This window comes from Spinacia oleracea, chromosome 4 (assembly GCF_020520425.1).
Source record: "Spinacia oleracea cultivar Varoflay chromosome 4, BTI_SOV_V1, whole genome shotgun sequence".
In the NCBI taxonomy this organism is placed as follows: domain Eukaryota; kingdom Viridiplantae; phylum Streptophyta; class Magnoliopsida; order Caryophyllales; family Amaranthaceae; genus Spinacia; species Spinacia oleracea.
This window is the reverse complement of record NC_079490.1, coordinates 105,836,381-105,908,469: the sequence shown is the minus strand read 5'-3', so window position 1 is coordinate 105,908,469 and position 72,089 is coordinate 105,836,381. Positions and strand designations below refer to the sequence as shown.

Here is a 72,089-nt window from a genome sequence, read left to right as displayed (position 1 = left end):
AGGTTGAAGGAAATAATGCCCTTGGTCCAAGTATGCATTTAATATTAAGTCTAATAAATGCGGTTCAGTATTAAATTCCTAGCTAGAGTCTAACAAGTTAATAAATTCAGTGAGATCAAGTGAGCTGAATGCCTAGCTAGAGGCCGCTTCATTTCAAGTGGAATTAATTATATTAATCCACAGCTTACTCTTGACTGAACGCGTAGGGTCACACAAATAATACGTAAACGGATCAAGTATTTAATGGCATTAAATACTCCATCTATGGATATTCGGAATCGAAGGATCTTGGTTTAAGTGGGAGCTAAGATCGTCACAAGCAAGAAATGAATACTCCGGAAACGATGATATTGCCGGAAACGGAAATATGGATCGTATCGGAAATATGAATATTATCCAAGTCGTAGATGTTGCCGGAAACGGAAACATGGTACGTATCGGAAAATATTAATGGAAATGGAAATATTGCCGGAATCGAAAATATTTCCGAAAACGGAAATAATGTCAGAATCGGAAATATTATCGGAATCGAAAATAATTCCGGAAACGGAAATATTAAATATTTGTTCGAAACGGAAATTAATTCCGGAATCGGAAATATTAAATATTGGTCGTATCGGAAATGAATTCCGGAACCGAGAATTTAATCGGAAGCGCATCGTACGAATTAGCATTGGATGAGGCTTGCCAGACGAAGGCCCAGCACGAAGCCAGGCCCGCGCCCAGCAAGCCAGGCGCCCAACACGAAGGCCACAGCCTCGCCAGGCCCAGCGCAAGGCCAGGCCCAGCAAGGCCGTAGGCGCGCGTGCTGGAGCGTATGCTCGTGGGCTGCGAGGCAGCGCCCACTCGTGTGGGCCGCAAGGCCTGCGCGGGTGCGTGCGTTCCTCGTAGTCGTGCAACACTCGTGTTCGTAACGAATCCTAATCCTATTGGAATTCGTGCATTGATTAAATCCTAATCCTAATCCTAAGAGATTAAATTTATTATTTAGAGTTCTAATAGGATTCTAATTAATAAATCCATATCCTAGTAGGATTATAATTCCTTTCCATAAACTCTATAAATATAGGCCTAGGGTCACATATTTAACAGAATTTTATTGAAGTATTCAAGGTAAGATTTTTAAGCAAAAATCAGCCAAACACTTGCACCCAAAATAGCCGAAAATCCTAAGTAACCTTAAGGGCGATTCTAGTTGGTCAAGCTTAAGGCGGATCCGGACGTGCTGTTCTATCTACCGAGGGACGACACTTGGAGTCCTAAAGACTTGTTCTTATTCGGTTCGGGCGCAGCAAGGGAGGGAACGCTACAAAGTGTATGCATCTGAATTATGCTAAATGATTATGTGTTAATAATATGTTTCCTGGCTTTATGGTTTTTCCGCATGATTTATGTTTATTCATATGTATCATAACCTAACAGTGGTATCACGAGCCTCTTATTATTTTCATAATCTAAATTGCGTGAACATGGTTAAATTTTACAAATTTGCAAAGAATTAAAGGGTGATTAATTTTCGTAATTAATTGCAAATTGCGTTTATTTAATTATATGTACGCAGTTTTTCGGCAGTTTCTTCGTTACTCATCCAAATCGAGTGATTTTTGTGTCAATTCCACATGTAAAAGGCATTCTAAAATTTTGACATAAAGACTATTTTTCGGCCGAACGCAGAATTCTCAAATTCGAAGCCTAACTATGACTTTTCGGAGGTTTTAGTTTTTTGAACGCAAAAGTTTGTAAATTTAAGACGTTAAATTGAATATTTGCGATTCTTGTTGATAAATCTTGAGTTTTTGATTGACCTACAGTATATGTTTAACAATTATGAATGCTTAGACTTGTTAATTATACAACCTAATTTGTAATTATGATTAATTTGTTGAAATTCGAATAACTTAGAATTGATTTGATTTTCATGATTAAGTAATAATTTAATTAGGTACCAATGATTAAAATCCATCATAAAAATTGTTAATTTATGTTAAATTTTAAATCTTTATGACCTAGATTTGAAACCATGTTAATCGGAAATTAATTGATTAATAAATTTTCGATTTTTCGCCCTAAAATTATGAAATTAATATGATTTATTAATTTGTCATTAATTTTAAATTAAATTTTTTTAAATTATTATGCAATTCGCTCATAAAACTTGCACGTACAAAGCAATGGACGCTACGTGTTACCCTTAAGGATGTTGTATAGTGCGGGCATGCGACGACGAGCAAGGGAGCTCGTCGCCCATGCGGTACGATGCAACGAGCAAGAGCCATGGCACACGAGCACAAGGCAGCACGCTGCCCTGTGTCGAGTGCTGTGCGCATATGGGCGAGTGGGAAAGGGAGAAGGGCCAAGGCGCAAACCATCGGGCAGACGCGTGTGGGCAGCAAGCGTGCTGCGCCACAGCGCGCGCTGCCACGCCCAGCAAGCAAGCAGACGCGAGGCAAGCAGGCGCGACGAGCGAGCGGGCGCGCGCAGCGTGGCCTGCACTGCTGCGTTGCGTGTGGCCTGCTTGCGTATTGCTATACGAACATTCGAGGGGCGCTAAGCCTCGTGCACTCGATGGGGCTTGGGCGCAAGCCCAAGTGCCTCGTCGTGTTACGATTGAGTCGTTCTTAAATTTAATATTGAATTTTCAGTTCGGAAACGTTTTAATTAATTTTAAAATTTATAATTTAAATTGTTTTCTCGGGTTTTAATTTTGAATATTATAATTAGTATAAATTCTATTTATACTAATTATTTTACTAAAATTAAACCTTGAATTAATTTAAATTCATTTAATTCAACTGAAAATAAATTAAATAAAATGGATTCAATTATAAATTTATATGAGATTTAAATTTTAATCAAATTTGTATGTTTCCAGTTAGACTAGAAATACATTTTTATGTTTAAAATTAGTAAAGCATATGAATTTATTGGTTTAAGTGGGAGCAATTTTAGTCATAAACTCTTGATTAGGTCTACAAATACTTTAAGGTTAAACAACTTGATTAGAATTAATAAGGACTGAATAATTGGTAGATTATTGGTGCCCTTGATTAATTGCTGCAAATATTTATGTGATGCATAACGTGTTTTACTAACCAGCTATGTGGGCCATTCATGATAATGAATGGGTGAATGGTATATATTGTATATGTACTGTTTTACAGGTTATGAAGTGACTAGTATGGCCCAAATAGGATAGAAAATATGGTCTACGTATCATTAATTTGAATGTAATTGGTCTAAAGTACCAAATTTGTTTTTCAATTCAAATATGGTATGCGTACCATCAAATAGTTGTAATTAGTTTAATTATAGCTTATCCTATTTGAAGAAAATGGCGCCTCCCACGGAGATTTTCAAGACGGACTTTGAAGTTGAAGCTTCAAGATGAAGTCGGGCCATACTAGATCACATTTATCTTATGCATTCTTTAAGTTATTTATTGCTTTTAAATATGTCTTAAATATGCATGAGATTGTGGCTTGATTATGTTCCATGATTAAGGATTTTAGTTCACTTAAAATCTAACCAACATAGTAAGAGCCTTAAGTTCCAAACTTAAAAATTGAGTTAAAAGGTGCCATGCCAAAATAACACTTACTTGGATATCCTTTTTTCATCGATCTTAGTAATAGTTTTCCGCCATAGCGAGGTGTTACTTATCGATACTAAAGGGGTAAGGTACACAAATAATTGTGAGTACATGTTAGTTTTGGTGAAACTCAACGATATAAGTAAGGAGTCCTTTTATGTCGCGGAAAAATCGATAGGTTTACCTAATAAGTTCTGAGACGTACCTATCAACCAAGAGTAGTTTCTAGACTATTAGCAAAAGGCTTTTGCTTACCTAAAATGTTTTAGAATTGAGTCAAAATACATAATGTGCTTAATTCTTCAATGGTTTTAGGGTCTTGGAATCATTTTATTCACACCTGCCGAAACAATAAAATCGAATAAAATGCCAATAACTTGTTTAAATTGCATGATTGCTTTAATTTTCAAGTTATTATTCATGATAAATGTTTAGACTTTGCATGCTTCAATGAATGTTTTAATTATTGTTTATAATTAAATATCTTGCACTACAATAAATCCTTTTAGAAAGGTAACAGTAAATTTCCTCGATTGGTACTGAATCCAAGAACGATTCACGGAAATGAGAGATGTGAGCAATTTAAAATGTACGTTTCTTTTAGCGACTTTTATGGTTGTTTTCGAGTATCAAAGTCGAATGGCAAACCGATTGGTGCTTGTGAATTCAAAATACAATGTAGTTTTGAGATTATAAAGCATTGAGCTTAAACGCTCAGCTTTACCAATGGTTAACAACCTAACATCTTTGTCCATTTAATTCTCGAATGAGTCTAGTCCCTAGACATTCGAATAGATCGATGCTTAGAGAACTTTAGAAGCTTCTAGTAAGATCATCTAGTTGAAACAAAATATTCAACATAAATTAAAATGGTAAGAACCTTGTTGGAGTGACATTGGACACGTCTAAACAAAATATAAAAGTCAACACTAAAGAATACAATTCTTAAGACTATAAGAAATAGGAAAACAAGGAACAAATGAAAGAAATTTTACGATTTCGTTTCTACCTATAAGTTTATGTTTAAAGAGAAGTGACCTAGCAATCAAACTTCCTTGGTATCATATACCACTTGAGGTTCTTACTTCGGTAATAACTCAAACTATGGAAGCTAGGCTACACTAATGGCCTACAAGTAGGAAATGAAGCATGGCAATGCTACATTAGTTGTAGGGTCATCTAGTTTCTTTTAAGTCCTTTTAAAGGCTGGAACTTAATGGCTATTTTGTTCCATAATCAGCTTACCTAAATTTCTGTTTTCAAACACAGAAAGACTCACATTCAGAAGAACAAAAACAATGTTTGTTTGTTTGTTTGAATGAAATGGTCATTTACGGGTTGAGTCAATATGCTTGATTAAAACAAACAACTCTTTAACAATAAAAACTTTACTAGGTTCAAATCAAACCCTTGATTTGAGTTCCACTAAACTTTGGCATTGTTTCTTAGACCATATCAACAAGTTAACATTCATAAGCTCTATTTTGATGGACTTTTGAAAGTTGATTGATTTCTAGATCAATTCAAGACAAGCTAGTCTTACTTGTTGAAAGTAACAAAAGATACGAACTATTGTTAGAACGCCTAGACGATAGAGTTCAAAGCTAAAGAAAGGTTTTATGACTTTATTATTTCACATAGATTTGAGTGAATATAGGTTTATTTACTCAATGTGATATAAGTTTGAATCTGTTTGGCTAGTTCAAAGATTCAGAAGTATAAATCCCACTTGGCAAGAAATCATAAAGATCTAGGTTAGATCATGTTGATGATTACTTAAGTCAAGAATGATCATCAATGATTGTGTGTAGTAAAATTCACAATCTAGCTCCATGATATATGGCATATTTAAGTGGAATGATCGAAGTCAATTAGTACTTGATTCGATCAATGATGAATCATAAAGACTTTTCCTATAATTTCTAAAACAAAATGCTCAACTACCACCAAACTAAACCAAATTCGTCAAAGCTATTGAAAAGTAATTTCAGAATATCTTTTCATAATATATATCTAGAGAGTTGTTAAACTCAGTGGGAGCTTAGTGTTTGTTGTTTAACAAACTAAGGCCCAAGTATAGATATATGTTTCATTGTGATTTATTCAAATGAGACACAAGGGTATTGTTTCTACCACGAATTTTTGAGAACATAATGTTTGTTTGCTCGAAATAATGTCCTTTTTGGAGATTCCTTTCCAAAATGACAAGTGGGAGAAAATAGACCTCGAAAGTCTTCGAGGCGAACAACAAACATAAACGGACATTTGTAGACACCTACTTTTGTCCCCATTCCTGAAAGGGAAAGGTTCGATGATGAGAACATAAATCTCCACTTGACAATGCATCTCCTATAAAATAAACGAATCTCAATTCCCCTTTTCATTTCACCCGAAACCTGCTATTTATAGAAACCTGCTATTTATGGAAACCTGCTAAAAATAGTAACTGCCGTAAAGGGTAGTTTATAAGAGTGGCAAGTCATAAAAGATAGAAACCTGTCAGAATTAGGTGTTGCACTCCAACATAAATCCTAAATGAGATAGAAAACTTCGAGAATCCTATTCCTAATATGATTCGGAAATAAGAGTTACGTATTAATTAAAATCCTAGAGTTCGTAACGGGCCCAGACGCATTCCGTCATGAAATTGATACGCACTAAAAGACTCGATTAAGTCTCAAACACTACGGATTTCAGGAATCCGAATCTGACTAAAAAAACAGCCCAAACATCAATTTCAACGCCCAGCCCTGGGCGCTGAAATTGCATGGGTCCTATTTTCAACGCCCAGAGCTGGGCGCCGAAATCTTTGACGCCCATGTCTGGGCGCTGAAAATACCTGGGTACGTGTTTTTTCCTAATTCTTTGTGGATTAGAACTCTGCAATTCTATCTTTCCACGAACTCTTCCCTATAAATACAGCCCCAAATTCGACGTGAAACAAACACACACACAATTCATATTCTGAGTATTGACTCCAACCCTTAGCCTAAGCCTCACGCTGCGAAATTGTTCACGCGTTCTGTCGCAATCGATCCACAAATCGAACAGAACGTATCCTGTCCCATAATTGATATTCGTTAAATAAAAAGGAGAAATAGCAAAGTCAAAGTGGTTAGTTTTCTGAGAACCGTGACGCACCTCTCAAGGGTGCGTCGTAATGTGCCCCTTCTCGATGATTTAATTGCTTTCCTCGCCCTTTTTATGAACTGTTAAACTAACTAAATCTGATTGTTCTACCACGCCTAACAAATATAATATTTTTGGGAAATTGGATTATCATGCTAGGTCCCTCAATACTATTTAAATCAGATAATCACGATCGATCTAGTATTATATGTTGCATATTGCTAAAATCAACTCAGATTAGTTTAATAGTTAACGCATGTCCCTTCAATTATTTATGCTGAGCTAGTAAGGATATCCTACCTCTGGAGTTACCGACGAGCGAAGTACTCCTCTCGGTAGTTACAGTCCCCCGAACCCTCAATCTCTACCTTGCGGGTGTATGTTGAGAGATCCCCACACCAGGGATCACAAGGGAACCTACGACCATCGTGGTCAAACATAATTGCACTCCCTTTATGTCACGATAACCGGGTTTTGTCAGTTTTTCTCATTGTTGTTAAAAACTGAATGGCGACTCCTATATTACTAGTCAATTGGGTGTAAACTCACAGGAAATCCAATTACACTTGATTGAATAAAAAGAATCGTCACACCCACGAGGGACGAGGTCACGCATTAGCCTCGTGCTTTTTCGACCCCCTCACAACATTCAGGAGGCTTTTCGAAGTTCTTTAGAAAATCCGAACATGTATTCTTTAAGGACTTTAGAAGTGGCTTTAAAGAATAGACATCTCTTGGAAGACTTTACAAGTGCTTCAAAGAGAACAAGAATATTCAAAGGACTTTCAAGTGGCTATTGATATTCTATTTGTTTTATGTTCTATACCCAAGTAGGCATAGAGTTCAAGTCACTGGAACTATGATATTCTTCTATTGGATAGTGAAGAAACATGGAGTTCAGGTCACTGAAGCTATGCGATTCTTCTATTAGACAGTGAAGAAACCTACAACTTGCAGTCAAACTATTATCATGTAGATTAATGAGTTTATAACCTGTGAGAAAGCTATGACGAAACCCAAATTCCCTAAAATGGTTAGAGGCCATATATAGATTCAAATGCTTTAAATGGTTAGAGGCCATAAAACATACTCAATGTTTTGATGACAAAATTGAAATTTTGTTGATTTGCAAGAATAGTTTCACACCTATTGGTTGCAAGTTTGTTTTAAGGATAAAAACCATCAAACATGAAATTGTGTTCACACACAAAGCTAGATTAGTTGCTAAAGGTTACAAGCAAATTCATGGTGTGGATTGTGTTGAAACCTCATGCAAAATCGTAATGCTTAAGTCTATAATTCATGCAATGATTGCATATTGGTACATATGGCAATTGGATGACAAAACATATTCCTCAATCAAATGTTGGAAGAAAACTATGTACATGGCATGTCATAGGATTTGTGGATCCAAATAATGCTTGAAATGAATGCTAGCTTATGAAATCTAAGTACAGATTTAAGCAAGCAATTGGGAATTGGAATTGTATTTTAGTGAAGCTATTAAGTATTTTAGTTTTATAAAATGTACATGATTCTTATAGATATATAAGAAGTTTAGTGGGAGTACATAAAACTTAATTGGTCCTATGTGTATCACACACATATCTCTCTATTGTGAAATAACATTCAAATGCTAATAAGTTAGGTTTGAAATTATTCATCAATGATGGACCAAGGCGAAACTTAGTACATACTGGGTATTAAGATCTATTTACAAAGATCTTATGATATTGTTTTAGATTAAGTAATGGTATTTACTAAATAAAACACGAAAGACTCCATTGGAGATATTCGACCCATATGAATAAATCTAAGTAAAGAATGTTTGAACTATGTATAAGCATTTACTAAGTTAAACATCAAAGAGTCTAAATGAGATTCTTAACCTATATTATATGTCAAAGAATTTAGCTGGAATTAGTATCTACTGAAACTAGATGAGCTAAAATTACATGAATAGAATTTAATTGGGAATTATTCTGCAAAAGAATTTATCATGTATGATATAATATGAGGATCGCCAAAAATGTATCGTATGGCTTTAGGCATGACGAACATATACCAGTCTCTATTGATCTAAGTGAAGATCAACTAGATTGAGATCAAGAAAAACTTATGGTACTTGAAAAGGTACATAGGAATAGTTCTTGATTCAAGGAAATAAAGATATGCATATTGATGCTACACGCATAAACACTGGCAAAGGATCAAGCAAGATTCCCTTGGAGTTAACCATTGGCAAGGACGAGCTATAGAGCATCGTGTTTTGAAAATGGCAACATGGGTTGGAGACCATGAGTTATTGTGTGGGAAATTAAAATATTAATTTCTATGTTCCAAAGATACAGCTGGAAAGTCTTCCACATATCTGTGAACTGCTTGGATAAGTAAATCCAAACAAAGCATCACTAGCAACCTAAACAGTTGAAGTAAAAGTACTTATTGCCTAAGAAGCAATAAAACAGAGTTGTTTATATTAATGAGTTCTTCTCTGAACTTGGGTGAATCACATGTCTGCTGACTTGATGGTTCTTCATTTCAAAATGCGTAGAACCACTATCGAAGTAAGAAAGACTAGATCACATAATAAACAAACTCAAAAGATCTTAACATCCTATCTCGAAGAACATTCGATGAAAAGGATATTAAGATTGGCAAAGCATGATAACTAAACCTATGCAACAAGTGAAAAGCAACACTCACATTGTAGCACTGGAAATCAAGCATAGCTTTGAATTCCATGAACTGTTTTAAAGATGGGTTTGAGGCCCATGGTTGTAAAACATTAGGGTTGAACATTTATCATATATGAAATGTATTTTCGTATTCCATTTAATCTTGGTTTAGTATTAAATGATGAGTCCCTTCAATTTGACAATATATTCAAGATAGACTGTCAGGACCAGTCCTGTGACTAAGAAATGTCTATCAAGTGAACTTGAATGTCAAAAGTTGAAAATGGTCCCTGGTCGGAGTTTTCTGTAAAGATGGACGCATAGAAAATGTTAGACGACTAGAATGCAAGATGACTAGTAGTTCTGTTTCTTGAACTATGTGGACATGGCAATGTCGTAATCATTTGCATAGATACTTACTTTGGGAAGACTAGTATCGGACAGACCTATGAAACTTTACTGTAAGAGATGAAAATCTGTCATAAGTAAATTTCATTAAAATTATTAGACACTAAATCCTCAATACCTGAGTGATTTTAGAGTACTTGTTTGAGAACTAGTTACTTTGACGTTGACCAACCGTCGCACCGTAAAAAGAGGCTATAAAGGCAACGCTCAGGTAATCACCTATCAAACGAAGTCTAATATCAAGATCGCAAGATTGGGATTGTCCTCCCATAAATCGGGATGAGATGCTTAAAAGTTGTACAAGGCCACTCGGAGAGCTAGAAACTGTAAAATGCATGGCCGTGCTCGGATGAATCATAGGCTATGATCATCTGTTTATTTGATCAGTTGAACTCTGAAACCGAGAAACACCTCTGGACATAATAAGGATGACAACTCTTACCTTATGTTCAAGAGCAAGCATCGAGCGACAAAGGAATTAGGAAATGCACACTTGTCCCTAAGGACAAGTGGGAGACTGAAGGAAATAATGCCCTTGGTCCAAGTATGCATTTAATATTAAGTCTAATAAATGCGGTTCAGTATTAATTAACAAGTTAATAAATTCAGTGAGATCAAGTGTGCTGAATGCCTAGCTAGAGGCCGCTTCAGTTCAAGTGGAATTAATTATATTAATCCACAACTTACTCTTGACTGAACCCGTAGGGTCACACAAATAGTACGTAAACGGATCAAGTATTTAATGGCATTAAATACTCCATCTATGGATATTCGGAATCGACGGATCTTGGTTTCAGTGGGAGCTAAGATCGTCACAAGCAAGAAATGAATACTCCGGAAACGATGATATTGCCGGAAACGGAAATATGGATCGTATCGGAAATATGAATATTATCCAAGTCGTAGATGTTGCCGGAAACGGAAACATGGTACGTAGACCGGAATCGGAAATATTGCCGGAAACGGAAATATTGTCAGAATCGGAAATATTATCGGAATCGAAAATAATTTCGGAAACGGAAATATTAAATATTTGTTCGAAACGGAAATTAATTCCGGAATCGGAAATATTAAATATTGGTCGTATCGAAAATGAATTCCGGAACCGGGAATATAATCGGAAGCGCATCGTACGAATTAGCATCGGACGAGGCTTGCCAGTCGAAGGCCCAGCACGAAGCCAGGCCCCCGCCCAGCAAGCCAAGCGCCCAACACGAAGGCCACAGCCTCGCCAGGCCCAGCGCAAGGCCAGGCCCAGCAAGGCCGTAGGCGCGCGTGCTGGAGCGTATGCTCGTGGGCTGCGAGGCAGCGCCCACTCGTGTGGGCCGCAAGGCCTGCGCGGGTGCGTGCGTTCCTCGTAGTCGTGCAACACTCGTGTTCGTAACGAATCCTAATCCTATTGGAATTCGTGCATTGATTAAATCCTAATCCTAATCCTAAGAGATTAAATTTATTATTTAGAGTTCTAATAGGATTCTAATTAATAAATCCATATCCTAGTAGGATTATAATTCCTTTCCATAAACTCTATAAATATAGGCCTAGGGTCACATATTTAACAGAATTTTATTGAAGTATTCAAGGTAAGATTTTTAAGCAAAAATCAGCCAAACACTTGCACCCAAAATAGCCGAAAATCCTAAGTAACCTTAAGGGCGATTCTAGTTGGTCAAGCTTAAGGCGGATCCGGACGTGCTGTTCTATCTACCGAGGGACGACACTTGGAGTCCTAAAGACTTGTTCTTATTCGGTTCGGGCGCAGCAAGGGAGGGAACGCTACAAAGTGTATGCATCTGAATTATGCTAAATGATTATGTGTTAATAATATGTTTCCTGGCTTTATGGTTTTTCCGCATGATTTATGTTTATTCATATGTATCATAACCTAACAGAGGTATGCATGAACTGCTGGTAAATCGCCCGGGAATTGTACGTCGTTTGAAGAAGTCTCTGTATGATCTGAAGCAACCTCTGAGATGTTGGTTTTCTAAGTTAGCTGCATCTTTGACGGTTAATGGTTTCTTCAATCATACTCAGATTACTCTTTGTTCACATTGCATCTCTAGTAATAACTCTTTCACTATTGCTTCTTTTAAGTCCTATTTGGGTGAATTCTTCCACATGAAAGATCTGGGCACCTTAAATATTTTCTTAGCATTGAGGTTGCTCAGTGTCCGGGGGATCTACTTTTGCCAACGAAAATATACCCTAGATATTGTCATTAAGGACGATCTCTCAGGGTCGAAACCACCTGGGTTTCCTATTGAACACAATTACTCTCTTGCTCTTGCAGATAGTGCTCTTATTCTTGATCCGGAGAGTTATAGAAGTCTTGTTGGTCGTCTCATCTACTTTTCATTCATGCAGGAACCTTGCTAGGAGCAGTAGGATGCTGCCATCGTGTGGTCGATCTGCTACTTGAAGGCATGTCTAGGACAGGGAATCCTGCTCAGTACGGATTATGTTCTCTCTTTGTCAGGTAGGTGCGACTCGGATTGGGCTGGTTTCCCTTTGACTCGGCCGTCCATCATAGGTTGGTTGGTGTTTCTTGGTTCTTCCCCGATTTCCTGGAAGACTAACAAACAACACATTGTCTCACGCTCTTCGGCGGAAGCCGAGTATCGTTCTGTGGAAGCCATTACCCCCGAGTTGAAGTGGTTGTAGGACTTATTTATTAGTTTGGGTGTTGAACACCCACGTGCTATGGAAGTATTTTGCGACAGTAAGTCTGCTCTTCACGTTTATCAAAATCCCGTATTCCATGAACGCACGAAAAATATTAAAATTAACTGCCATTATGTTCGGGATGCTATCCAGGAAGGGGTCATTGCTACTAGTCACGTTTCGAAACGTGAACAACTAGCCGATATCTTCACAAAATCTCTAGACAAGCGTCAATTTTTTTTATTTACTTAGCAAGTTCGGCATTTGTGCTCCCCATACTCCTACTTGAGGGGGTATTGAGGCTTACATTGTATTTTTGGTCTAAGATATGTATTTAGCTAAATGATTAATTAAGCCTATTACCGTCATGGGATTTACGTCTACAATTAGGATTGTATATAACACAAACGTTGAGAAATGCAAACACAAGAAAACACAATTAAAACAGATTGTTTTGTAATAACGTTCTCTATAAATTCGTTACAGAAGAATGAGAAAATTGAATTTTAAATCACTTAAATCGATTAACAATCAAAAAAGATATTTTAATTTTAAAATTAGAAAATCGTAAAATGGCACATAGTTGTAATTCAATACAAGAACATATTTTACTTGGTAAATAATAATAATCCGATTACTCGGAATGACCAAAGCCGAACTCCGTACGCTCCCGATTGACCGGTCTACTTGCGAGGAAGTCTAAATACATGCCAGGCATGTATTTGCAAAAACATGCCAACCCCAAATAAAAAGGTAAATATAAATGGTAAATATATTTGGGGAATTTTGGGCGGAAATGTAAAACGGTATTATACACTTGTAAAACGGGGTGCTGACTTGGCAATCATTTAACCCCTTGTAAAATGGTATTGGTATTACAAAAATGGTACTAAACTTTTTCTAAATGAAATTCATTTTCCTTAAATGGTACTCGTTTTGTACTAAATTTTATAAAGTGGTATTAATATCACCAAAATGGTGCTAAATATTTTAAAATGGTATTCATATTACAAAATTGGTACTCAATTTTTCTATATGGTATTCATTTTAATGATTTAGATGGCACGTTGGCAAACACACCTCAGTAACGGGATCCAAGTTGGCAAACGGACTTGACTATTCAACAATTTCAAAATAACTGGAAAATTACAGACAAGCCCATATGAAATACATGCCTGGCTGCGATTTTGCCGCTCTCGTCTGCTTGCGTCTAAAAAGTTGTGGTTTGTAATCAAATACGAAAGTAACCAACTTTCGTTATCCACTTCCTGTGGGCATGTAACACTCTCTTTCCTCTGTTTTCCCAACCTCACTTCCCCCATCTTCACCAAAACCTTCCTTTCAACTTCCATGGCTGCCACCACAACTTCACCCTTCAAATCCATCTCCACTATACTTTCTCTCTTCTCTCCCTCAAAACCCTCTCTTCCAAATCCCTTTGCCTCCGTAAACTCCCACCTCACCACCTCCAAACTCTCCATTTCCACCCGGAATTTGACAACTTTTAAACGGACTATAGGATGCAAGGCGGCGGAAGTGTCGGTTGCGGAAGAATCTCCGGCGTCGGACGGTGGTGGGAAAAATTGGGTTCCGGTGGTGCCGTTGTCGGCGTTGCCTAGAGGAGAGAGAAGAGTGATCATTCAAGATGGGGAGACAATTTTGCTTTTGTGGTACAAAGATGCGGTTTTCGCTATTGAAAATCGGTCCCCGGCTGAAGGTGCTTATAGTGAGGGTTTGCTTAATGCCAAACTTACCCAAGTGAGTTATGCTCTTTTCAATCTAATTAAGAATTATGCAATTTTAAGAACTAAAAAAAACATGTATTATAATATCATCGTGTTGACACGGCTTACAGATCACAACAATAATTAAATCATTTTCAATAGAACAATACTATAAAAATTAAAAATTTCCACTAAGAAATTGCATTTCTCGAAATTTCTCTTCACTTCCCCCCGAACTTCCCCATGCGTCATGAATTTAAATTAGAAAATAAAATATGTAACTTATATAATCGATTAGCATAAATGATTTTTTACCACCTACAAAAACTGAAAAATTGTTTTTTACCACCTAACAAACTAAAACTTGTATTTTACCACCTACGAAAAATTTAAAACTTGTTTTTTACCACCTGGAAAATGAAAAATGTATGAAAATGTTATGTAGAGGCGACAATAACGGTAATAATTCTTATATGTTCTATTCTTCCACAATTTCATGTATTTAACTCTCTTGACTTCCCCAACTTTCTTATGTTTAATGAATTTGCATAATTTTTCACCATCATTCATTCACAAAATTGACAAAATTTAATGAAAGTAAAGCAAGAAAGGTGAAAGAGTTAAAGAAAATCATATAGGGAGTGTAAAAAATTGGAGGCAATTTGAATTAGACAGCCATACATAAAGGATTATCTAATTTTTCACTTTCAGGTGGTAAAAATTAAGTTTTAATATTTTTTTAGTTGGTAAAATACAAGTTTTAATTTTTTATGTGGTAAAAAATAATTTTTCGATTTTTGTAGGTGGTAAAATCAATTTGTCCAATCTATTATTCAGGTTAAATAAAAGGTAGGAAAATATTAATATTTAATTTGTTTTATTTTTCGTATCGACTCCCTTATTTACATATTTTCATATTAAAAATATTGCATTGATAATAAAAATATTCTGATGACTTATAGCCTATGTGGCGCCTATATATACCTATTAAACTCCGACACGTAAGATTGCGACAACTAAATATTGTCGCAACTTGCGACCTTTATCACCGCCCTTGTTCTATTTCATTTCAATTTTTATAAAATGCATTGCTTGTACTTATGATTTCAATTTAGATAGAATTTGAATTTTATATGATAGAGGAAGAATAAAGGAATGAGGTATGAGGTTGATATGTGTTAGATTACGAGCCTGTTTGGCCAAGCTTCTAGGAAACAGTTTCTGTTTCCTAAAAGTAGTTTTCTAGAAACTGTTTCTAGAGAAACCGTGAAGGTGTTTGGCCACACAGTTTAAGAAGCACTTCTTAGAAACAGAAACACTTTTACATTGTTTGGCCCATTGCTTTTGTTATAACTTCTTGTCTATTATTAACTAATTCTTAAAAGATGTTATTGTTGATTCTAAATCATACTATTATAAATAATTTCCATGTTAACTTTTACCTAAAAAAAATATTATCCTTATTATGCATTAATTATTTTGTTAAACCAAAATTTATTCCAACGACATATTTAATAAAAGTACTACTCCGAATATATATATATATATATATATATATATATATATATATATATATATATATATATATATATATATATATATATATATATAATAATAATAATATATTGAGAAAAGATAGCTCGAGTATTTTTTTTAATTTAAACCAATTTCCACCAAACTATTTTAAGTTAATATAATATGTTTAATACACAACTAGTAATAACCTTTTATACACATTGCTCTTGCAAATCTTGTTTCAACATAGAAGATGCAATGTTGTGCCGGACAGACTCCATGCTATCATCATCCATTGAGCCATCGTGATCTTCTCGTAAAGTACTCGAAGAACCACCACCAATATCTTGAGCATCTTCTTCCACCACAGGAATATAATTTGGGTCCGCATCGCATTTGTCGAATTCCAAATCTTCAAGTGCATGTCTTCTAATGTAGTTGTGCATAGCCATAGTTGCAACAACAATCTTGTTTTGTGTTTCTAGTGGAAAATTTGGCATCATGGATAGTATCCTCCATCTACTTTTCCATACTCCAAATGTTCGCTCAATCACATTCCTTAATGAAGAGTGTTTATAATTATAGACTTCGTAATAACCGGTTGGTGCCTCTAACTACCACGAGCTACCATGCTTCAATGTCAGCATAACTAACTCCCTAAGAATCAGGGGTATGTAGTAACAAACTAGGAATATTCTAGATCATTACTTGCTGCTGATCACTGTTGATCATTGCAGTTTCGCTGCTGCTATATATACCATGTATTAAGCTCTTATTCATTTAATTAACGCAGGAAATCATTTTCAGTTTTTCCCTAAATTCTATCATGGTATCAAAGCAGGTCTAAAATCCTGCATTTTCCTGTGAAATTCCGCGGAAAAACAACAACAACAACAACAACAACAACAACAAAGCCTTAGTCCCAAAATGATTTGGGGTCGGCTAACATGAATCGTCGTAGGAGATCGTCATTGTCACCAATTAAACCAGAAAGGAGCAAGAAGTAATAAGAAAAACAAGGAAGAGAAAGTGGAATTAATGAAAGTAAGATAAGAGAAAAATGTATATATATATATATATTATAGAAAAAAATATTGTAATAGCTAATAAAAAATAAGTAAAGTTTAAAATAAATGAGTAAGTAAAATAAGTACATTTCAAAATAGCATGTAAAATTAAAAAATTTGAAAGAATTTTAAACATAAAATAAAAAATAAAAATAAAAATAAAAATAGAGAGCATCAGAAACATTGAAGCTGTATAAATCAAATGAAGTCATCAATGTATATTCTCTCCCTCCACTATGTCCTATCCAACACCATATTTTCCTCAATCCCAAGAAAGCTCATATCGTGCTCAATCACCTTCCTCCAAGTTTTCTTAGGTCTTCCCCTACCCCTTGCAATTCTATCACTTTGCCACCCTTCTATCCTCCTAACCGAGGCATCACTTGATCTTCTTGTTACATGTCCAAACCATCTTAAACGATTTTCCATCATCTTAAACTCAATCGGTGCAACCCCTACTTTCTTCCTAATAATCTCATTCCTCAAATGATCCTTTCTTGTATGCCCACATATCCAACGTAACATGCGCATCTCCGCCACATTCATCTTGTGCACGTGACAATGTTTCACTGCCCAATATTCTGTGCCGTATAACAAAGCCGGTCGAATTGTCGTGCGGTAAAATTTTCCCTTCAATCTTTGGGTCATGCCTGAATCACATAGGAACCCCGTGACACCTTTCCACTTCAACCAACCTGCTTTGATTCTATGGGCCACATCGCCATCCAATTCTCCATCCTTTTGGATAATAGACCCTAATTAACGGAACATTTCAGAGCCTTGGACAATTTTCCCATCTAAGGTAATCGCCCCTGTCTCTCTATCTTGGACTCCACTAAACTTACACTCCATATATTCCGTCTTGTTTCTACTCAGCCTAAAACCCCGAGATTCCAAAGTATGTCTCCATAACTCCAACTTACTTTCCACTCCTTCTTTTGTTTCATCAATCAACACAATATCATCTGCAAACATCATGCACCAGGGTATACCATCTTGGATTGACCTCGACAATTCGTCCATGACTATAGCAAAAAGAAACGGGCTAAGTGCGGAACCTTGATGTACTCCAATCGTAATGGGGAAGTCTTCGGTCTTACAAACACTAGTTCTCACACTCGTGCTAACTCCCTCTACACAACATCCCATCTTCAGTGCGCTTCTTACGATCCGCAACCATCCCTTCGGTGTCCTTGTCTGATGGTTCTTGTAAGGGCCCTAGCTTCGGATCCAAAACATAGAAAATCTTCAAAACAATAAGCAAGAACGAAATCTTCTCCTTCCAACGTAGAAAGTTGGTTCCATCAAAACTATCTAGTTTCATAGTATCATTACCGAACATCTTCAACGTGCTCTCCATAATATTATCCTAAGATTGTTAAATACTATACTTTGAATTATGAAAAACGTAAATACAGAAAACTAGATTAGGACGAGATAATCTATGTCCTTAGGATAATATTAGCCCCCACTATATTGCTGATAGGATTCAAAGCTAATCTACCCTAGGATTCCCTAATCACGAATGGAATACAGCAAATTCAACCATTCCCATGAACACGTGTTTTGAAGAAAACTGACATTGTGAGAAATATGATAAAACGTAATCAACAATATCATTATGCATTAGATTAAATAGGGAACCAATATGACAGTTACTAAATAAATGCCCTTTGGTATTATCCTATTTAAAATAAATAATTAATTAATACGAAATATTAATTAATTAATAACTGCAAAAAGATTAACGTTAATTATGCAAAGTGCTAAGTGCTAAGTCTTGATTAATAATATATAGCTATATTAGCAACCCAATACTAGCACACCAAGCCTAATGCTCCAACTGGCCCAACAACTCAACCCATCACATATATAATATATGATGCACATGGGTCTATTTAAAGACATTCTAAGCTTCATATTTCTTCCATGTGGTAGAATACTTCCCCACACTCAAATTGGAAGACTATTATCTAACAATCCCCCACTTAGTGTTCAATTTGACACAATGTGCATACATGAAAGTATCTTTCAATTTGAACTTTCACTTAGTGACAGTTTTTCAAAACACTAACGAAATTTATGGCAGCTAAAAGCTTTTGAGCCAAAATTCATTATGTTAGAAACGGAAAAACCTCACACACAAATGTCCTCTAACATGTTCATAAACAAGGTAACACTATTAAGGCCATGTGCTCCACCTGGTTCATAGACATTTACAAAAGTTTGACCTATAAACTCTTGTTAGAAGCGGCACCACTTCTTATGTCTACATAGGTGAAATTCTCCTGTTACAAAAATTCATTAAGAGTATATAACTCATCCTAAAACATTCACTAGTATAATTGACAAACTAGTGTGACCTTAATCAGTTATCAACAAGTTGTTGTTACCACATTGAACCTTTTAATTATGGGTACACATAACAAAAGGTTGGGTTTCCATTGTTGCTGAATTAATCAAATAGGTCTCAAGCCCATTTCTTGGCTTGTTCCATAAACCATTTCCCTTGGAAGTCCTTTGGTGAAAGGATCCGCCAAATTGTTACAAGACCTTACATAAATTACAGTTATAATCCCGTCGGATATCAACTGTCTTACATATGCATGTCTCAAACTGATGTGTCTAGACTTACCATTATAAATCTTATTATAAGCTCTAGACAAAGTTGCCTCACTATCGCAGTCAAGGAAATAGCTGGCATGGGTTGTGGCCACAACTTTATATCCAATAACATATTTCTTAACCATTCCGCTTGTTTGCCTGCTGCCCCTAAAGCTAAAAATTTAGCTTCCATGGTGGAATGAGTAATGCAAGTTTGTTTCTTTGAGGCCCAAGAAACAACACCACCACCAAGCATAAAAATCCAACCACTTGTGGATTTATTATCCCCGTCACTAGATATCCAACTAGCATCTGTGAATCCTTCAAGTACAGATGGAAAGTTTCCATAGTGTAAAGCATAACCTTTGGTTCTTGTTAAATACCCAAAAACTCTTCCAACTGCTTTCCAATGTTCTGTACTAGGATTTCTTGTAAACCTTGAAAGCTTGCAAACTGCAAATGCAATATCAGGTCTAGTACAATGAGTAGCATACATCAAACTACCAATTGCACTAGCATACTCTAGCTGAGCTACAGCTCTTCCACTATTCACACTAAGCTTACATGATGTATCATATGGGGTATTTGCTTCTTTGAAAGTCAAATGCTCAAATTTCTTAAGCATCCTCTCTAACATAATGAGACTGACTCAAAGAATAACCCCCACTATTTTTTCTCACTTTGATACCTAAAGTAGTATCAACCTCATTTAAGTCTTTCATATTGAAACAAAAACTTAAATAAGCCTTTGTTTCATTTATGCCAATCATGTTTGTTCCGAAGATTAACATATCATCAACATATAGGCAAAAATGACACCATATTCCTTTGTAAACTTAGAATATATACATCTATCGGTAGAGTTATGAACAAAACTATGAGATAAAATTGCAGAGTCAAATTTCTCATGCCATTGCTTTGGAGGTTGCTTTAAACCATACAATGATTTAATTAGCTTACAAACTTTATGTTCATAACCAGGAAGGACAAACTCTTCAGGTTGCTTCATGTATACCTCTTCATCGAAATCACCATTTAGAAAAGCAGTTTTAACATCCATTTGGTGTACATGCAATCCATTCAAAGCAGCTATAGCTATCAAGACTCTTATGGATATAATTCTAGCCACGGGAGCATATGTATCAAAATAATCTACTCCTCTTTGACTAAAACCTTGACCCACAAGTCTAGCTTTGAAAACTTTAATTGATTCATCATCCAAATTCTTCTTTACCCTAAAAATCTATTTAGATCCAACAGCTTTGGAACCAGGAGGCAAATCTGTCAAGACCCAAATCTTGTTAGATACAAGAGAATCCATCTCGTCATCTATTGCCTCTTTCCAAAAAGCCGAATCTCTAGAAGCCCTTGCTTCTCGAAATGTCTTTGGATCACCATTCTCATTTTCAGCATTGAGAATCATTAGGATTTTATTGGTAACTGTTTTTCTATCACCTTCCACAAGAAAAGCAATAGCTTGTGAATTAATGAAATCAGGACCCAAGTTCTTTTCCTTTTTAGCTCTTATACTCCTTCTAGGTTCACTAGGTTCATTAGAATCATTAGGATTTAACCTCACATTGCTAGAAGAAGGGTTAGAACTTGTTTCACTTTGTGGTACTTGCTGCAAAGACTCATCAGCTGTTTTGGAATCACCTCGAAATTTATTTTCAAAGAATTCTACATCTCGAGATTCCACAATGACATTTGAGTCTAAATCCAAAAGCCTATACGCCTTAGAATTTTTAGCATATCCCACAAACACACTATTCAAAGCTCTTGGACCTAATTTAGTTTTCTTTAGGATCCGGGACCTTGTAATAAGCTAAGCATCCCCATACCCTAAAATAACTAATATTAGGTTTCCTTCCTCTCCAAATTTCATAAGGAGATAATTTCAGCTTCTTTGAAGGAACTCTATTGTGTACATGATATACAGTTAGTAAAGCTTCACCCCATAAATTCGTTGGTAAATTGGAGTTAACAATCATGGCATTTACCATATCAACCAAAACTCCATTTTTCCTTTCTGCCACCCCCCCAATTCTGTTGAGGTCTATAAGGTGCACTAACTTGGTGAACAATTCCATTATCTTCACAAAATGAAGTAAATTCAGTAGGGAAATACTCCCTACCTCTATCACTTCTCAAGATTTTCAGTTTCTTGCCCTTTGGTGTTTCTACCATGGATTTATAAACTTGAAACATGTCAAATGCTTGATCTTTTGATCTCATTAAATAGACATAGGTAAATTTAGAACCATCATCATTAAAAGTAATAAAGTACCTACTGCCACCTCTAGTTAAAACACCATTTAACTCACAAATATCAGAATGTACAAGCTCTAAAATTTCAGATTGTCTATCAACCTTTGGGAAATGTTTTCTTTTCATTTTCGCTTAGATTCAAACTTCACACTTATGTTTGTGTTCATTGCTATAAGAAATAATTCCCTTTTTGCACATGAACTTCATTGTTTGATAATTAACATGTCCCAAACGATTATGCCAAAGATTAAAAATTGTACATTCTATATTAAAACTGAAATCAAAAGATTGCACACAAAAATAATTAGAACTTTCATCTTTATTGATACTTAGCTTAAACATGCCATCTGATACATAACCCTTTCCAACAAAGGAACCAACCTTAGATACAATAATCTTATCGGACTCTAAAATAGCCTTGAGTCATTTCTTACATAAAACAAAACCAGAAACCAAATTTTTCCTAATAGAAGGAACATGAAGTACATTAGTAAGAGTAACTTTCTTTCCAGAAGTAAATTGGAGCATCACACTTCCGGTTCCAAGAACCTTGCTAGTGTGACTTCCGGTTCCAAGAACCTTGCTAGTGTGATGATCTCCCAACAGAATTTCATGCCCATCAACAACATCAACATAATCCTTAAAGAGCGAGCGATTATTGTAAACATGGGTGGTAGCGCCAGAATCATACCACTAATCATCACCTGTAGCAACTGCAGCCAATGCAACCCTTTGATTATTCCAATGTGCAAATCAGAAACCATACAAGTAATCTCGTTATCTTTTTGTTCAACAACGTTTGCAACCGCCTTCTCTTCATTACTCTTCTTCTGGTTTTGGTTCTGATTTTGCTCCTTCTCCTTCTTAGGGTTCCTGCAGAAACGTTTGAAGTGCCCTTTCTTTCCACAATTGTAACAAACAATTTTAGAAATATCCTTCTTTCCCTTTTTGTTCGGGTTAGAAGAATTAGGATTATTATTTGCCTTTCTCTTACCCTTCTGATTCTTCTAACTGATATAATTCACTTTAGAACTTGAAGCAACATTCAGATCCTTCTCACGAATACGAGTTTCCTCTTCAATTCGTAAGTGTTTCTGAATCTGTTCCAAAGTAAATTCCTCAGAAGTATGCAACAACTTTTTCCTGTAATCATTCCAGGATGGTGGTAACTTGGCAATAATCCATCCCACAATCAGTTTCCAGGAATGGTTATCATTAGATCTTTAAACTTAGAAATCAATATCAGAAATTCATGCACTTGATCAAGAATAGAAGTGCCATCAACCATAGAAAATTCAAAGAATTCAAAAGTAATAAACTTATCTGCCTCTCGTTTTTCAGCATCATACTTAAATTCCATGGATTTCCACATCTCTTTTTCAGACTGAATTGGAGTGTAGAGATCATATAAACGACCAGACAGGGAATTCAGAATATAACCTCTACACAACATCTCATCTTCAGTGCGCTTCTTACGATCCGCAACCATCCCTTCGGTGTCCTTGTCTGATGGTTCTGGTAAGGGCCCCAACTTCGGATCCAGAACATAGAAAATCTTCAAAGCTAATCTACCCCAAGGATTCCCTAATCATGAATGGAATACAACAAATTCAACCATTCCCATGAACATGTGTTTTTGAAGAAAACTGACATTGTGAGAAATATGATAAAACGTAATCAACAATATCATTATGCATTAGATTAAATAGGGAACCAATATATGCCATTTGGTATTATCCTATTTAAAATAAATAATTAATTAATACGAAATATTAATTAATTAATAACTGCAAAAAGATGAATGTTAATTATGCAAAGTGCTATCTGCTAAGTGCTAAGTCTTGATTAATAATATATAGCTATATTACAAAAGCAATACTAGCACACCAAGCCTAATGCTCCAATTGGCCCAACAACTCAACCCATCACATATTTAATATATGATGCACATGGGTCTATTTAAATACATTCTAAACTTCATATTTCTTCCATGTGGGAGAATACTCCCACACACTTAAATTGGAAGACTTATTTAACAACTCTATCCAAACAAAGTGTTGCGGCTTGTTCTGATAGCAAGATAGAAGGGAAAGGGAGGGAGGGGAAAGAAAGTGTGGGGGAAGATGAGCTCCATTTTCCTTCAACTCTTTCCAATTTTGTAGGGACGGTGTTTATTAAATAGGTAGGGAAGATGGCTCTACCCCTCTCGTTCCTTCTCACTTATCCAAACAAGGGTTCTTGTTCTGCTCCTTTTTCCCAAGCCTCCCTTTCTCTCCATTTCCTCTTATCCGAATAAGGTGTTAATGTAAAATTCTTTATGCTTCTATCCTCCATGATTGCTCACGAACCACCCTCATACCATTGTCCCTTCACACCTAAGCGCACCACTCATCATGTGCCATGTGCCATGTGGGTTGTACATGTGCCGGCCCACAGGCCATTTTGTCCTGCTTTTTACAAACCTTTATATCGAGTTTTTGTTTTTTGGTACTATGTAACTTATGTTAGCATCTTTATTTTACTATATTAGCAGTTGTGTGTTCGGGCCATCGATACAAAATTTAGCTCTTGAACAAATCCTTAATCGCAGGTCATGAACTCTATCAAGAGTTGTTAAAGAAGGATATGTGAAAAAGATTTCCATTATTGTTTTTCAAAGTCACTTTCAAGGATGTGAAGTTCCATGGTAAAACCTTAATACTTATAAAGTGTTTCTATTTTTGTTGTTATAGGTTTTTTTGGTGTTAAGGAACTTCTAGTTTACGTCTTAAACAAACATGCACTAGGTGCACATCTGTTAGTGATATTGTTACTCTAAAGAAAAAGATTATATAACATTCTGCGAAGAACATTCCATTCAATTCTCCGCTGTAACAGTTTCTGTGTCATCTCCTGAACGATACTCAAATAGAAAAACTGTTGGAATGGTTCTGGTACAGCCCCACACATATTACATATTGGCTTACAGATGTTACAGTTAATATTCCGATTTGCATATCATTCTTATGGTAAAACCATGGGTGTTTTAAAGAGCACACTTCACGAACTTCAATAGTCTCTCCACAGTCCACACCCTAGGATTTTTCTAGCCAGCTAAGTTAAATTCTCTTGAATAGGAAGGGCAGCAATGTTTTTTACTTCGATATAATAACTCCCGTGATCAATAGTTTATCTTCCTACCTAGTCAAAGCCATTACTAGGTAAGAGATTGAAGCCTGATTCAGTCTAAAATAATCTTGCCAACCGGCAGCAGATTTAGGTAGACACATTTTTACGAAGGAACCTAGTGCTTTCGTTGATGGATCAGTCTACCATTCCATAAAAGTCATTTTTATCTTTGAAATAATTTCTTAAGCATAAAAACATTTGGCTTCAGAATGTCTGTATACCGAAGAGAATGACTGACTGACTGACTAATTTCAATCTGTGTACACAGGATAGTTGCTTAGGTGTCCAAATCCTAGTTGTAGAGACAGTATTCTCAATGATTGGTTTGTAGTGGGGATATGCCAATTTTATTGCGGATAAAGGGAACATTGGAACCTTTACATACCTAAAAGGTTGCCTCTGTAACAACTGATGAGTGATGAATCCTAGAATGATATACACTACATTTATCGAGGTTAGCTTTAATTTCAAGGAAGTTGCCTGCAACCATATTTTCTAGAAAATATTAGCAATCATCTAGAGACATGAGAATCTCTTGCCTCGATCTGTTTTCAGCTAGAAAAGACTAAAGTGGCTAAGTCGCTATTTAGGTTGATGGAAAACATTTTCAGTGAAATTTATTTTCTAGGGGAACATATTTTTCAAGTAAAAATGCAATTCGATCCCTTGTTTTCCTCTGTTTGGTTCCTTAGAAGAAAAGTCAAAGAGAAAACAAAAATGTGAGTGGATGGATGAGGATTGATGGGAAGAGAGAAGAGGGAGGTAAAGAGGAAAAGTGTTTTCCTTCCTTTCAAATGGATTATCTTTTCCACCTTTGAGAGTGATATTTTCTATCACTGGAAGTTTGTTTTCCACCCCTTGCCAAAAGAAACGGAAAATGATTTCCAGGCGAACAGTTTACACCAAACCAAACGCTCCATAACTTTCTAATTCGTGTAGCAAATAAGAAAGGAGACCTGATTTATGTCCTGTTTTATCTCCTTTTTCTTGTTATCCATGTCCCAGTGATAAGGGCCAGCTAGCTATCTGTTTCTCTAACAACAACAACAACAAAGCCTTAGTCCCAAAATGATTTGGTATCGGCTAATATGAATCGTCATAGGAGATCGTCCATGTGACCAATCAAACAACTTGTTATCTGTTACTCTATGGCAATAAAATTAGGGGGAAACATATTATACAGACATACAGCACTGCAGAATCCATGTTCATGATGCTTTCCATCTGGCCGGCTGACTAAAAAAGAATACGAGTGCGTGACTATATCTTCGTCGTATTGGGTTATTCTTGAGGTTTGGGGATAACTCCTGAAATTTTACTAAAACTTGCTGCAAGATGCTAACTTTTTTTGTATGTCGGACAGTTCAGCCTAGAAAATTAGATATATAGACATGCAATTAACAGTTTGGCTTGGTGATTTTATTTTCACATGTTTATTACGCCTGTGCAGTAGGCTAGTAGCTGAATAACTAGTCACTTTCATAGATACTTATATTTGTGTTGAACTATTGTGTATTGGTAATGGTAGCTCATCAAAATGTTTGAAGCCATCTTACCTTTCTCCCCTTGTATGCCAGGATGGGTGCATAGTCTGCCCGACAACAGACAGTACATTTGATCTTCGAACTGGAGAAATTAAGGACTGGTATCCAAATAACGCAGTGCTTAGAGTTCTCACTCCTGCTTTGAGGGGATTGTTCGTCTACCCAGTGAAATTTGATGATCAAAATATCTACATCAGCATGGGTGTTAGTTCAAATATGGATGCTTCTGCAGAGATCGTGTTTAGTGGGAAGGCTCAACCTGGTATAACTGCTACAGATGTTAACGTGGAAGAGGTACACTCTGCATTGCTACATATTTTCTGTACAGGAAACATGGGTACACTACGAAATTAAGAATCTAGGACTATATCTTTAACTCTCCTATATTGGTCTACTGTCTTCATGAAATTTAAAGAAGTTCCACAATCCTCTTTTGCCTTAATATTTTTCATCTTAAAGAAGTTTTATTTCACCCCAAAGGATCATTGTGGTTGGTCTTTCTTTATTAAGCTCCACATGGTTTTCTACTTTTTCTTTCCTAATTATCCTACTGTATCATGAATTAAATTTTGATGAATGATTCAATATGATATGCAGGTGAAAATGGTGGTTGATGAAAGTTCAGGAGGATTTGGTTTCACACGGAAGAACGAAGTGATTAACGGAAAGGCTGCTGTTATTGGGTTCCTATTATTATTAGATTTCGAACTTCTAACCGGTAAAGGCCTTCTCAAGGGGACTGGATTCTTGGATTTCCTTTATTCTGTTACTGATGCTTTCAATTAAGCAGATTGTTTTCACCAACATACAAACAACATATTCATGCATAATATAGATACACCAATATATAAAAGCATAAGTAAATTTTTGGTGAACTAGTATGACCGCTTGACTTGGTCGTGAAGAATCCAATCTTCAAACTACACCTTGTTAGCTTAGCACCGTCTTGAAAACCGGTCATTCAAAATGCTAACTTAGAATTTTTAAATGCTGCCTAGAAGTACTTGAATTAAATAATTTAATTATTACTAGAATACTTCATGGTATGCATACCATATTTAAAAATTATATTCAATGATAAATCGGTTTCGCATACCGTATTTAACTATCCTAGTTGGGACATACTAGTCATCGCATAACATACAACACATAATAATATAATATGCATTTACCCATTCGTACTCTAAGACAAGCCTAAGTAAGCTTACACAAAAATACAAGATTAATTTAAATCACGGTCTATACGCACTCTAAAAGCTTAATCAATTCCAAATTATTAATCCTGAATTATATTATAATCAAATATTTATTTAATTAAAAGTGATTGTCCTCTGAAAATTAAATAAAATAAATAATTTCATTAAAAGTCTCCCACTTAAACCAATATAGTTTGAACTTTAATTTTAAATACTTAAACTCACGGCCCAGCACAAGTAAAATAAAATAAAATATCAACAAAGTTCAATGTTAGCACCTACGTACAAAACTAAGCCCAAAGCCCAAAAATTAGGCCTTGAATTAAAATCGAAGCAAAATTGCACAAAACGATGTGACGTGGGCTTGGCTTGCCCATCCGAACGATGCGCTGTGAAACATCCCCATACCGCACAATATACAGGATGCAAGGCTCATGCCCGTGCAACAGTGCTTAGGCGCTAGACGCGGCCCATGTGCGAGCTATCGCTCGTTGCGGCTACCTCGTTGCTTTACCCCAACGTGCGTTGGCTTGCCATCGCTGGTTTGCAGCGTTATTGTGTGGTTCGCAGCGCCATGCACTCGCCAAAAAGGCGAGGGGGGCGCTAGCATTCCTTCCCCATCGTAGGCGCAAGCCATGCGCAAATACACATCTCGCAGCTCTTGCCCCTCGTCTCGCCGCATGCATGCACACAACCATGTCACGGGGCCATGTCGTGCACAGCGCACATGCACGAACAGAAGTCCCTCGCCTTTGTACGAGTGTTTGCTCGTCCAACCTAAATAACAATCCAATTTTATTTTTCAGAGAGACGATAATTTGCACGATAAAAATTTCATAACTTTAACAAATCCAAGTGTCATTTATTATGAAAAATAATTAAAGTGAGGTGATTTATTAAAGTTTCACACAATCCAATTCATGAAAATAATAAATCTAGCCTAATTTTTATTCAAATTTAATAAACGATTCCAATAAACATAAACTCGAATGTTTTAGATAATCCAATCCTACAATTTAAACCATTCCAAACAATTAAATTTCAGATTTTTATCAAATTTGAATCCAATCAAAATTTTAATCTTTGAATTTTTAAGTAAGCTATTTAATCATAAAATCATATTCCCCTACTCGCCTAACCAAATTTTCAGATCTAACACATTAATCTAATTAATTTTTGATCGTAAATATCATGAATTTAGGGTTTTCGGAATTAGGGTTTATAATTATAATTAATGAACGAAATTAATTTTAAAACTTCATAACAATTATACACAACCAGTAGGAAAATCCACAATGTATTATACATTCATTAGCAATCATAATTAAATTTGAAAGCCAATTTTATTCACAATTTCATTAATTCGAAACGAAAAAGCCTAAAAAAGTCCGATTTAGAGACAGAGATTCAAAATTCTGGGAAGGAGGGCCACTAAGAGCGTTTCTTTGAATGCTTTTCCACCCACAATACACTCAGAAAAATTGGAAATCCGACACTTTTTGAAAAGAGCAAATTTTCACCTATTTATCCAATAATCCGAAAAAAAGTTAGAAAAAATGACCGAAAAATCGAGCACATAAATCATGGATAATACGTTAAAAATTACTTAAAAACATGCAGCTCATGATACCAGTGTTGGGATTTAATGCTATTCTAATTAACAAAAGCGGAAGACATCCCAGATCCAGAAATCCATGCAAAAGTGTAGATTAAACGAATACATATGTTAGATGCGTGTAATCCCACTAGCCTTATGAACACGAAAGAGAACTCCACTTGTAGTTCCTCTACATTAGTCCACCGACACGTTCAGATCCGCCTTGATTCTGATAGCTTAGATCTTCCACACGGATGTTTGCCTTTTTGGGAAATATCAATTTTGGAGGCACATGGAGAATTGCGGTTCTATCTGTGTCTAGGGTTTGATGATGATTTGTATGGAAAAAGGAATAGTGTAGCTCAATGAAATAACCCTCGAGGGTTATTGTAGGGGAATACAGTTAAACATAATAACATGTGCGGAAACAATCCCCAAAGTCAGGAAGCATGTATAAAGCACAGATTAAGCATACTTACGTTTGAACCGTGTTTTCCTCAGTAATCTGTCAATGAACACGAACTTAGAACTCCACTTGTCGTTCCTCTACTTGGTTCACCGATTCGATCAAATCCGTCTTGATAATCGTAGCTTAGACAATAGATCAAGAGTGTTTGCTTTTTGGGAAGAACTCAGTTTGGAGGCACAGAGAGAATTAGGGTTCTCTGAGTCTCTAGGATTTTGGGTGTAATTGAATTGTGTTAGGAAAACTTGGGTGTGTAGGTTTCTACAAACCGGCCAAGCCAATAAGGCCACGACCGGCCAGCAAGCCCACGCGACACATACACACGAGCACGCAACCAGCTGGGCCGTGGGCCGCGCGCTGCTGCTGCTGTGTTGTTGCCTTGGCCCGCGCGCGCACACTAGCTGCTCGGCCATGGGCCAACGCTGCTTCGCTTGCGTTTTCTTGCATGCCGAGCGCCCATGGGCCTTGAGTGCCTCGCGCATTCGGCTCGTGGGCTGCTCATCGTATTCGTGACTTAATATCGTTCCGGATATTATTTATCGTTTCGTATACAACGAATCACCGTCGTACGATAAGATTTATTCGTTTCGCCTAGCTTACGAATATTCGCGATACGATATACGATTCCGGTGCAAGGTCGTATCGTATAATACGTTTTCCAAAACTAATTCCCGAAAAGCTATTAAATGAATTTCCATTTCATTTAATCCGGTGATCTGTTACGTGTGATTGGTGTGACCTTGTAGGTTCAGTCAAGAGTAAGCTATGAGCTTAATATTCATTAGAACTCACTGATCGGAAGCATTGCTCCAGCTAGCTGTTCCGATCACTTGATCTCACTGAATTAATTGTTCGCAATTAATCTGAACCTTGGTATTAGACTTAATGCACCTTGGGTGAAGGACATATTTCCTTCAGTCTCCCACTTGTCATTCAGACAAGTGTGCATTCACATTCCTTTGTCACTTAGTGTTACTTACTGAACATAAGGTAAGATCCAAGCCATCCTTATTAGGTCCATAAGTGTTTCTCGGATTACAGAGCTCAACTGTGAAACTTTTACAGAAGGTTAAGCCTTAACCATTATGAGCACGACCATGCATTTTACAGTATCTAACTCTCCGAGAGGCCTTGTTACACAACAACACCATATCCTATCAAAGATAGGAGGAAAATCCATTCTTGCAATCTATGAACACTCACTTTGATTCATAGTACGCCCAATAACTGCTTTTATAGCCTCCTTTTACGGTGCGACGTTTAGCTAACATCAAAGCGAACTAATTCTCAAACGACCAGACATAATCACTCATGTTCTGAGGAACGGTTTCTAATCACCATTAATGATAACTACCTATGACATGACTTTAATCTCTTAAAGTGTTCTCATGGTCAATCCGATACAAGATCCAATAAATATTTTTGCAAAAGATTCTGACATCCAGTCACTCTAGTTCAAGAAACAGAACTTAGAAATCTACTTGCAATCTAATCTTCATTAGTCATTGGCCGTCTACCTTTCAATGACCTGGATTAGGGATCCTTTATGACTTCAATATTCAAGTTCACTTATGGGTGTTTCTTTGTCGAAGAATCCATCTTGACATCCCATTTGAATGATTTGAATCACATGGACTTATCATTTAATACTAAACCAAAATTAAATGAATATGAAATAATAAATTTCATAAATATGAAATGGTTAAACCAATTGTTTTAAACATAGATCTAACAGATGTTCTAAAACAATACTTAGAATATCAAAGCCATTCTCCAACATGCTTGATTCCCATGGTTGCTACATGTGCGTTGTGTTTCACTTGTGGCAACGGTTTAGTCAATGGATCCGCGACGTTTTCGTCAGTTCCAACCTTGCAAATCTCGATTTCTTTTCTTTCAACGATCTCTCGAAGTGTATGAAATCACCGCAGTACGTGCTTGGACTACTGGTGGCTCCTAGGCTCCTTTGCCTGGGCAATGGCTCCGCTATTGTTGCAATACAAAGCCACTGGTCCTTTAATGGAGGGGACAACCCCAAGTTCTCCGATGAACTTCCGAATCCAAACAACTTCCTTTGCTGCTTCTAACGGCAGCAATGTACTCAGCTACAGTTGTAGAATCCGCAATAGTGCTTTGCTTAGCACTTTTCCAGCTTACTGCTCCGTCGTTGAGGCAGAACACAAACCCAGACTGTGATCTGAAATCATCTTTGTCGGTTTAAAAGCTTGCGTCCGTATAGCCCTTAACAATCAACTCATCTGTACCACCATAAACAAGAAACTGATCCTTAGTCCTTTTCAGGTACTTTAGGATGTTCTTGGCAGCAGTTCAATTTGCCTCACCTGGTTCTGACTGGTACCTGCTCGTTGCACTGAGTGCGAACAAACATCCGGCCTTGTACAAATCATAGCATACATGATGGATCCAATAGTCGAAGCGTATGGAATTCCACTCATCTTTCTACGCTCATCAGATGTTCTAGGACACTGATTCTTGCTTAGATATGTGCCATGTGACATGGGTAGATGGCCTCTCTTGGCTTCCATCATATTGAACCTAGCCAACACTTTGTCAATGTAAGTGCTCTGACTTAGTCCAATCATCCTCTTCGATCTATCCCTATAGATCTTGATGCCCAATATGTATTGTGCCTCTCCTAAGTCCTTCATTGAGAAACACTTTCCAAGCCAAGTCTTTACAGACTCCAACATAGGAATGTCGCTTCCAATAAGCAGTATGTCATCAACATACAAGACTAGGAATGCAATTTTGCTCCCACTGACCTTCTTGTATACACAAGATTCGTCCTGATTCTTGATAAAGCCAAACTTATTGACTGCTTCATCAAATTGTTTATTCCAACTCCATGATGCCTACTTTAGTCCGTAGATGGACTTCTAAGCTTGCTTACCTTTCCTTGGTTCTTTTGATCGACAAAACCCTCCGGCTGCGTCATAAACACAGTCTTTTCAAGAACACCATTCAAGAAGGCAGTTTTGACATCCATTAATTTCCATATTTCATAGTCATGAAAAGCGGCAATCGCAAAGATTATCCGAATAGACTTAAGCATCGCGACTGGAGAAAAGGTTTCATCGTAGTCAACGCCGTGAACTTGCCTGTAACCTTTTCCTACCAATCTAGCCTTGTATATGTATACAATTCCATCTTTTTCTTTCTTCAATTTGAAGACCCATTTGCATCCGATAGGTGTAAACCCATCCGGCAAATCAACCAAATCCCAGACTTGATTTTCAGACATGGAGTCTATTTCAGATTTCATGGCCTCTAACCATTTAGTGGAGCTTGGGCTCGTCATAGCTTGCTTGTAAGTCATAGGTTCATCACTATCCAATATGAGAACGTCTAAGTTTTCAGTCAAGAGGACGCCTGTCCACTACTAGAAAAAAGGGTTATAGCAACGCCCTTTTATGCAACGGTTTTACTAGCGTTGCTATATCATAGCTATTGCAACAGTTAAACAATTATACATTTGAGTAAACTTTGAGTTTGGAAAACTGTTGCCATAGAAAAACTATAGCAAGGGTTGTAAATTTTGATTATTCTATTGCAACAGTTTTTATGTTTTTTATTTTTGATAAGTTATGGCAACGGTTTTGGTGAAGCATATGAAATATGTTAAAAATAAAATAAATAAATTAATAAAGGTACTAAGAGTTTCAATAGACCACATTTTTTTGGGGTTTCCCTCTCTTCTCACATTTTCACTATCCTGTTTTGCTCTCCCAAACCCGCCTTATTCCTTAAACACTATCTACAGTTCTACCTCTCTTCGTTCGGTTTCTTCTTCTTCGTCGTTCTCCTTCATCCTTTCCTTCATCGTTCTTTGGAGATTTACGTTTCTGAATTATTGATTGAGTCTTTGAATTGGAGATAAGAGAAATTGGTGAATCGTGTTTCTGAATTGGCGAGAAGAACAAGGTTGTTTGTAAATTTCTCTCCGAATTTCCTCATAAATTTAAGAACTTGCGCTGTTTAAATTATTAATCGATTAAAGTTGGATTTTTTGTGTGGTTTTTAGGCTTAATTAGAGTTTCTTAGTTAGGGAAATTCGTATGATTTTTCTTTCTGGTTTTTTTTATGCTTGTACGATTTAATTACAAAATTCTTTGTTGATTTCTAATTAAATTTTGGAGATCGGCCATGGGTTGTTTTGGATGAATTTAGTTCTGAACTTTTGTAGAATTGTTTGAACAATTATATTAAACTGGTTGAGATTGATTATCAGGGGCAGAGGTACCCTGTGCCATCGTGTGTCACGTGACACAAGATTATTTTGAAAAAAATTAATCAAACCCACGGGAAAGCAGTAAGAGTTTAGAAACCTAAACATTTTCACGCAAACCCCTCTACAAATCTTTGGCTCTTGAATTATCGTCGGCCGTCGCCCAACTCCCAACCGTTGTCTCCTTGTCGGAGTGACCCAGCACCGTTCCACCGCCGACCGCTGGTCACCCACGATCCACAAAGAAACAAAGTTACGAGCCAGGGTCACTCAAAGAAACAGCAGCGAAGCAACCAACCAGTTTTGAAGCCGTCGTCGGCTCGTGGCCCTCGCTTCTCCGCCACCGCGCCACTGGTCGACTCGCCGCTTCTCGCTGACTCGTCGTTCCTCGCCGACTCGCCGTTGCAGGTACAAATACTTAATTTCTTTTTTGATTAAAGTTGAACAAATTCAGATTTGTTGTTGATTTGTTAGCAGAATGGTAGCAGGGACGGAGGTACCAAATTCAGAAAATAGTTGATATGTTGTTGATATTTTAATTTAATTACTTGAAAAAATTCAGAAAATACTTAATTTCTTTTTGGTATATTGTTGATTTGTTATTGAAATTGTTGCAGGATGTTAGGGTTTAATTTAATTACTTGCTAATTTATTATTGTTGTTAGTTTGTGATGGACTGAAAATATGAAATTGTTAGCAGAATGCTGCTCAAAGTTAAAAAGAGTTTTAGGTTTATGTATTTTCTGAGTATTTCTGCTGCTTGAGCCTTGTTGAGTTGTTGTACCATTATTCTGTGTTATTATTAGTTGTTATTCTGTTAGTGTGAATGCGTGTGATTATAATTGTGAGCAGGACTTAAGTGATAACAAACTATGAAGAGGGCCCTTGTCCTTGTATGAGTTGCAGTTTGACATCTGCAACCTCTTCTATAGAAAACTATGCGATGCACCTGCTTGGTATTGGGTTGAATGGAAAGGCATGAGCTGCATTCTAGAATTGAATGTTAGCCTAGACTTCTTCCAACAGTAAACCTGTAATGCTTCCTGCATTTGATTAAAGGTTCATTCTGATCCTTCCCTGCTATATTTGAGTTTGGAGAGCAGAGTCACAAGCCTACAGTCACTACCCTCTTTTCATTAGCTGAGAATAATTTAACCATTATTTTAGCCCTCATCCCCCTGGCTTCCCCAAATCACATTTGCACATCAACAACGAGTTAGTACTAGTTTTTTAGGTTATTGGTGCATCCTGAACAACTTTTAATCCGATCTAAACAACCTAAGGGATTATCAGAGAGGATCATGTATGTTTGCACTTTAAACGAAATATGTATGTTTTGTTTGCTCGTCTTAACTTTATGTTCGTTTGCTTATGTATGTTTTGTTTGCTCGTCTTAACTGTAGCACTTTATGTTTGTTTGCTTATGTATGTTCTTGCACTTTATGTTCGTTTGCTTATGTATGTTTTGTTTTCTTTTTTACTATTATTGGTGGAGGCTCTCTCAACTATGAATTTCTGTTTCTTTTTCCGGGGATTGGGGGGGGGGGGTCTCTTCTTAGGCATTTTGAATAATTTATATTACCATTTTGTTAGTGTCTTATTAGTGGGGGTAGAGGTTTGGAGAGGTTCGGAGAGGTTTGCACATTCATCAATTTTCTTCAAATATAGTATATTATTTCTGAGATGTAGTTTTAAAATTAAGAAAAATCAAACAACAAACTTAGGTTATTGGAGCAACTAGGGCCTTTTACATAGCTTAAGCAAACTGACTAACATAGATAGGAGGTCAACTTTTGTTCAAAGATGAGTTGAAATGCAGAATACCTAAATTTATAAGATTTAAGGGATATTAAAGATGGGTAGGCTTTGAACTACAGATCTACCTTGAAGTCCAATCTGAAGACAAAGTGACTGTAAGAAACTTTGCCTGAGAAGACTCCACAACTAGACCAAAAAAGAACATAGATACACCCAATCATAGATGATTTGGGTACAATTTATGGGATGATGCAGGTACAGTGTGTAGACGACTCTCATGGATACTCTTAATTGATTAAGCTATTAAAACAATGGCTTTTAGTGGAGTTTTGTATCTGACAGACTGACATGATCTGATAGCTGAAGTAGACATAGGAAAGTTCTAGTGTGACCAAGAGTCTTGTTTATAGTAGAGATTTCTATGTAGATTATTTTAGTTGAAACACCAAAATAGTGTTGTTTGATACAAAGATATGTGATCTGGTTTTGGTTTTATCAATAGAGAGGCAATAATAGGCAGAACTTCATTTTTAGTAATGAATATACAAGCAGAGTGAAGATTCAAAGTTATTTCCGAAGATTAATTGACACTGTAACCAAATACTAGAATAACTTTTGTAGACACATTACTAATTTCGACGGTTCATTATGTATTTATGATATACCATGTTTGTCATTTTCGTCCAAAATTCAAGTGTTTAAGTCTCAGGTTGTATGGGTAAAATCAACACTTAATATATTTTTCATTAGTTAGAAGTATTAGATTGATTGTGTTTAGCCTTTAGAGACTTGTTGTTCAGTTCTGTTCTGATCTGCTTTGCTGTTCAGTTCCGTTTTGATCTGCTTTGCTATTCAGTTCAGTTTTGATCTTCTTTGTTGTTCAATTCAGTTCTGATCTTCTTTGATGTTCAGTTCAGTTCTGATTGGTTGCTTTTTCAGTTCCGTTTTGATGCGCTTTGCTCGTTTGTGTTTCTTTCAGTGCAACTGTGTTGTGTGGTTTTCAGCTGTTGTTTTGCAGAATTGATCATATTATTTCATTTTAATTACATGCATTAATTTCTTATTGTATTGACAATTATTTTTCTGTTTTCAGGATGGTAGATAGAAGGAGAATGGTAGATAAAAGGATTACATGAAGGGCATAGATTGAAGTTCGTTTGGACTGATTTGGACAAATAAATTAAATACTAGATAGATTTTAGATTGCTTAAACTATAAGTTCTTTTTGGAGATTCATTAATTTTCTTAATTGATGTATTTATATTATAACAATGGTTTTTGTTATTAGAATGATTGTTATGGATATTTTATTTTAATAATGAGTAAAACTTAATTCAAAATAAATGTTTTCTATTTGTGGTAGTTAGTTTATTTGGTATAATATTTTCATTTTAATGAGGTATTAAATAAACACGTATTGAACTGTTGCTATAAGCTTACATTAAAGTGCCACAATAGTTGTATGAAGAAACGTTGCTACAGGATCACATAAAAATGTCGCAATAGTGTGGCAAGAAACGTTGTTATAGGCTCATGTAAAAGTGTCACAATAGGTATCAAGAAATGTTGCAATAGACTACAAAATTGTTGCAATATTAGAGCAATAAACGTTGCCATAGACTGTTGATAATGCTGCTTTAGATAATAAAAGTGTTAGCCTAGACACTAAAACTGTTGCTTAAAATCCTAAATAATTGTTACTAAAACTTAATAATTGTTGCCTTAGATATATTAAAATTGTTGGCAAAAGTTAAAAGTCATTGCCTAAGAAAAGTGTTGCTAATGATAACTATGGCAGCAGTTTTATAATGTTGTTGCCTAAGGCATAATAACTGTTACTATAGAGTTATAGCAGCGCCACCTATTGGCAACGCCATATAAACTGCTGCTATAGGTCAATGGCAACATTTAATGGATCTTTGCCAACACATTTAGGCCGTTGCTATAGCCCTAATTCCCGAAAAGCTATTAAATAAATTTTCGATTCATTTAATCCGGTGATCTGCTACGTGTCATTGGTGTGACCTTGTAGGTTCAGTCAAGAGTAAGCTGTGAGCTTAATATTCATTAGAACTCACTGATCGGAAGCATTGCTCCAGCTAGCTGTTCCGATCACTTGATCTCACTGAATTAATTGTTCGCAATTAATCTGAACCTTGGTATTAGACTTAATGCACCTTGGGTGAATGACATATTTCCTTCAGTCTTCCAATTGTCATTCAGACATGTGTGCATTCACATTCCTTTGTCACTTAGTGTTACTTACTGAACATAAGGTAAGATCCAAGCCATCGTTATTAGGTCCAGAAGTGTTTCTCGGATTACAGAGCTTAACTGTGAAACTTTTACAGAAGGTTAAGCCTTAACCATTCTGAGCACGGCCATGCGTTTTACAGTATCTAACTCTCCGAGAGGCCTTGTTACACAACAACACCATATCCTATCAAAGATAGGAGGAAAATCCATTCTTGCAATCTATGAACACTCACTTTGATTCATAGTACGCCCAATAACTGCTTTTATAGCCTCCTTTTACGGTGCGACGTTTAGCTAACATCAAAGCGAACTAATTCTCAAACGACCAGACATAATCGGCATGTTCCGAGGAACGGTTTCTAATCACCATTAATGATAACTACCTATGACATGACTTTAATCTCTTAAAGTGTTCTCATGGTCAATCCGATACAAGATCCAATAAATATCTATGCAAAAGATTCTGACATCCAGTCACTCTAGTTCAAGAAACAGAACTAATAAATCTACTTGTAATCTAATCTTCATTAGTCATTGGTCGTCTACCTTTCAATGACCTGGATTAGGGATCCTTTATGCTTCAATATTCAAGTTCACTTGTTGGTGTTTCTTTGTCGAATTGAAGAATCCATCTTGACATCCCATTTGAATGATTTGAATCACATGGACTTATCATTTAATACTAAACCAAAATTAAATGAATATGAAATAATAAATTTCATAAATATGAAATTGTTAAACCAATTGTTTTAAACATAGATCTAACAGATGTTCTAAAACAATACTTAGAAAATCAAAGCCATTCTCCAACATGCTTGATTCCCATGGTTGCAAAATGTGCGTTGTGTTTCACTTGTGGCAACGGTTTAGTCAATGGATCCGCGACGTTTTCGTTAGTTCCAACCTTGCAAATCTCGATTTCTTTTCTTTCAACGATCTCTCGAAGTATATGAAATGACCGCAGTACGTGCTTGGACTTCTGGTAGCTCCTAGGCTCCTTTGCCTGGGCAATGGCTCCGCTATTGTCGCAATACAAAGCCACTGGTCCTTTAATGGAGGGGACAACCCCAAGTTCTCCGATGAACTTCTGAATCTAAACAGCTTCCTTTGCTGCTTCTGACGGCAGCAATGTACTCGGCTCAGTTGTAGAATCCGCAATAGTGCTTTGCTTAGCACTTTTCCAGCTTACTGCTCCGTCGTTGAGGCAAAACACAAACCCATACTGTGATCTTAAATGATCTCTGTCGGCTTGAAAGCTTGCGTCCGTATAGCCCTTAACAATCAACTCATCTATACCACCATAAACTAGAAACTGATCCTTAGTCCTTTTCAGGTACTTTAGGATGTTCTTGGCAGCAGTCCAATTTGCCTCACCTGGTTCTGACTGGTACCTGCTCGTTGCACTGAGTACGAACAAACATCCGGCCTTGTACAAATCATAGCATACATGATGGATCCAATAGCCGAAGCGTATGGAATTCCACTCATCTTTCTACGCTCATCAGATGTTCTAGGACACTGATTCTTGCTTAGATATTTGTCATGTGGCATGGATAGATGGCCTCTCTTGGCTACCATCATATTGAACCTATCCAGCACTTTGTCAATGTAAGTGCTCTGACTTAGTCCAATCATCCTCTTCGATCTATCACTATAGATCTTGATGCCCAATATGTACTGTGCCTCTCCTAAGTCCTTCATTGAGAAACACTTTCCAAGCCAAGTCTTTACAGACTTCAACATAGGAATGTCGCTTCCAATAAGCAGTATGTCATCAACATACAAGACTAGGAATGCAATTTTGCTCCCACTGACCTTCTTGTATACACAAGATTCGTCCTGATTCTTGATAAAGCCAAACTTATTGACTGCTTCATCAAATCGTTTTTTCCAACTCCTTGATGCCTACTTTAGTCCGTAGATGGACTTCTAAGATTGCATACCTTTCCTTGGTTCTTTTGATCGAAAAAACCCTCCGGCTGCGTCATAAACACAGTCTTTTCAAGAACACCATTTAAAAAGGCAGTTTTGACATCCATTAATTGCCATATTTCATAGTCATGAAAAGCGGCAATCGCACGGATTATCCGAATAGACTTAAGCATCGCGACTGGAGAAAAGGTTTCATCGTAGTCAACGCCGTGAACTTGCCTGTAACCTTTTGCTACCAATCTAGCCTTGTATATGTATACAATTCCATCTTTGTCTTTCTTCAATTTGAAGACCCATTTGCATCCGATAGGTGTAAACCCATCCGGAAAATCAACCAAATCCCAGACTTGATTTTCAAACATGGAGTCTATTTCAGATTTCATGGCCTTTAACCATTTAGTGGAGCTTGGGCTCTTCATAGCTTGCTTGTAAGTCATAGGTTCATCACTATCCAATATGAGAACGTCTAAGTTTTCAGTCAAGAGGACGCCTGTCCATCTGTTCGGCTGAAATATAGTTCTACTTGACTTACGAGGGGCAACAACATTTTGAGGAACTATTCCCACTGGCTCTTCTAAAGACCTTGGAGGTTCATCAACCTGAACTGCTTCTAAAGAGTTCTTAGTTCATTGTTCGTCTCGAATCTCTTCGAGGTCTATTATTCTCCCACTTGTCAATTTGGAAATATGATTTCTTTCCAAAAAGACACCGTCACGAGCAACGAAAACCTTGTTGTCTGACTTGTTGTAGAAATAATACCCCTTTGTTTCTTTTGGATACCCAACGAAGAAACATTTGTCAGATTTTGGTTCGAGCTTGTCGGAAATTAATTTCTTGACATATGCTTCGCAACCCCAGATCTTCACAAAAGACAACTTTGGAAGTTTCCCAGTCCATAATTCGTATGGAGCCTTTTCACAGCTTTTGACGGAGCACGATTCAGTGTGAGTGCTGCAGTTTGCAACGCATGTCCCCAAAATTGTAAAGGAAGTTCGGCTTGATTCATCATTGACCTGACCATATCGAGTAAGGTCCTCTTTCTCCGTTCCGACACTCCATTCCATTGAGGTGTCACCGGTGCAGTCAATTCAGAAAGAATACCGCATTCTTTTAGATGGTCATCAAACTCGTGGCTAAAATATTCACCTCCTCGATCCGATCTTAGAGCTTTGATTTTCTTGCCATGTTGATTCTCTACTTCATTTTGAAATTCTCGCAATTTCTCAAACGATTCAGACTTGTGTTTCATTAAGTAAATATAGCCATATCTACTGAAATCGTCCGTAAACGTTATGAAATAGTTGAACTCACCTCTAGCTTTCGTACTCATAGGCCCACATATGTCCGTATGTATTAGCCCTAGTAGTCCGCTTGCTCTTTCTCCCACCTTTGAGAAAGGTTGATTTGTCAGTTTGCCAAGTAAACAAGATTCGCATTGATCAATCTTCTCTAACTCGAATGATTCTAGAATTCCCTTCCATTAAAGTAATTCCATGCGCTTTGTGTTTATTTTGCCTAATCGACAATGCCACAGAAATGTGAGATCTGAATCACCAGTTTTAGCCTTTTTAGTATTTATGTTAAATGTGTTTGCCCGTATCTAGCACATATAGACCATTTTCTTGTTGTGCTGAACCATAAAATATTCCATTCAAAGAAAAAGAACAACTATTGTCTTTAAATTGAAAACTAAAACCTTTAGAATCCAAACTTGAAACGGAAATAATGTTTCTGGTGATACAAGGAACATAGTAACAGTTTTCTTGTTCCAAAACAAAACCACTAGGCAAAGAAAGAAAATAAGATCATACGGCTAATGCAGCAATCCGTGCTCCATTTTCCACTCGTAGATCCATCTCGCCTTTATCAAGCTTTCTACTTCTCCTTAGTCCCTGCGAATTGGAACATAAGTGTGAGCCACAACCAGTGTCTAATACCCAAGAAGTAGAATTAGCAAGATTACAATGTATAACATACATACCTGAAGGAGAAGCAACGTTTCCGTCCTTCTTCTTTTCCTTTAGTTTGGGGCAATCTCGCTTATAATGACCAATTTCATTATAATTGAAGCATTGCGATGTAGATGGAGAACGATCCTTCTTCATGTTCTTCTTAGAGGGCGCCACTTGCCTTCCTGAAGTAGATGGAGATGCACCCTTGCTTTGGATCTTCCCCGGAACCTTTTTCTGATTTTCTTACTCTTTACTTTTAGCGATGCTTGCTTATCACTTACAAAGTCCAATTGAACTCCTTTTTAAAAAAAAAATGTATTCATATTATTTTTATTTATTTGTTTGAATAATAAATAATAAAAAAAATAAAAATGTCCAAAGTATCACTTTAACTTGGAAAAATAATTTGATTTCGAACGTAAATAAGGAATATCGTATACTTTCAAACAAGGTAAAATGAAATCGGCCCCCCAAAAAAAAGTACCAATTTTTTTTAACACTATAATACGTAGAATCTCGATTTTTAAGAAATTTATTTTAAATAACTAGATAGTTAGGCGCCTAAATTTTTTTTTTTTTTTTAGTAAAACCTTAGCTCTGATACCACTTTGTAACACCCCGACAATTCTCTCTTTTCTAAAATAATCTTTTAATATAAAACGTAGAGAATTATCAAGGCATTATCGCCCGTGTGAAAACGTAACGGCTTATTCAGAATTTTGCAGCGGAAAACATAAAACTAACTTTAGGTTTATAAATAATCGATTACAGATTTAGTCCAAAACCCATTTAACTGAAATAAGGAAATACGAATAGTACGACAAATTTCAAATTTAAGTTAACAAACCAAATCACTTAATAAAGCAAATCTAACTACAAGCTCTCTAATCCCGATCCCCAATGATGCATCATCTTCAAACCTGCAGATGGACAATGCTTATTGATCCTTAGAGACTGCTCACCAAGATTGGGTCATCACAGGATCAATAAGGCATAGCCATGATCAACATGCACAAGCAAAAGCACGTAATCAGCAAAGCTGAGTACTACATACTAAATCAATAATAATCCTAACATGATTCTATTAAACGAACAATCCTAACATGGTACTAAATAAAACATAAGCAAGGATAATCAAGATATATTGACTTGAAGACCATGTTTGACTGAACTAGACTTTTGTATCATTAACATTATTTAAATTGAAATAGTCAATGGACTGAGTTGTCTACTAGAAACTTCTTCTTCTTCACTAAGGAAGACGAGGTACGGGCGCGACTCCGTAAACCCCAATGACCTGCGATATCGAGGGACTTTTAAATAAAAAATAGAACCGGTGATCAATCCGGCCCCAGAAAAAGCCATAGGCGACCCATGACCCCAACTCCTGATTGTCCGTCACTTTAGACGTGCACAGTCTAAAGCTATTGCTACTCAGTTTCACTTTACATGACTTAACTTTTAATACTTGGTTATGACTCGTCAAACATAAATATTATATTCAACAAGTAAACACAACTTCTTTTATCTTTGAATTAAACAAGTGATCACAGAGATGCCACACAAGACTTATTCCAATTAATTCAACCTTTCCTTTAATACTGATACAACCCCTCTATATGGGTATAAGGTTTCAACTTACTAAACAAGGTCCTCGGCCCTTATAAAGTAGTGAAAAGCTAAAAGGGAACAATGAACAATCGATCTGAATCAATATATATAATAATCTAATGTTCCCAACCAACATGTTCGCATCAATCATCCATACCAACATGCTACAATTCTCATAACGAAATATATATGCTTAACATGTCCATCCAACAATATTAAACATGCACCTTCAACATAACCTAGTTCATCAACAATTTCAACATAACCAAGTTCCTCAATCGTTTCAACATAACGAAGTTCATAAATCATTTCAATATGGTTTCAACAAATCACACACATTCCAAGCACACAATGTATGTACGTACCTTGTGTAAACAAACCGATAGGCCACTTTAACGAATTCAAAAATCGCCTACAAAGAATTCTCCGCCTAAAAACAACCAATAAAATTCCCCAATTAATATCCAACAATTTACAGCAATACTAAAGTATTCTAAATACATCCCAAACATATTTTGAACCATCCCAAATATCGAAACTTAACTAAATAACCTCCAAGCATAATAACTATTAAACTAATGATCCCAAAACGTTCTAAACTCCAATAAAACATTCCTTTTAAAATTTCCAGCAATATAAAATAATTTCAAACGTCCACAAAACATAATCAACGTTCTTAAGATCAGAAAAATAATAGCTTTAATAATATATAGTCATTCTATTATGATTTTAGAATATTAAAACCTTAAAAATCCATGCTTTAATAATTAAATTCCTTATTTCAATTCGATTACATAATCTGAAAATTAAATTTATTATTTAAACATAATATATAATCTGAAAATATAATTTAATCATAATAACTTATAATTTACATTCAATAATCCTGAATTAAATCACTAAACTAATTAAAACCCTAACTTATATATTAATCAACCAAAACTGAAAATAATTAATTAATAACATCAACACCAAATCTGAAATTTATAATTTAACTATAAAGATTAATAATTTAATTTCAAGAAACATAATTTCAAATCAATAAACTTAATTAAGAGATTTAAATAACTTAGGGTTTAAGAAACAACCAAAAGGAGGAGAGGGGAGGTGCTGGCCGGCGGGTAGGGCAGCGCGACGGAGCGGATCGACTGGGCGGCAGTGCGACGGCTGTCGTCGTGATGCTGGGTGGTGGTGAGACTCGCGGAGAACTGTGTGAAACAGAAAGGCAATTGAGGAGGAGAGCAAGAAATAGTAGCGTGAGAAAAGAACGAGCAAGAGGAGAAGGGACTACCGTGAGCGGCGACGGCGGTGGTCCGGCTTGTAGTGGCGGCGGCCGGCGGCTGAGGCTGGAGCGGTTGCTGGCGGTGACAGGGCGTGGCTTGCGGTGTTGCTGCGCAAAAACGAAGGGCTGAGAGGAAGGACGAAAACAGAGAGGGAGGAAGAGACGACGGAGGAGATGAGGAGGGGTTGGCTTACTGGCGGCGCGGGCGGACGGCGGTGGTCGCCGGCGAGGGTTCAGGGTGGCGGCTGAACAGTAGCAACAAGAAGGCTTGAGAGGGTTTTGTGGTTCACGTGAATAGGGAGAAAAGTTTTGTTGATTTTGTTTTTTTTGGTTTTTACGTGAATTGAAATAGGAGAGTGGAGGAGAGTTGTGGGTTTGATATTTTGGGCTTTACCAAATTGGGCTAGACTTAGGATATTAGTTTTTAGTGTTTGAATAAAAAACCGGTTCGAATTGTTTTTCCTAATTCAATGAGTTTTCCTAATTCAAATTCTTTTCGACATAAAATTCTAAAATTATTCTTGATTGCACAAACCGTTAAAATATTTAGAATATATTTTAAAACAATTAAATATACATTAAATATATGAATATAATAAAGTTCAAGAAAATCGTTAAATATTTAGAACGTACTTAAAATAAAATAAATATACGTTAATTATATATTTATTACTAAAATTCATAAATTCTATTTAAATATAGATAATATACGTTAAAATATATTAATAAAATTTATAAATTTACGGGGGATTACATTCGTCCTGATTCTTGATGAAGCCAAACTTATTGACTGCTTCATCAAATCGTTTATTCCAACTCCTTGATGCCTGCTTTAGTCCATAGATGGACTTCTTAAGCTTGCATACCTTTCCTTGGTTCTTTTGATCGACAAAACCCTCCAGCTGTGTCATGAACACAGTCTCTTCATGAACACCGTTCAAGAAGGAGGTTTTGACATCCATTTGCCATATTTCATAGTCATGAAACGCGCCAATCGCAAGGATTACCCGAGTAGACTTAAGCATCGCGACTGGAGAAAAGGTTTCATCGTAGTCAACGTCGTGAACTTGCCTGTAACCTTTTGCTACCAATCTAGCCTTGTATATGTATACAATTCCATCTTTGTCTTTCTTCAATTTGAAGACCCATTTGCATCCTATAGGTGTGAACCCATCCGGCAAATCAACCAAATCCCAGACTTGATTTTCAGACATGGAGTCTATTTCAGATTTTATGGCCTCTAACCATTTAGTGGAGCTTGGGCTCGTCATAGCTTGCTTGTAAGTCATAGGTTCATCACTATCCAATATGAGAACGTCTAAGTTTTCAGTCAAGAGGACGCCTGTCCATCTATCCGGCTGAAAAATAGTTCTATTTGACCTACGAGGGGCAACAACGTTTTGAGGAACTACTCCCACTGGCTCTTCTAAAGACCTTGGAGGTTCATCAACCTGAACTGCTTCTAAAGAGTTCTTAGTTCGTTGTTCGTCTCGAATCTCTTCGAGGTCTATTATTCTCCCACTTGTCAATTTGGAAATATGATTTCTTTCCAAAAAGACACCGTCACGAGCAACGAAAACCTTGTTGTCGGACTTGTTGTAGAAATAATACCCCTTTGTTTCTTTTGGATGCCCAACGAAGAAACATTTGTCAGATTTTGGTTCGAGCTTGTCGGAAATTAATCGCTTGACATATGCTTCGCAACCCCAAATCTTCAGAAAAGACAACTTTGGAAGTTTCCCAGTCCATAATTCGTATGGAGTCTTTTCACAGCTTTTGACGGAGCACGATTCAGTGTGAGTGCTGCAATTTGCAATGCATGTCCCCAGAATTGTAAAGGAAGTTCGGCTTGACCCATCATTGACCTGACCATATCGAGTAAGGTCCTCTTTCTCCGTTCCGACACTCCATTCCATTGAGGTGTCACTGGAGCAGTCAATTCAGAAAGAATACCGCATTCTTTTAGATGGTCATCAAACTCGTGGCTAAGATATTCACCTCCTCGATCCGATCTTAGATCTTTGATTTTCTTGCCATGTTGATGTTAGGTTATGATACATATGACATTACATAGATCATGCGGAAACAACCATTAACCCAGGAAACATATTATTTACACATAATCATTTAGCATAGTTTAGATGCATACTCTTTGTTGCGTGCCTTCCCTAGCTGCGCCCGAACCGAACAAGAACAAGTCTTTTAGGACTCCAAGTGTCGTCCCTCCGTAGAAAGTCCACAGCACGTCCGGATCCGCCTTAAGATTGACCAACTAGAATCGCCCTTAAGGTACTCAGAAAATTCGGCACTTTTGGGGCAAGATGGGTGTTTGAATTTTCTCTCAAAAACTCACTTTTGAATACTTTGAAACTTGTATGTATAAATTATGACCCCTAGGCCTTTATTTATAGAGTTATGGAAAAGGAATCGTAATCCTAGTAGGATGCGAATTAATTGGAATTAGAATTCTACATGAATTCTACTTAATCAATTTATCCAATAGGAATAGACATTTAATCATACACTGACTCTTGCAGATTCAGGAATCTCGCATGAGCTCAAACTCACACACACACGGCAGCCACAAGGGCTGCCCACGCATGCGAGCAGCAGCCCACGCAGCGCGGCCCACGCATGCGTGGCCTTGTGCGCGCTGGGCTGTGGCGTGCGTGCTTGCTGGGCGATGGCCTGGCTTCGTGCTGGGCCTTCGTCCGGCAGGCCTCGTCCGATGCTAATTCGTACGATACGCTTCCGATTAAAATTCCATTTCCGGAATCTATTTCCGATACGAACAATATTCAATATTTCCGATTCCGGAATTAATTTCCGTTTCGAACAAATATTTAATATTTCCGTTTCCGGAATTATTTTCCGATTCCGGTAATATTTCCGATTCTGACAATATTTCCGTTTCCGGCAATATTTCCGATTCTGGTAATATTTTCCATTTCCAACAATATTTTCCGATACGTACCATGTTTCCGTTTCCGGCAACATCTACGACTTGGATAATATTCATATTTCCGATACGATCCATATTTCCGTTTCCGGCAATATCATCGTTTCCGGAGTATTCATTTCTTGCCTGTGACGATCTTAGCTCCCACTGAAACCAAGATCCGTCGGTTCCGAATATTCATAGATGGAGTATTTAATGCCATTAAATACTTGATCCGTTTACGTACTATTTGTGTGACCCTACGGGTTCAGTCAAGAGTAAGCTGTGGATTAATATCATTAATTCCACTTGAACTGAAGCGGCCTCTAGCTAGGCATTCAGCTCACTTGATCTCACTGAATTATTAACTTGTTAATTAATACTGAACCGCATTTATTAGACTTAACATAGAATGCATACTTGGACCAAGGGCATTATTTCCTTCAGTCTCCCACTTGTCCTTAGGGACAAGTGTGCATTTCCTAATTCCTTTGTCGCTCGATGCTTGCTCTTGAACATAAGGTAAGAGTTGTCATCCTTATTATGTCCAGAGGTGTTCCTCGGTTTCAGAGTTCAACTGATCAAATAAACAGATAATCATAGCCTATGATTCATCCGAGCACGGCCATGCATTTCACAGTTTCTAGCTCTCCGAGTGGCCTTGTACAACTTTTAAGCATCTCATCCCGATTTATGGGAGGACAATCCCAATCTTGCGATCTTGAGATTAGACTTCGTTTGATAGGTGATTACCTGAGCGTTGCCTTTATAGCCTCCTTTTACGGTGCGACGGTTGGTCAACGTCAAAGCAACCAGTTCTCAAACAAGTAATCTCAAATCACTCAGGTATTGAGGATTTAGTGTCTAATAATTTAATGAAATTTACTTATGACAGACTTTCATCTCTTACAGTAAAGTTTCATAGGTCTTGTCCGATACTAGTCTTCCCAAAGTAAGTATCTATGCAAATGATTATGACATTGCCATGTCCACATAGTTCAAGAAACAGAACTACTAGTCATCTTGCACTCTAATCGTCTAACGTTTTCTATGCGTCCAATTTTATAGAAAACTCCGATTAGGGACCATTTTCAACCTTTGACATTCAAGTTCACTTGATAGACATTTCTTAGTCACAGGACTGGTCCTGACAGTCTATCTTGAATATATCGTCAAATTTGAAGGGACTCATCATTTAATACTAAACCAAGATTAAATGGAATATGAAAATACATTTCATATATGATAAATGTTCAACCCCAATGTTTTATAACCATGGGCCTCAAACCCATCTTCTAAAACAATTCATGGAATTCAAAGCTATGCTTGATTTCCAGTGCTACAATGTGAGTGTTGCTTCTCACTTGTTGCATAGGTTTAGTTATCATGCTTTGCCAATCTTAACATCCTTTTCATCGAATGTTCTTTGAGATATGATGATAAGATCTTTTCGAGTTTGTTTATTATGTGATCTAGTCTTTCTTACTTCGATGGTGGTTTTACTCATTTTGCAATGAAGAACCATCAAGATAGCAGACGTTTTTCTTGCTTCAAGAGTGGTTCTACGCATTTTTCAATGAAGAACCATCAAGCCAGCAGATAGGTGATCTACCCAAGTTCAGTGAAGAACTTTAAACAACCCTGTTTTATTGCTTCTTAGGCAATAATTACTTTTACTTCAACTGTATAGGTTGCTAGTGATGCTTTGTTTGGATTTACCTATCCAGGCAGTTCATAGATATGTGGAAGATTCTCCAACTATATCTTGGAACATAGAAATTATTATTTTAATTTCCCACGCAACAACTCATGGTCTCCAACCCATGTTGCCATTTCAAAACACGATGCTCTATAGCTCGTCCTTATCAATGGTTAACTCCAAAGGGTCTTGCTTGATCCTTTGCCAGTGTTTATGCGTGTAGCATCAATATTTAGCATATCTTTATTTCCTTGAATCAAGAACTATTCCTATGTACCTTTTCAAGTACCATAAGTATTCTTGATCTCGATCTAGTTGATCTTCACTTAGATCAATAGAGATTGGTATATGTTCGTCATGGCTAAAGTCATACGATACGTTTTTGGCGATCCTCATATTATATCATACATGATAAATTCTTTTGCAGAATAATTCCCAATTGAATTCTATTCATGTAACTTTAGCTTATTCAATTTCAGCAGATACTGAATCCAGCTAAATTCTTCGACATATAATATAGGTTAAGAATCTCATTTAGACTCTTTGATGTTTAACTTAGTAAATGCTTATACATAGTTCAAACATTCTTTACTTAGATTTATTCACATGGGTCGAATATCTCCAATGGAGACTTTCGTGTTTGATTTAGTAAATGCCATTACTTAATCCAAAACAATATCATAAGATTTTTGTAAATAGATCTTAATACCCAGTATGTACTAAGTTTCGCCATGGTCCATCATTGATGAATAATTTCAAAATCTAAGTCATTAGCATTTGAATGTTATTTCACAATAGAGAGATATGTGTGTAATACACATAGGACCAATTAAGTTTTAAGTACTCCCACTAAACTTCTTATATATCTATAAGAATCATGTATATTTTATGAAACTAAAATACTTATTAGCTTCACTAAAATACAGTTCTAATTCCCAATTGCTTGCTTAAATCTGGACTTAGATTTCATAAGCTAGCTTTCCTTTTCAAGCATTTATTTGGATCCACAAATCCTATGACATACCATGTACATAGTTTATTCCAATATTTGATTGAGGAATACGTTTTGTCATCCAATTGCCATATGTACCAATATGCAATCATTGCTTGAATTATAGACTTAAGCATTACGATTTTGCATGAGGTTTCAACACAATCCATGCCATGAATTTGCTTGTAACCTTTGGCAACTAATCTAGCTTTGTGTGTGAACACAATTCCATGTTTGATGGTTTTTATCCTTAAAACAAACTTGCAACCAATAGGTGTGAAACTATTCTTGCAAATCAACAAAATTTCAATTTTGTCATCAAAACATTGAGTATGTTTTATGGCCTCTAACCATTTAAAACATTTGAGTCTATATATGGCCTCTAACCATTTTAGGGAATCTAGGTTTCGTCATAGCTTTCTTACAAGTCACAAACTCATTAATCTACATGATAATAGTTTGACTGCAAGTTGTAGGTTTCTTCACTATTTAATAGAAGAATCTCATAGTTTCATTGACCTGATCTCTATGTTTCTTTACTATCTAATAGAAGAATCTCATAGTTTCAGTGACTTGAATTCTATGCCTACTTGGGTATAGAACATCAAACATTAGAATATCAATAGTCTATGTAATCTGCAAGAGTCAGTGTATGATTAAATGTCTATTCCTATTGGATAAATTGATTAAGTAGAATTCATGTAGAATTCTAATTCCAATTAATTCGCATCCTACTAGGATTACGATTCCTTTTCCATAACTCTATAAATAAAGGCCTAGGGGTCATAATTTATACATACAAGTTTCAAAGTATTCAAAAGTGAGTTTTTGAGAGAAAATTCAAACACCCATCTTGCCCCAAAAGTGCCGAATTTTCTGAGCACCTTAAGGGCGATTCTAGTTGGTCAATCTTAAGGCGGATCCGGACGTGCTGTGGACTTTCTACGGAGGGACGACACTTGGAGTCCTAAAAGACTTGTTCTTGTTCGGTTCGGGCGCAGCTAGGGAAGGCACGCAACAAAGAGTATGCATCTAAACTATGCTAAATGATTATGTGTAAATAATATGTTTCCTGGGTTAATGGTTGTTTCCGCATGATCTATGTAATGTCATATGTATCATAACCTAACAGTGGTATCAGAGCATTAACAGTGGTATCAGGACCAAGGGCATTATTTCCCATCCGTTTTGCTCTGATACCAACTGAAGGAAATAATGCCCTTGGTCCAAGTATGCATTCTATGTTAAGTCTAATAAATGCGGTTCAGTATTAATTAACAAGTTAATAATTCAGTGAGATCAAGTGAGCTGAATGCCTAGCTAGAGGCCGCTTCAGTTCAAGTGGAATTAATGATATTAATCCACAGCTTACTCTTGACTGAACCCGTAGGGTCACACAAATAGTACGTAAACGGATCAAGTATTTAATGGCATTAAATACTCCATCTATGAATATTCGGAACCGACGGATCTTGGTTTCAGTGGGAGCTAAGATCGTCACAGGCAAGAAATGAATACTCCGGAAACGATGATATTGCCGGAAACGGAAATATGGATCGTATCGGAAATATGAATATTATCCAAGTCGTAGATGTTGCCGGAAACGGAAACATGGTACGTATCGGAAAATATTGTTGGAAATGGAAATATTACCAGAATCGGAAATATTGCCGGAAACGGAAATATTGTCAGAATCGGAAATATTACCGGAATCGGAAAATAATTCCGGAAACGGAAATATTAAATATTTGTTCGAAACGGAAATTAATTCCGGAATCGGAAATATTAAATATTGTTCGTATCGGAAATAGATTCCGGAAATGGAAATTTAATCGGAAGCGTATCGTACGAATTAGCATCGGACGAGGCCTGCCGGACGAAGGCCCAGCACGAAGCCAGGCCATCGCCCAGCAAGCACGCACGCCACAGCCCAGCGCGCACAAGGCCGCGCATGCGTGGGCCGCGCTGCGTGGGCTGCTGCTCGCATGCGTGGGCAGCCCTTGTGGCTGCCGTGTGTGTGTGAGTTTGAGCTCATGCGAGATTCCTGAATCTGCAAGAGTCAGTGTATGATTAAATGTCTATTCCTATTGGATAAATTGATTAAGTAGAATTCATGTAGAATTCTAATTCCAATTAATTCGCATCCTACTAGGATTACGATTCCTTTTCCATAACTCTATAAATAAAGGCCTAGGGGTCATAATTTATACATAAGTTTCAAAGTATTCAAAAGTGAGGTTTTTGAGAGAAAATTCAAACACCCATCTTGCCCCAAAAGTGCCGAATTTTCTGAGTACCTTAAGGGCGATTCTAGTTGGTCAATCTTAAGGCGGATCCGGACGTGCTGTGGACTTTCTACGGAGGGACGACACTTGGAGTCCTAAAAGACTTGTTCTTGTTCGGTTCGGGCGCAGCTAGGGAAGGCACGCAACAAAGAGTATGCATCTAAACTATGCTAAATGATTATGTGTAAATAATATGTTTCCTGGGTTAATGGTTGTTTCCGCATGATTTATGTAAATGTCATATGTATCATAACCTAACAGTGGTATCACGAGCCCCTTATTATTTTCATAATCTAAATTGCATAAACATGGTTAAATATTACAAATTTGCAAGAATTAAAAGGGGTGATTAATTTTCGTAATTGTTAATCAATTGCAAATTGCGTTTATTTAATTATATGTACGCAGTTTTTCGGCAGTTTCTTCATTACTCATCCGAATTGAGTGATTTTTGTGTCAATTCCGCATGTAAAAGGCATTCTAAAATTTTGACAAAAATAGTATTTTTCTGCCGAACCCAGAATTCTCAAATTCGAAGCCTAACTATGACTTTTCGAAGGTTTTAGTTTTTCGGATGCAAAATTTCGTAAATTTAAGATGTTAAATTAAATATTTGCGATTCTTGTTGATAAATCTTGAATTTTTGATTGACCTACTGCATATGTTTAACAAGTTTGAATGCCTAGTCTTGTTAATTATGCAATCTAATTTGTAATTATGATTAATTTGTTGAAAATTAGAATAATTTAGAATTAATTTGATTTTCATAATTAATTGTAATTTAATTAGAAACCTATGATTAAAAACCACCATAAAAATTGTAAATTTACGATAAATTTTAAATTTTTATGACCTAGACTTGAATCCATATCAATCGGAAATCAATTGGATAATAAATTTTCGATTTTTTCGCCCTAAAATTATGAAATTAATATTATTTATTAATTTGTCATTAATTTTAAATATAAATTTTAAATTTTTATGCGATTCGTTCAAATAACTTGCACGCACGAAGCAATGGACGCTTCGTGTTACCCTTAAGGGGTGTTGTATAATGCGGGCATGCGACGACGAGCAAGGGAGCTCGTCGCCCGTGCGGCACGAATGCAATGAGCAAGGGCGTAGTGCACGAGCGCAAGGCAGCAGCCCTGCCTTGTGTCGTGTGCCACGAGCAATGAACGGATGGGCATGGGCGAGGGGCGAGCCAAGGCAGTCGCGTGTGGGCAGCAAGCGAGCTGCGCCACAGCGCGCGCTGCCTCGCACAACAGCGCGCAGCCTCGTGCGCAGCGAGCGCAAGCTCGCGTGCCACGAGCGCTGCGCACAGCATCACTCGCGCGCACAGCGCGCGACGTCGCCCGCCCAGCGAGCGATGTCGCGCACCAGCGAGCGATGGCTCGCGCGCACCAGCGAGCGATCTCGCGCGCCAGCGAGCGATGGCTCGCGCGCACCAGCGAGCGATCTCGCGCGCCAGCGAGCGATGGCTCGCGCGCACCAGCGAGCGATCTCGCGCGCCAGCGAGCGAACCAGCGCGCCCAGCGAGCGATCTCGCGCGCGCACTGCGAGCGATAGCTCGCGTGCGATGGGGCGCTGTGCGGAGGCTTGCGTATGGGACAGCAGCAGCTATGCAACGAGCGCATGGGCTGCGCGCACATGGCCAGCAATGGCTGTGTGCGTACAGCCCATGGGCGTGCAACGCGTAGGGTGTTTGCGTTTCGATTAGATCGTTTTGAATGTTTAATTTGAAAATTTCAGTTCACGTAATTTTAATTAATTTTAAAATTAATAATTTGAATTAATTTCTTGGATTTTAATTTTGAATATTATAATTATAATAAATGGAATTTATTCTAATTATTTTACTAAAATTAAAATCATGAATTAATTCAAATGCGACTGAAATTAAATTAAATTTTGGATTCAATTATAAATTTATATGAGCTTTAAATTTTAATTAAATTTGTATGTTTCCGGTTAGACTAGAAATACAATTTTATGTTTAAAATTAGTAAAGCATATGAATTTATTGGTTTGAGTGGGAGCACTTTTTAGTCATAAACTCTTGATTAGGTCTACAAATCCTTAAGGTTAAAACAACTCGATTAGAATTAATAAGGACTGAATAATTGGTAGATTATTGGTGCCCTTGATTAATTGCTGCAAATGTTTACGTGATGCATAATGTGTTTAACTAACCAGCTATGTGGGCCATTCATGATAATGAATGGGTGAATGGTATATATTGTATATGTACTGTTTTGCAGGTTATGAAGTGACTAGTATGGCCCAAATAGGATAGAAAATATGGTCTGCGTACCATTAATTTGAATGTAATTGGTCTAAAGTACCAAAGTTGTTTTTCAATTCAAATATGGTCTGCGTACCATCAAATAGTTGTAATTAGTTATAACTTATCCTATTTGAAGAAAATGGTGCCTCCCACGGAGATTTTCAAGACGGACTTTGAAGTCAAAGCTTCAAGATGAAGTCGGGCCATACTAGATCACAAATATCTTATGCATGTTTTAAGTTATTTATTGCTTTAAATATGTCTTAAAATGCATGAGATCAAAAGCTTGATTATGTTGCATGATTAAGGATTTTAGTTCACTTAAAATCTAACCAACATAGTAAGAGCCTTAAGTTCCAAACTTAAAAATTGAGTTAAAAGGTGCCATGCCAAAATATACACTTGCTTGGATATCCTTTACATCAATCTAGTAATAGTTTTCGCTCAGCGAGGTGTTACTTATTGGTCCTAAAGGGGCAAGGTACACAAATAATTGTGAGTACATGTTAGTTTTGGTGAAACTCAACGATATAAGTAAGGAGTCCTTTTATGTCGTGGCAAATTCGATAGGTTTACCTAATAAGTTCTTAGACGTACCTATCAACCAAGAATAGTTTCTAGACTATTAGCAAAAGGCTTTTGCTTACCTAAGATGTTCTAGGATTAAGTCGACAAACTGTGCTTAGTTCTTCAATGATTTTAGGATCTTGGAATCATTTTATTCACACCTGCCGGAACACATAACTTGAATAAAATGCTTAATAAACATTGAATTATGCATGAATGCTAGAATTTAAGTTTATTAAGAGAAACTGTGAATGGTTATTTATTTGTTTATTCTTTTCAATTGTAGTTTTTAATATGGCAAACAACAATTCATTCAACATTCGATCAATTCTCGAAAAGGAGAAGTTGAACGGGAAAAACTTCCTTGACTGGCAAAGGAACTTGCAAATAGTTCTTATGCAGGAAGAAAAGGAGTATGTCCTAGATGAGGCGATGCCCGAAGCTCCAGGCGACGGGATCACTCAGGCAGCCCTCAATCGTTGGATTGATGCCAACAAGGATGTGAAATGTCTAATGCTCGCCACCATGAGTGCGGATCTGCAGAAAACGTTCATCAACTCAGATGCTTTCACAATCATCAGTGAGTTGAAGAACATGTTCCAAGATCTGGCTCGAGTCGAAAGATTCGAGACTCATAGGCAAATTCTTGAGACCAAGCTTAAGAGAGGCGAGCCCGTAAGTCCACATGTTCTCAAAATGATTGGACTCATTGAGAATATGAGTCGGCTGGATCAGCAATTTTCTCAGGAAATGGCTATAGACACCATCCTCCATTCTCTTCATAGCGGGTATGATCAGTTCAAACTGAACTACAGTATGAATAGTCTGGACAAAACGCTCACTGAGCTTCACGGTATGCTGAAGACCGCTGAAAAGACGCTCAAAAGTGATAAGCAGGATGTGCTTATGGTGCGTGGGGGCAAGTTCAAGAAATCTGGAAAGAAGAGGAATGCTAAGAAAGGTGGCAACAAGGCCAGCCCAACTAAGCATACTGGCGCCAAATCTGCAAAGAGGAAGGTCAGTCAACCCACTTCTGAATCCGAATGCTTCTACTGCAAGAAGAAGGGGCATTGGAAGAGAGATTGCTTGAAGCTAAAGGAAGATCAGAAGAACGGAACAGTCGTTCCATCTTCAGGTATTTTCGTTATAGACTGTATACTTGCTAATTCAACTTCTTGGGTATTAGATACAGGTTGTGGCTCACACTTATGTTCCAATCCACAGGGACTAAGAAGAAGTAGAAAGTTAAGCAAGGGAGAAGTCGACCTACGAGTGGGAAATGGAGCACGGATTGCTGCATTAGCCGTAGGAACTTACTATTTGTCGTTGCCCTCCGGGCTAGTTTTGGAACTGGAAGAATGTTTCCATGTTCCAAGTCTTACTAAAAACATCATTTCAGTTTCTTGCTTAGATGCTAAGGGATTTTCCTTTATAATAAAAGACAATAGTTGTTCGTTTTATTTTAAAGAGATGTTTTATGGATCTGCTAGATTAGTCAATGGACTTTATTTATTAGATCACGACAAACAAGTATATAACATAAATACCAAAAAGGCCAAAAAGGATGATTCAGATCTCACCTATCTGTGGCATTGTCGATTAGGCCATATAAACTTGAAACGCTTAGAAAGACTTCAAAGGGAAGGAATTCTAGAACCATTTGACTTAGAGGATTATGGTAAATGCGAATCATGTTTACTTGGCAAAATGACAAAGCAACCTTTCTCTAAAGTTGGAGAAAGAGCAAATGAACTATTGGGTTTAATCCATACAGATGTATGTGGACCAATGAGTACAAATGCTAGAGGTGGTTTCAGCTACTTTATCACTTTCACTGATGACTTCAGTAGGTATGGTTATGTCTACCTAATGAAGCATAAGTCTGAATCCTTTGACAAATTCAAGGAATTTCAGAGTGAAGTAGAGAATCAATTAGGCAAGAAGATCAAGGCACTGCGGTCTGATAGAGGCGGTGAATATCTGAGCTATGAATTTGATGACCATCTGAAAGAATGTGGAATTCTATCAGAATTGACTCCTCCTGGAACACCACAATGGAACGGTGTGTCAGAACGGAGGAACAGAACCTTGCTAGACATGGTCAGGTCAATGATGGGTCAGGCCGAACTTCCATTAGAATTTTGGGGACATGCACTAAATACAGCTGCACTCACTATAAATAGAGCTCCGTCTAAAGCTGTCGAAAAGACTCCATACGAATTATGGTTTGGAAAGCCTCCAAATGTGTCTTTTCTTAAGATTTGGGGATGTGAAGTATACGTCAAACGATTAATTTCAGACAAACTTCATCCAAAATCTGACAAATGTATCCTTGTGGGCTATCCAAAGGAAACAAAGGGGTATTACTTCTACAATACATCTGAGAACAAAGTGTTTGTTGCTCGAGATGGTGTCTTTTTGGAGAAAGATCACATTTCCAAAATGACAAGTGGGAGAAAAGTAGACCTCGAAGAAATTCGAGTCGAACAACAAACTCTAGAGAATGCTCAAGATGACATTCAGGATGAAACTCAAAGATCTTTAGAAGAATCTGGTGAGAATCATGGTCAATCTAGAAATGTTACCCCGCGTAGATCGCAAAGATATAGATCTCAACCGGAAAGGTACTTAGGTATTTTGACGAACGAGAGCTATGACGTTCTATTACTTGAAAGTGATGAACCTGCGACTTACAAGCAAGCTATGACGAGCCCTAGCTCCAAGCAGTGGCAAGAAGCCATGCAATCTGAATTAGACTCCATGTCTGAAAACCAAGTATGGGATTTGGTCGATTTGCCAGATGGCTACCAAGCCATTGGAAGCAAATGGGTTTTCAAACTGAAAAAGGACAAGGATGGGAAACTTGAAGTTTTCAAAGCTAGATTGGTTGCGAAAGGTTACAGGCAAGTCCACGGTGTGGATTACGATGAAACCTTTTCACCAGTTGCAATGCTAAAGTCTATTCGAATAATATTAGCAATCGCTGCATATTACGATTACGAAATATGGCAGATGGATGTCAAAACTGCTTTCTTAAACGGCGTTTTAACAGAGACTGTGTTTATGACACAGCCTGAAGGTTTTGAGGATCCAAAGAATGCTAAAAAGGTATGCAAGCTAAAGAAATCAATCTACGGATTGAAGCAGGCATCCAGGAGCTGGAATATACGTTTTGATGAAGCAGTCAGTGACTTTGGTTTCATCAAGAACGCGGACGAATCTTGTGTATACAAGAAGGTCAGTGGGAGCAAAATTGCTTTCCTAGTATTATATGTCGACGACATATTGCTTATCGGAAATGACATTCCTATGTTGAACTCTGTCAAGATTTGGCTTGGGAAATGTTTTTCGATGAAGGATCTAGGAGAAGCACAGTACATATTGGGCATCAAGATTTACAGAGATAGATCTAAAAAGATGATTGGACTTAGTCAAAGCACTTATATCAATAAGGTGCTTGATAGGTTCAAGATGGCGGACTCCAAGCGAGGCTACCTACCCATGTCTCATGGAATGACTCTAAGCAAGACTCAGTGCCCAAAAACACTTGATGAGCGTAGACGAATGAATGGGATTCCATATGCATCATTGATTGGTTCAATAATGTATGCTATGATATGTACACGCCCGGATGTTGCGTACGCACTCAGTGCTACGAGCAGATACCAGTCAGACCCAGGAGAGGCGCATTGGACTGCTGCCAAGAATATTCTGAAGTACCTGAAAAGGCACAAAGATGACTTCCTGGTCTATGGTGGAGATGATGAATTAATTGTTAAAGGCTATACGGACGCAAGTTTCCAAACCGACAAAGATGATTTCAGATCACAGTCTGGGTTTGTCTTCTGCCTCAACGGAGGAGCAGTAAGCTGGAAAAGTGCTAAGCAAAGCACCATTGCGGATTCTACAACTGAAGCGGAGTACATTGCTGCACATGAAGCAGCAAAGGAAGCTACATGGCTAAGGAAGTTCATAGGAGAACTTGGTGTAGTCCCCTCCATTAAAGGACCAATAGCCCTGTATTGTGATAATAACGGAGCTATTGCACAGGCAAAAGAGCCTAGACACCACCAGAGAGTCAAGCATGTACTTCGTAGATTTCACCTTCTACGAGAGTTCGTTGAAAGAAAAGAAGTCGAGATAAGCAAAATTGGAACTGATGACAACATATCAGATCCATTAACTAAACCTCTGCCGCAAGCGAAGCACAACTCGCACACTGCAGCTATGGGAATCAAGCATATTGGAGAATGGCTTTGATGTCTCTGTTTAATGTTTTAAAGTTTTAGAGTTTAAATCTTTGTAAAACATTATTGGTTAATCATTCACAATAAATGAAAGGAATTCATTTTTCCATTTAATTTGTGGTTTATTAAATGATGAGTCCCTTCAACTTGACGATATATTCAAGATAGACTGTCAGGACCAGTCCTGTGACTAAGAAATGTCTATCAAGTGAACTTGAATGTCAAAGGTTGAAAATGGTCCCTAATCGGAGTTTTCTATAAAATTGGACGCATAGAAAACGTTAGACGATTAGAATGCAAGATGACTAGTAGTTCTGTTTCTTGAACTATGTGGACATGGCAATGTCATAATCATTTGCATAGATACTTACTTTGGGAAGACTAGTATCGGACAAGACCTATGAAACTTTACTGTAAGAGATGAAAGTCTGTCATAAGTAAATTTCATTAAATTATTAGACACTAAATCCTCAATACCTGAGTGATTTGAGATTACTTGTTTGAGAACTGGTTGCTTTGACGTTGACCAACCGTCGCACCGTAAAAGGAGGCTATAAAGGCAACGCTCAGGTAATCACCTATCAAACGAAGTCTAATCTCAAGATCGCAAGATTGGGATTGTCCTCCCATAAATCGGGATGAGATGCTTAAAAGTTGTACAAGGCCACTCGGAGAGCTAGAAACTGTGAAATGCATGGCCGTGCTCGGATGAATCATAGGCTATGATTATCTGTTTATTTGATCAGTTGAACTCTGAAACCGAGGAACACCTCTGGACATAATAAGGATGACAACTCTTACCTTATGTTCAAGAGCAAGCATCGAGCGACAAAGGATTTAGGAAATGCACACTTGTCCCTAAGGACAAGTGGGAGACTGAAGGAAATAATGCCCTTGGTCCAAGTATGCATTCTATGTTAAGTCTAATAAATGCGGTTCAGTATTAATTAACAAGTTAATAATTCAGTGAGATCAAGTGAGCTGAATGCCTAGCTAGAGGCCGCTTCAGTTCAAGTGGAATTAATGATATTAATCCACAGCTTACTCTTGACTGAACCCGTAGGGTCACACAAATAGTACGTAAACGGATCAAGTATTTAATGGCATTAAATACTCCATCTATGAATATTCGGAACCGACGGATCTTGGTTTCAGTGGGAGCTAAGATCGTCACAGGCAAGAAATGAATACTCCGGAAACGATGATATTGCCGGAAACGGAAATATGGATCGTATCGGAAATATGAATATTATCCAAGTCGTAGATGTTGCTGGAAACGGAAACATGGTACGTATCGGAAAATATTGTTGGAAATGGAAATATTACCAGAATCGGAAATATTGCCGGAAACGGAAATATTGTCAGAATCGGAAATATTACCGGAATCGGAAAATAATTCCGGAAACGGAAATATTAAATATTTGTTCGAAACGGAAATTAATTCCGGAATCGGAAATATTAAATATTGTTCGTATCGGAAATAGATTCCGGAAATGGAAATTTAATCGGAAGCGTATCGTACGAATTAGCATCGGACGAGGCCTGCCGGACGAAGGCCCAGCACGAAGCCAGGCCATCGCCCAGCAAGCACGCACGCCACAGCCCAGCGCGCACAAGGCCGCGCATGCGTGGGCCGCGCTGCGTGGGCTGCTGCTCGCATGCGTGGGCAGCCCTTGTGGCTGCCGTGTGTGTGTGAGTTTGAGCTCATGCGAGATTCCTGAATCTGCAAGAGTCAGTGTATGATTAAATGTCTATTCCTATTGGATAAATTGATTAAGTAGAATTCATGTAGAATTCTAATTCCAATTAATTCGCATCCTACTAGGATTACGATTCCTTTTCCATAACTCTATAAATAAAGGCCTAGGGGTCATAATTTATACATAAGTTTCAAAGTATTCAAAAGTGAGGTTTTTGAGAGAAAATTCAAACACCCATCTTGCCCCAAAAGTGCCGAATTTTCTGAGTACCTTAAGGGCGATTCTAGTTGGTCAATCTTAAGGCGGATCCGGACGTGCTGTGGACTTTCTACGGAGGGACGACACTTGGAGTCCTAAAAGACTTGTTCTTGTTCGGTTCGGGCGCAGCTAGGGAAGGCACGCAACAAAGAGTATGCATCTAAACTATGCTAAATGATTATGTGTAAATAATATGTTTCCTGGGTTAATGGTTGTTTCCGCATGATTTATGTAAATGTCATATGTATCATAACCTAACAGCTCCGCACATATCATATCCTTTTGGAGATTCGTTTCCAAAATGACAAGTGGGAGAAAATAGACCTCGAAAGTTTTCGAGGCGAACAACAAACATAAACGGACATTCCGGAGGCTTTTCGAAGTGCTTCAGAAAATCCGAACTTATTCTTTAAGACTTTAGAAGTGGCTTTAAAGAATAGACATCTCTTAGAAGACTTTACAAGTGCTTCAAGGAGAATAGAATATCAATAGCCACTTAAAGTCCTTTGAATATTCTGTTCTCCTTGAAGCACTTGTAAAGTCTTCTAAGAGATGTCTATTCTTTAAAGCCACTTCTAAAGTCTTAAAGAATAAGTTCGGATTTTCTGAAGCACTTCGAAAAGCCTCCGGAATGTCCGTTTATGTTTGTTGTTCGCCTCGAAAACTTTCGAGGTCTATTTTCTCCCACTTGTCATTTTGGAAACGAATCTCCAAAAGGACATTATTTCGAGCAAACAAACATTATGTTCTCAAAAATTCGTGGTAGAAACAATACCCTCGTGTCTCATTTGAATAAATCACAATGAAACATATATCTATACTTGGGCCTTAGTTTGTTGAATAACAAACACTAAGCTCCCACTGAGTTTAGGAACTCTTTAGATATATTATGAAAAGATATTCTGAAATTACTTTTCAATAGCTTTGACGAATTTGGTTTAGTTTGGTGGTAGTTGAGCATTTTGTTTTAGAAATTATAGGAAAAGTCTTTATGATTCATCATTGATCGAATCAAGTACTAATTGACTTCGATCATTCCAACGTAGATATGCCATATCTTATGGACCTAGATTGTGAACACACAATCATTGATGATCATATTTGGTCTCAAGTAATCATGAACATGATCTAACCTAGATCTTTATGATTTCTTGCCAAGTGGATTTTATACTTCTGAATCTTTGAACTAGCCAAACAGATTCAAACTTATATCACATTGAGTAAATAAACCTATATTCACTCAAATCCATGTGAAATAATAAAGTCATAAAATCTTTCTTTAGCTTTGAACTCTATTGTCTAGGCGTTCTAACAACAGTTCATATCTTTTGTTACTTTCAACAAGTAAGACTAGCTTGTCTTAAGTTGATCTAGAAATCAGCCAACTTTCAAAAGTCCATCAAAAATAGAGCTTTTGAATGTTAACTTGTTGATATGGTCTAAGCAACAATGCCAAAGATTAGTGGAACTCAAATCAAGAAGTTGATTTGAACCTAGTAAAGTTCTTTAAAGAGTTGTTTGTTTTAATCAAGCATATTGACTCAACCAGTAATTGACCATTTCATTCAAATAAACAAACAAACAAGCATTGTTTTTTGTTCTTCTGAATGTGAGTCTTTCTGTGTTTGAAGCAGAAATTTAGGTATGCTGATTATGGAACAAAATAGCCATTAAGTTCCAGCCTTTAAAAGGACTTAAAACAAATTTAGATGACCCTACAGCTAATGTAGCATTGCCATGCTTCATTTCCCACTTGTAGGTCATTAGTGTATCCTAGCTTCCATTGTTTGAGTTATTACCGAAGTAAGAACCTCAAGCGGTATATGATACCAAGGAAGTTTGATTGCTAGGTCACTTCTCTTTAAACATAAACTTATAGGTAGAAACGAAATCGTAAATTCCTTTCATTTGTTCTCGTTTTCCTATTTCTTGTACCCTTTCTTATAGTCTTAAGAATTGAATTCTTTAGTGTTGACTTTTATACTTTGTTAGACATGTCCAATGTCACCAACAAGGTTCTTTACCATTTTAATTTATGTTGAATATTTTGTTTCAACTAGATGATCTTACCAGAAGCTTCTAAAGTTCTCTAAGCATCGATCTATTCGAATGTCTAGGGACTAGACTCATTCGAGAATTAAATGGACAAAGATATTAGGTTGTTAACCATTGGTAAGGCTGAGCGTTTAAACTCAATGCTTTACGATCTCAAAACTACATTGTATTTTGAATTCACAAGCACCAATTGGTTTGCCATTCGATTTTGATATTCGAAAACAACCATAAAAGTCGATATAAGAAACGTACATTTTAAATTGCTCACTTTCTCTCTTTTCCGTGAATCGTTCTTGGATTCACTACCAATCGAGGAAATTTACTGTTACCTTTCTAAAAGGATTTATTGCAGTGCAAGATATTTAATTATAAACAATAATTAAAACATACATTGAAGCATGCAAAGTCTAAACATTTATCATGAATAATAACTTGAAATTAAAGCAACCATGCAATTTAAACAAGTTATTAGCATTTTATTCGATTTTATTGTTCCGGCAGGTGTGAATAAAATGATTCCAAGACCCTAAAACCATTGAAGAATTAAGCACAGTTTGTCGACTCAATTCTAAAACATTTTAGGTAAGCAAAAGCCTTTTGCCAATAGTCTAAAAACTACTCTTGGTTGATAGGTACGTCTAAGAACTTATTAGGTAAACCTATCGATTTTGCCACGACATAAAAGGACTCCTTACTTATATCGTTGAGTTTCACCAAAACTAACATGTACTCACAATTATTTGTGTACCTTGCCCCTTTAGGACCAATAAGTAACACCTCGCTGAGCGAAAACTATTACTAGATTGATGTAAAGGATATCCAAGCAAGTGTATATTTTGGCATGGCACCTTATAACTCAATTTTTAAGTTTGGAACTTAAGGCTCTTACTATGTTGGTTAGATTTTAAGTGAACTAAAATCCTTAATCATGCAACATAATCAAGCTTTTGATCTCATGCATTTTAAGACATATTTAAAGCAATAAATAACTTAAAACATGCATAAGATATTTGTGATCTAGTATGGCCCGACTTCATCTTGAAGCTTTGACTTCAAAGTCCGTCTTGAAAATCTCCGTGGGAGGCACCATTTTCTTCAAATAGGATAAGCTATAACTAATTACAACTATTTGATGGTACGCAGACCATATTTGAATTGAAAAATAACTTTGGTGCTTTAGACCAATTACATTCAAATTAATGGTACGCAGACCATATTTTTTATCCTATTTGGGCCATATTAGTCACTTCATAACCTGCAAAACAGTACATATACAATATATACCATTCACCCATTCATTATCATGAATGGCCCACATAGCTGGTTAGTTAAACACATTATGCATCACGTAAACATTTGCAGCAATTAATCAAGGGCACCAATAATCTACCAATTATTCAGTCCTTATTAATTCTAATCGAGTTGTTTTAACCTTAAGGATTTGTAGACCTAATCAAGAGTTTATGACTAAAAGCACTCCCACTCAAACCAATAAATTCATATGCTTTACTAATTTTAAACATAAAATTGTATTTCTAGTCTAACCGGAAACATACAAATTTAATTAAAATTTAAAGCTCATATAAATTTATAATTGAATCCAAAAATTTAATTTTAATTTCAGTCACATTTAAATTAATTTATGATTTTAATTTTAGTAAAATAATTAGAATAAATGCCATTTATTATAATTATAATATTCAAAATTAAAATCCAAGAAATTAATTCAAATTATTAATTTTAAAATTAATTAAAATTACGTGAACTGAAATTTTCAAATTAAACATTCAAAACGATCTAATCGTAACGCAAACACCCTACGCGTTGCACGCCCATGGGCCGTACGCACACAACCATTGCTGGCCATGTGCGCGCAGCCCATGCGCTCGTCGCATAGCTGCTGCTGTCCTATACGCAAGCCTCCGCACAGCGCCCACCGCACGCGAGCTATCGCTCGCAGCGCGCGCGCGTTACCGCGCTCGCTGGTGCGCGAGATCGCTCGCTGGTGCGCGCGAGCCATCGCTCGCTGGGGCGCTGCATCGCTCGCTGGTGCGCGAGATCGCGCGCTGGCGCGCGAGATCGCTCGCTGGTGCGCGCGAGTGATGCTGGGCGCAGCGCTCGTGGCACGCGAGCTTGCGCTCGCTGCGCACGAGGCTGCGCGCTGTTGTGCGAGGCAGCGCGCGCTGTGGCGCAGCTCGCTTGCTGCCCACACGCGACTGCCTTGGCTCGCCCCTCGCCCATGCCCATACGTTCATTGCTCGTGGCACACGACACAAGGCAGGGCTGCTGCCTTGTGCTCGTGCACTACGGCCTTGCTCATTGCATTCGTGCCGCACGGGCGACGAGCTCCCTTGCTCGTCGTCGCATGCCCGCATTATACAACACCCCTTAAGGGTAACACGAAGCGTCCATTGCTTCGCGCGTGCAAGTTATTTGAACGAATCGCATAAAATTTAAAATTTATATTTAAAATTAATGACAAATTAATAAATAATATTAATTTCATAATTTTAGGGCGAAAAATCGAAAATTTATTATCCAATTGATTTCCGATTGATATGGATTCAAGTCTAGGTCATAAAAATTTAAAATTTATCGTAAATTTACAATTTTTATGGTGGTTTTTAATCATAGGTTTCTAATTAAATTACAATTAATTATGAAAATCAAATTAATTCTAAATTATTCTAATTTTCAACAAATTAATCATAATTACAAATTAGATTGCATAATTAACAAGACTAGGCATTCAAACTTGTTAAACATATGCAATAGGTCAATCAAAAATTCAAGATTTATCAACAAGAATCGCAAATATTTAATTTAACATCTTAAATTTACGAAATTTTGCATCCGAAAAACTAAAACCTTCGAAAAGTCATAGTTAGGCTTCGAATTTGAGAATTCTGGGTTCGGCAGAAAAATACTATTTTTGTCAAAATTTTAGAATGCCTTTTACATGCGGAATTGACACAAAAATCACTCAATTCGGATGAGTAATGAAGAAACTGCCGAAAAACTGCGTACATATAATTAAATAAACGCAATTTGCAATTAATTAACAATTACGAAAATTAATCACCCCTTTTAATTCTTGCAAATTTGTAATATTTAACCATGTTCATGCAATTTAGATTATGAAAATAATAAGGGGCTCGTGATACCACTGTTAGGTTATGATACATATGACATTACATAGATCATGCGGAAACAACCATTAACCCAGGAAACATATTATTTACACATAATCATTTAGCATAGTTTAGATGCATACTCTTTGTTGCGTGCCTTCCCTAGCTGCGCCCGAACCGAACAAGAACAAGTCTTTTAGGACTCCAAGTGTCGTCCCTCCGTAGAAAGTCCACAGCACGTCCGGATCCGCCTTAAGATTGACCAACTAGAATCGCCCTTAAGGTACTCAGAAAATTCGGCACTTTTGGGGCAAGATGGGTGTTTGAATTTTCTCTCAAAAACTCACTTTTGAATACTTTGAAACTTGTATGTATAAATTATGACCCCTAGGCCTTTATTTATAGAGTTATGGAAAAGGAATCGTAATCCTAGTAGGATGCGAATTAATTGGAATTAGAATTCTACATGAATTCTACTTAATCAATTTATCCAATAGGAATAGACATTTAATCATACACTGACTCTTGCAGATTCAGGAATCTCGCATGAGCTCAAACTCACACACACACGGCAGCCACAAGGGCTGCCCACGCATGCGAGCAGCAGCCCACGCAGCGCGGCCCACGCATGCGTGGCCTTGTGCGCGCTGGGCTGTGGCGTGCGTGCTTGCTGGGCGATGGCCTGGCTTCGTGCTGGGCCTTCGTCCGGCAGGCCTCGTCCGATGCTAATTCGTACGATACGCTTCCGATTAAAATTCCATTTCCGGAATCTATTTCCGATACGAACAATATTCAATATTTCCGATTCCGGAATTAATTTCCGTTTCGAACAAATATTTAATATTTCCGTTTCCGGAATTATTTTCCGATTCCGGTAATATTTCCGATTCTGACAATATTTCCGTTTCCGGCAATATTTCCGATTCTGGTAATATTTTCCATTTCCAACAATATTTTCCGATACGTACCATGTTTCCGTTTCCGGCAACATCTACGACTTGGATAATATTCATATTTCCGATACGATCCATATTTCCGTTTCCGGCAATATCATCGTTTCCGGAGTATTCATTTCTTGCCTGTGACGATCTTAGCTCCCACTGAAACCAAGATCCGTCGGTTCCGAATATTCATAGATGGAGTATTTAATGCCATTAAATACTTGATCCGTTTACGTACTATTTGTGTGACCCTACGGGTTCAGTCAAGAGTAAGCTGTGGATTAATATCATTAATTCCACTTGAACTGAAGCGGCCTCTAGCTAGGCATTCAGCTCACTTGATCTCACTGAATTATTAACTTGTTAATTAATACTGAACCGCATTTATTAGACTTAACATAGAATGCATACTTGGACCAAGGGCATTATTTCCTTCAGTTGATTCTCTACTTCATTTTAAAATTCTCTGAATTTCTCAAACGATTCATACTTGTGCTTCATTAAGTAAATATAGCCATATCTACTGAAGTCGTCCGTAAACGTTATGAAATAGCTGAACTCACCTCTAGCTTTCGTACTCATAGGCCCACATACGTCAGTATGTATTAGCCCTAGTAGTTCGCTTGCTCTTTCTCCCACCTTTGAGAAAGGTTGCTTTGTCATTTTGCCAAGTAAACAAGATTTGCATTGATCAATCTTCTCTAAGTCGAATGATTCTAGAATTCCTTTCCGTTGAAGTAATTCCATGCGCTTTATGTTTATATGGCCTAATCGACAATGCCACAGAAATGTGAGATCCGAATCATACGGCTAATGCAGCAATCCGTGCTCCATTTCCCACGCGTAGATCCATCTCGCCTTTATCAAGATTTCTACTTCTCCTTAGTCCCTGTGAATTAAAACATAAGTGTGAGCCACAACTAGTATCTAATACCCAAGAAGTAGAATTAGCAAGATTACAATGTATAACATACATACCTGAAGGAGAAGCAACGTTTCCGTTCTTCTTCTCTTCCTTTAGTTTGGGGCAATCTCGCTTGTAATGACCAATCTCATTACAATTGAAGCATTGCGATGTAGAAGGAGAAGCATTCCTCTTCATCTTGCTCTTGGAAGGCGCCAGATGCCCTCCGGGAGTGGACGAAGATGCAACCTTGCTTTTCTTCCCCTTGCCTACTTTCTTGAATTTAGTGCACCTCACATTCAAAGGGTCTTGATTGAACTTAAGGATTTTCTCGCATTTCATGAGTAATTCCACAAGTTCACAGAATGTGCTCTCTTTCTGATGAAGTAGATAGTGCATCTTAAAACCCTCATAATCCTTATGAAGAGAATTCAGCACTAGTGCAATAGCTATTGACTCTTTGATGGAACCACCAAGTCTCTCAATTGTGAAAAATAATCCAGACATCATATCCACATGAGACCGAATTGATGTGTTCTTGTCGATCTTGACAGAGTAAATGCGCCTTTGTGTCTCCAGAAGTTCGATTTCTAGGCACGACTTGCGTGGGGTTATGAGCTTGAGATCGCTCATCGAATTAGCCAATTCGTCAACCCTATTGCCACCAGTTTGGCACAAGGGTCGAAAATGCACACTTATCCTCGAGGCTACTTAGGAGAGCTTGAGGTTCAAAATTAATGAACCTCCCTCTCCAACTCTCAGGGATAGACTTAAGGATGAACTCCGTGACAAGGTACTTGTGAAGTGCCCAACTTCTGTACCTTTCAGGAGTCATGCCTCGCGCATCATAGCTAAGGAAAGGTTGTTCAATGACATAGTGTATGCCATTAACTTTCAAAACTTCGACAAGTTTCTCTTTCCACTCAAGAAAATTAGTCAAGTCTAACTCGACATCCAGAATTTCAGCTGAAATGATTGTTGTTATGTTTGCGACCATTTTGATTACTACAATCGAAAAGAATTTGCAATAAATAACCATTCATACAATTCAATAACTTTGAAATAAAAGCAAAACATGCAATCATTAAAGCTATTAAAACATTTCATTCATGCAAAAAGCAAAAACATGGTCCAAAATGAATGAAACGATTCCAAGACCCCAAAAGTCCTAAATCCTTAAGCAGCTTTAGCATGTCTTAAGTAGTTTAAGATTTTAGGTAAGCAAAACCTATTGCTAGTTATCTCAAAATTACTCTTGGTTAATAAATTAATGCCATAATTTATCCCATTGCCACAACTTAATGCCATTGTTGTTTGAGTTGTAACCACAATCAACATGCTCCTTTAGGACGCCTTACCACCTAAGTCAACTAAAATAGCACCTCCCTTTAGCGTAAACCTACTATCTTAGATCCCTAGATTTTTGTAAGTGTTGATTTGGAAGGCAATTTTTAAACTCAATATTACTTGGACCTAGTTGTTTCTATGTTGGTTCGATTATTTAGTGAACTTAAAACTAATCGATTCATAGGAAACGACCTGTTCATGCAAATCATACATACATTCATACATTCACGCATAATATATATATATATTAAATTGCATAAATAAATGGTGATCTAGTATGGCCCAAAACATCTTGTCTTGAAGCATCCAATCTTCATCACCTCCTTGTTAGCTTGGCATCGTCTTGAATTTTCGTTCAAATGCTAACTTAAAGTTCTAAACTTAGAAATACTTGAAAATAATAAATTACATCAAAATTTCCATGGTACGCAGACCATATTTAAAACTTTACATTCAAAGATAGAACGGTACGCAGACCGTATTTAACTATCCTAAATTGGCCATACTAGTCATTTGGAGTACCTGCATTGCATAAAATAAATATATTCTATGCATTCACCCATTCGTGTGCTAAAACGAATGGCCCATATAAATATGCAAGTATTTACGTGAATTAATTAAAATTCACGTTCACATAAACGCGTCCTAAAAGATCAATCAATTTCCAAATTATTAATCCTTAGACTTTATTCTAATTAAAATTGAATTTAATTAAAATAATGCGACCTACGAAAATAATTAAAATAATTTTTTCATTTTAATTTCATTTAGTGACTCCCACTCAAACCAATAATTATTCCGGATAATTAATTATGAAATATTAAATTAAAACTCGCGGCCCGGCCCAAGCAAATAAAATATTAAATTAAATATCCCGTTAGCCCAAATTAATGCAAATATACGAAGCCCAACGAAATAAACAATTTTCAACGATAAAAGTCCGATTACGTAGTTGGGCTAGGCTTGCGCCCAGCCCTATACCTTGCGTGTGGCCCAAGAGGCGCACGAGAAAGGCTCGCACACCCCCAGGCCCTCGCGCGCGCGTGTCCCCGCAGCACTGCTGCCCCTGCGCTGCGTGTTGTGCGTTCGTGTGTGCTGGACGTGCATGGCTCGCGCCTTGCTTCGTCGTATCCCCCGCAAGCGTCCCTCTTGCCCCTTTCCTCGCCCAGCACGCACGAGGCACGCAGCACGCTTGAAGCTGCCCGTGTCGCTGCGGCTCGGCCTTCGTGTAGCAACCCGTATGGCTCGACGAGCCATACGTCCACCACACTCGTGTTCGTGCCTTTGGTTCGTGATACGGACCAACTCAATTAAAATTTAATTTAATTTCACGAACTTGCATTAATTTTATTTTTCAAAAAGTTATGATTTTTATTTTCGAAAAACAACGATTTTTAACGATTTAATAAATTCCAACGACAATCCAATTTCGTAAAATTATTAAATCAAGGGCTAACAATATTCAAACTTTTAAGAACGAACGAATCAACATTAAAGTTTGAATTTTTAATTAATAAAATCCGAAGCTTTAAATCGTTCATAAACAATTAAATTTCAGATTTTTAATAATTTGGTTTAAGTGCGATTAAAATTAATGAAACCATTCAAAATTTTTAATCCAATAATTTTTAAAATTAGCCACTGACCCATGAAATTATATCCCCTTCCCAATTAACCAAATTATTAAACAAAAATTAATTAAAATTCAATTAGGGTTTCAAATTTTACGAATTGGGGAAAGGGAAAATTAGGGTTTATACTTACCATTGATCAAGAATATACCCAGCAAGATTGTGTCAAAATTTCAAGAAATTCCGAGTAGTTTAGGTCGACCTTTTAATTTAATTACTGTTCGACACTTTTAATTTTTAATGAAAAATTAACAAAAACGCCCAAAAAACGACACTTCGAGGCCTGTTTTTGCAACTCCGTTCTCATGAGTTGATCTTAGAAAATCATTTTCAATCAAATTAGGGTTTTAAAACTCGAAAAAACGAACATTTTTTTATTTCGGACATGATTATTACGCAATTCATCCAATAATTCGTAAAAATTCCGAAAAATTAACAAAAATTCCAAATTTTT

General features: G+C 37.1%; 1 protein-coding gene and 2 long non-coding RNA genes across 3 annotated transcripts; 2 read left to right on the top strand and 1 right to left on the bottom strand.

Annotated features, from left to right (window-relative positions):
* The first annotated feature begins 13,723 nt into the window (after window positions 1–13,723).
* Window positions 13,724–27,233, top strand: LOC110797597 (uncharacterized). The gene is made up of 3 exons (XM_022002709.2): window positions 13,724–14,226; window positions 26,392–26,652; window positions 26,956–27,233. The coding sequence occupies exons 1-3, from the start codon at window positions 13,819–13,821 to the stop codon at window positions 27,142–27,144; spliced, it is 858 nt and encodes a 285-aa protein (XP_021858401.1). The 5' UTR covers window positions 13,724–13,818; the 3' UTR covers window positions 27,145–27,233.
* A 6,311-nt stretch (window positions 27,234–33,544) lies between these two features.
* LOC110797595 (uncharacterized) lies at window positions 33,545–36,965 on the top strand. Its single transcript, XR_002535876.2, has 3 exons — window positions 33,545–33,559; window positions 33,867–34,271; window positions 36,715–36,965. It is a non-coding gene; the product is annotated as an uncharacterized lncRNA (long non-coding RNA).
* Window positions 36,966–42,533: 5,568 nt separating this feature from the next.
* Window positions 42,534–44,977, bottom strand: LOC130459454 (uncharacterized). Its single transcript, XR_008918849.1, has 4 exons — window positions 44,664–44,977; window positions 44,461–44,580; window positions 43,738–43,802; window positions 42,534–42,715 (listed from the first exon to the last, which is right to left on the bottom strand). It is a non-coding gene; the product is annotated as an uncharacterized lncRNA (long non-coding RNA).
* Between the last annotated feature and the right edge of the window lie 27,112 nt (window positions 44,978–72,089).

What these genes read in the sequence shown, in the direction of transcription:
- LOC110797597 (XM_022002709.2), top strand. Translation starts at nt 13,819, where the DNA reads ATGGCTGCCACCACAACTTCACCCTTCAAATCCATCTCCACTATACTT. An exon ending in TTAATGCCAAACTTACCCAA is followed by an intron (nt 14,227 to 26,391) that starts GTGAGTTATGCT and finishes CTTGTATGCCAG; the next exon opens with GATGGGTGCATAGTCTGCCC. An exon ending in CAGATGTTAACGTGGAAGAG is followed by an intron (nt 26,653 to 26,955) that starts GTACACTCTGCA and finishes TATGATATGCAG; the next exon opens with GTGAAAATGGTGGTTGATGA.